Consider the following 51,643-nt stretch of genomic DNA (forward strand, 5'->3'; position numbering starts at 1 on the left):
TGGTCGCAAGCTATATCGCTCAATCTTTGACCTTAATTTATCATTAACGTTTCAGCCGCTAGCTTTATCGCTCATAATTTGGCTGTAATGATTGGCCGCAAGCTTCATCGCTCATCTTTGACCTTAGCTTAATACTCATAAATTGACCGCAACTTTTACGCTTGCTTATTTAAAAGGATAAAATAATCTCCTTCATATCAAGTTAGAGTTAATCTCCTTGATGAGAAGTTGAGAGTTATCCTTTAGCCGCATATAATAATATGAAATGTGAATAAGTATGTAACAAGCGTATAACATTATTATTACAAAAGAAAAAGAAATATGACATATTAAAAGTGAAGTACTAGCTCGAATGAGTTTTAAAAAAAACACAATAAAGGAAAAGCAAAAGACTATCCAACTACATACTCCATACAGAAGAGTTACTATTGGCAAATACATCTAATTGTTCTCGTACTTCAACTTCATGTTTTTTTAGGGAAACTATCTTTGCTACAATATCTTCTAGCTCATTTTCCAAGGAAGACTTGTTGAGAAAAATCTTGGCTTAAGATCTACAATCACTGAGGCAATCAAGCTTGAATCCAAAGTTACAAGCATCATCGAAATCCTGTAACATCTGTTGCAATTTCTCTTATGAAGTACCCATTAATAGAGCATGGGAAATGGCTAAAGCTCTACCCAACACTTTCATCATTAAGCAAATGACGTCTACATTCTTCACAAAGGAAGAACTCCAAAACCCTCCCTCTATGTTGAAAACATGCTCTAAATATTCCACGTACTCTAATGAAATTTGAAAACCATGGAAGTCAATTTTCTTACCGCTTTGTTCAATATGTGCTACTTGAGTGCCAGAAGCACTATTGACATTTCTGTGTTCTGGCACTGGGGAGGAAGAAGCATGAAGATTAATTAGAGTAGCTCTAGCACCATCAATATCAACTCCAACATCATGAATAACCTCAACATCATGAATCCCATCACTTGACAGGTAACAAGTCTCTATTCTCTAGTCTTGACACTAACTTTAAGTCAAAGGTGAAGATAGAAGATGGAAATTATCTAGATATTTTAGGAATAAGTACTGTTGATATAGAAACTGCTTCAAGCAATACAAGTATCTCAAGTGTACATTATGTCCCTGATGTTGATCATAATTTATTGAGTGTGGGACAGTTAGCTAAGAAGCATTACAACATTCTGTTTAAAGATGATAGTTGTAAAGTCTTTGACTCTCAGAATAGAGAGTTATTTACAGTTTCTGTGAAGAACAATTGCTATCCTCTGAATTTGGCTAATGCTGTTCACTTGGCTTTATATAATGAGTTGGATGTGTCTGAAGTATGGCATAGAAGAATTGGCCATGTCAATTACAATACTTTGACTCTGATGTCCTCAAAAGACTTGGTGGATGGATTGCCTCTTATCCCAAAACCTGAAAAATATGTTAAACTTGTCAGTTTAGAAAGTAGGCAAGGAAATCATTCCCTAAAAAAAGTAGATGGAAGGCTACCGAGAAGCTTAAATTGGTGCATACTGACTTTAGCGGTCCAATGAAGACTGCTTCACTCAGTGGAAACAGATACTATATCATCTTTATTGATGATTATTCAAAGTTTTGCTGGATATTCTTTTTGAAGCAGAAATCTGAAGCATTGTGCTACTTCAAGAAGTTTAAAGCAGTTGCTGAAAATTTCTCTGGTCAAAGGGTCAGAACCTTGAGGACTGATAATGGCAAGGAGTATGCTTCTGCTGAGTTTGAGCAATACCTCGAGTCCTTGGGAGTACAGCATCAGCTAACCATTCCATATAGCCCTCAATGGAATGGAAAAGCTGAAAGAATGAATAGAACTTTAGCAGAAATGAGGAGATGCTTACTGTACCAGATGAAGATGCTAAGTGTATTTTGGGTAGAAGCTTTGAATATAGCTAATTACTTGCTAAACAGGATGTATACAAGAGTTTTGAATAGCAAAACACCTTATGAAATGTGGTTTGATCATAACCCAAGTGTTTCACATTTGAATATCTTTGGTTGCACCTGCTATGCTAAGGTACCAATGTTAAAAGGACCAAGTTTGATCCTAAATCTAAGGCAACAGTTCTAGTTGGCTACAGTGAAGTCTCAAAAGGCTACAAGTTATATGATCTTGAGCTGAAGAAAGTTTTTGTGAGTAGGGATGTAGTATTTGATGAGGGGTCAAGTTAGAATTCGTCTACCATGAGTGCTGAATAGGTTGATTTCACTAATACAGTTGATGAAGTGGTACAATAAGCTACTGTTAATAATGATTCTGATATGGAGGATGAAAGAAAAGCTGTTAGAGGTACACGGAGCCTAGCAGATATTTACAGCAGATGCAATGTAGCATTAGCTGAACCTGCAACCTTCAAACAAGCTCAGCTAGAGGGTCATTGGAAATCAGCTATGGATGATGAAATGGAGATGATATCTAAGAATGGGACATGGATTTTTGTGGACAGAGCAGCTGACAAAAATGTTATAAGAGTCAAATGGATTTATAGAACCAAACTTAATCCTAATGATTCGGTAAACAAGTACAAGGCTCGTTTGGTGGATAAGGATATGCTTAAGTTTATGAGGTTCACTACTTGGAAACATTTGCTCCAATGGAAAAACATGACACAATTAGGATGCTTGCTGCTTTGTCATCCAGGGAGGGATGGAGAATTTATCATCTGAATGTCAAATCAGCTTTCCTTAATGGCATTCTTACTGAAGACATTTATATTGAGTAGCTTGAGGGTTATGTGAAGCAAGGGTCTGAAAGGAAGGTATGCAAGCTTATCAAGGCACTTTATGGCCTAAAACAGGCTCCAAGAGCTTGGTATACCAAAATTGATGACTATTTTAAGAATCAAGGATTTTTGAGGAACATAAATGAATCCACCTTATATGTGAAGTATGAAAATAATACTGTGGAACTTATAGTAGCATTATATGTAAATGATTTGCTAATTACAGGGCCAGAAGGTAAGTATTTGTCTAAGTTTAAATCTCAGATGAAGGAAGAATTTGAGATGACTGACTTAGGGGTTATGACTTATTTTCTGGGCATGGAAGTGATGCAAGCTACTGATAAAGTCATACTGCATCAAGGAAAATATGCTCAGGATCTACTAAAGAAGTTTAATATGAGCATGTGCAAGGCAGTAAGTACTCCATTGTGCATTGGTGCTAAGTTTTGTGTAGCTGATGGTGCTGAGAAGGCAAATGGGCAGTTATATAGAAGTATTATTGGTTCTTTACTCTATCTAGCAGCTACCAAACCTAATATAATGTCTGTAACATGCTTGCTATCAAGGTTTATGCAAAATCCTTCAGAAATATACTTTGCTGCAGCAAAAAGAGTTCTAAGATATGTTAAAGGAACTATGGATTATGGACTGATATACATGCAGTAGGAGAGCAGTCAGCTGATTGGTTTCTCTGACAATGGCTGGGCTGGTTCTGTGGATGATTCTAAAAGCACATGAGGGTTTGTTTTTCATTTGGCAGTGCTGTGTTTGCTTGGAGTTTCAAGAAGCAGCAAGTTATAGCTCAGTCAACAGCTGAAGCAGAGTACATTGCTTGTGCAGCTGCTACCAACCATGCCTTATGGTTGAGAAAGCTGCTAGATGAGCTAGGATTCAAGCAGGACAAAAGGACACTGATTAATGTTGATAACTTATCAGCAATTGCAATATCAAAGAATCCTGTTCAACATGGAAGAACCAAGCATATCAGAGTTAAGTACCATGCTCTTAGAGAAGCTGTAAAGGACGGTGAGATTGAATTGGTTCATTGTTCAACCAATGATCAGCTTACTGATATGTTCACTGAGAGCCTGGGAAAGGAGAGATTTGAGTATTTGAGAAAGTGTCTTGGAGTTCACCAGATTAAGAATTATGGGGTTGTGTTGAAAGGTAATTCATAATCTGGTGGTGACAGCATGTGAAGAACTAGTGAGGAGCTTCAATTTATATTGCAAAACAATGGCATTTCTTCATTCAATATTCTGAGCTTTCAAAGTGTGCTGTTTTACTCCTTTTTTTTTCATATTGTTGTGTTTAAAACAATGTTACTCATGTCGTTTTGGTTTATTTTACTTAAGTCCTATACGTCTTACTAGAGTGTCGTTTTAGTCTGGTTCAAGGCTTAACAACCATGGTTTTCTGTTTCATTTTACTGTTGGGGAGAAACTCTTTTTGTGTGAAGTTTGTTGCTATGATCCGATTTATCAGGAACTGTCTTTGAATTGTTGAAGTATATATACTGAAATAGAAAAAAATAGGAATAGCTGCTCTTTTCCCAGCCCAAGTCTTGCTTATAGTCTCTGATAAATCTTAGCTTCTTATTTCTCTCTAGTTTTTTCTAAAGTTACTATTTCCATTGATTTTGCTTGGAAACTTGGCTTTTATTTTCTTCAAATATAGTGGTGGCGTTAAAAGAAGAAGAAAGAGATAACCCAGTTTTGTTAGTTGGTTTTTAGTTTTTGTGTAGGGATAAAATTTGTTCAAATGATAGTATTGACTTGGAATGTTTGTAGGCTATGTAAAGGTGAAAAAAGGTAGGTTGTTAGAAGAGCTATTAATAAAGAAAGCCCTATGGTTATGTTTTTGCAAAAGACTAAACTAAAAAATAACAATTTGTGTTCTATTAAGCATATTTGGAGTAGAGGGAAAGTTTGGGGTTGTAGTGTTGATGCAGAAGGTTTGTCAAGTGGTCATCTTACTATATGGCCAGATGATTTTTTTCATTGAGGAGAAGCAGTTAGTGAATAGTAATTTTATACTTCTAACAAGGAGAGTTTGTGGTTTAAATAAACAATGTGGGTTTATCAATGTGTATGCTCCAAACTAAGCTAGCAAGCAAGTGAAATTGTGGATGCAGTTGTTGAATAAAATTCAAAAAAAGGATATTTGGTGGTGTGTGAGAAGGGATTTTAATGCATTAAGATCAACGGATGAACTTATGGGGAAATGTGAGTTTTCATGATCGGATTCTTTGTTTGCAAATTTCATCCAAGATGTGGCTTTTATGGATTTACCATTATTTGGGGGGCGATTTACGTAGAGTAGTAGGAGAAAAAAGGCTATTTTCTCACTGCCAAATAGAATTTTAAGTGAAAGTGAATGGCTAAATTATTGTTCTGACATGATACAGTTACATTTATCATGTTTCCTTTCGAATCACAATCCTATGATGTTAAGAGGTTCAGATTTCAATTGGGGACCAAAGCCATTTAAAGCTCTCAACTACTAGATGGATGAAGAAAGCTTCCACAAATTGATTGCAAAAAATTGGTCAAAGGCTATGGGAGAAATGAGTCGTGGTCTTGCAGTGTGGAAAGGATTGAAGAATCTTAAACGTATTACTTGTACATGGCAGAAAGAAATGTTTGGTGTTATGATTCGAAAGATTGAGTCACTATAAAGGGATCTTCATAACTTGGAATTGGAATGGCATGCTACTGAAGGAAGATATGGGATGAAGGATTCTATTATGCAGAAAAGGAGTGAACTTTGGAGATTATACAAAGCAAAAGAACAGAAATAGAAGTAACAATCCATGAGTAAATAAGTATGTGAAGAAAACAGAAATACAAAATACTTTCATGCTTTAGTAGCTGAAAGAAAATGGATTAATACAGTGAGTAATATTAATGTGAATCATAGTTGATTATCTGATTCTCATTAAAAAGGAAGTGTACAAACATTTCCAAAAACTCTATGCTAATAGAAAAGCACTGAAACTTAATGATTTGTGTTATGGAACTAGAAATTATCTGATAAGTCGATCATTGAGTTGGATTTTTCTTTCTCTGAAAATGAAGAATTGGGAGTTATTAAAGATTCAGATGAGGATAAAGCTCCTGGTCTTGGTGCTTTTAACTTTTTTATTTCAAATCCTAGTGTAAAATTGTGAAAATGATGTAATGTCATGAGTGATTGAGTTTTACCAGTCAAGAAACTTTAGGCATGGAATACATGAAAGATTTATTACATTAATTCCCAAGGTGAGTAATCCAAATAGAGTGGGTGATTATAGACCTATTAGCTTGGTAAAGAGTATATACAAAATTATTTCCAAACTAATGGCTAATCATCTCAAAAAAGTCATTAGAGAAGTGATTGGTGGTTGTTAATTTGCATTTGTTCAAGGTAGGCAGATTCAGGATGACATTCTCATTGTTAATGAAATGGTAGATCTATTACAAAAACAAAAGATGGTGGTTTGATCTTTAACGTGGACTTTGAAAAGGCATATGATAATGTCAATTGGAATTTTTTGGAGTTTACAGTGTAGAAATGGGATTTGGAGAGACATGGAGAAGATAGACTATGGAATGTGTTTCTACGACATCTATTGCTGTCTTGTTTAATGGGTCTCCTACTAAAATAGTGAAGATGAAGAGTGGCTTGAGGCAAGGTTGTCCTTTATCACTCTCTTTGTTCAATATGATAGTTGAGATATTTAGTTGCATGATGAACTCGAATACTAGGAGGGCATTGCGTGACAACATTGATATTGGAAAAGGTAATCTCTCTTTATCTCACTTTCAATATACTAATGAAACTTTACTATTTTGCAAGACTAATCTTGAGAATCTTTTAAATATTAAAAGAATATTAAGATGTTTTCAGATTGATTAAGATTGAAGAAAAACTTCAATAAGAGTAGTTTATTTGGATTGGGAGTGTATCATGATACCCTTGAAAAATGGGCAGCTTGTATTAATTGCAAAGTTGGTTCTCTCCCTTCTACATATTTAAGACTTCCTTTGGGTGCTTCTTATAGTTCCTTGAAAATCTAAAGACCAATGGTAGAGGTGTTTACTTTGATACTGTCTGCAATAAATGGTCTTCTTGTTTATTATATGTCCTTCTTTCAAATGCCTAGAGGTGTCCAGATTGAGTTGGAAAAAATTCAAAAAAGTTTTCTATGGCCTAGTAACAGGAAAAATTCAAGAGTTCATTATGTGAGATGGGAGACTATTTATGGGTATAAGGAGAATAGGGGACTAGGGTTGGGTAATTTGGAGGTGAAAATAAAGAATTTCTTTCAAAATGGTTACGAAGGTTTGGTAATGGGAAAGATTGTCTATGAAGAGAAGTCATGACAACCAAGAATGATTACGATCCACATGCCCTCTTGCCCAACTTTACTATGACTCGTAAATGCTCTAATCTCTTAAAAAACATAATTTCTCCCTTTTTTCCTACTAACAATTTTTTTTTTAACAAGTCTCCTTAATATAGGTTTCAATGTTGGAGATGGAAAAAATATTTTATTTTGACAGGATAGATGGATTAATAATATGTAGCTTCAGAATGAGTTCCCAAGAATTTATGGACTTGTTGTGAATGAAAATGGGGTTCTTTGTGATTATGAAAATTGAAGCAATTTAGTGTGGCATTGGTGCATAAAGCTATGTCATAATTTATTTAGTTGGGAAATTCAACAATGGACGAGCTTGTGGGCTCTACTAAGTCATTATTTCTTGAGCAGAAATCTGAAGGATGCGATTGTGTGGAAAGCAAATATTAGTGGCAGATACTCAACCAAATCTCTTTGCCAAGTTACCTTATATACTTGGGATGTCCAAAGTGTAGTATGGAAAAAGATCTAGTTGGGTTACTCATTGTGTTGGGTTTTGTTTGTCTAGCAACTTATATGGAAAAAGGTAGTAGTGCAGATGGAATTGGAGGCAAGGGTTTGTTAGAGGGAGATAAAACTGCATGTGTATTTTGCAATAGTTGCAAGGAAATCGTGAGCCATCTTTTCTTCTCATGTAAAGCTTCTTGGAATATTTGGTGCCAATGGTGTAAACAATGGGAGATGCAATGGGTGTCCCATGATGATCCTTAAACCTTTTTCCTTGCATGGCGAACATTAGTTCCTAGGGGTGATAGAGGTAATTTTTGGTTAATTTCTTTTTATGTCATTGCTTGGTCTATATGGAAATTCAAGAACAATATGATTTTTAACAAAAAGATGTGGGATATTTTTCAATTATTTGATCTTATCAAATTGTGTGTGGTTGTATAGTTAAAAACTAAATGGCCGCACATTCAGTTAACAGTTAAAGATTTAATCTATTGTCCAGATATTATTTCTAAAGATAGACCAAGTAAAGCTACCAAGTCGAATGTTGTGTGGTGTGCTCCTTTAGTAGGTTGGTTGGATGGTGCTTGTTCTAGTAGCTTTGGTCAGGTAAGACTTAGAGGTATCCTTCGTGACAATGTAGGCATGCTTAAAGCTAAATTTTCCAAGGTAATTGGGATTGGTGATTCTAATGCGGTTGAATTACTAGCAATTCATGAGGCTTCTAAAATTTTTTATTCTATTGTAGTCCTTTAAAACTTTGGATTGAGAGTGATTTAGCCAATACAGCTTTATGGTCAAACAACCATGAGGAGGCATAAGCAGCTGGTGATCAGTTTAGAATGCTTACCAAGTAAAATCTCTCATTGGAAGATCACACATATTTTAGTGAGGCTAACAGTGCTATTGATGAATTTATAAAGGAAGGAATATTAAACAGTCAAGATTTAGTCTAGATTTTTGTTTAAAGCGGGTGATGGCGTTTGGGAGAAGGCTTATTGTTTGGATAGATGATAAGGATGTGGAGGGATGAAGACTTATTGCCTAAATGGAATTCTTGATTACCTTGGAAATCTATTGAAGTTACGAGTCATAAGTATAATAAAGTTGGATAGATGTTGAAATTGTGCTTTTGATTTTAAACACTTATATGCTTCTAGATGAGATATTGATATTGGGTAGGATTGTGCTGAGTTGGATTTGAATGTATGTGAATGTCATTTTTTGCATGAACTTTTAAATTGCCTGTTATTAGAAGGATGTGATTCGAATAGCATCATGAAAGGCAGTAAACGAGCAAGTAATAGATTGTGATAAGCATATTATTGGAATGTGGCATGTTTGGATAATTAGCTTACATTCTGGACAGATGTATTACATCCCTTTTGATAGGATTTCCTTTAGGATAAGCTCATTCAGGCAAAATAGTTTTGAATATTTGACACTCCAATACAATGTTCAAATGGTATTAAGGTTTTATTTTACTACTTGTCTTTATTTCCTTTGTAACAATAAAATTCAAAGATTTTCTTGGACAATTAGCAATAAAATTACATAATATAAAAAAAGAAATTATATTTCGTACCTTCAAGAAAATGAATAGTTTATAAAAATTAAAAAAAAAAGTTGTACATCATATAATCAATTGTCAATTTATTATTGGATCTTCTGTATGGATTGTAAGAAAACGGCAAAGAGTATGCAATCAAATCAAAGATGCATAGCAGAATAAAATGGATCAAAATAAAACGAAACATAACAAAATTTTCTATGTCATATCCCATGGATCTCTTTTGGTGTTTTAACACAATCAAACAAAGTAATATTTTAAAATAATATTACCTAGCCAAGTGATGTGGTAATCGCAATGACACCTTTTTTTATTTTTCTTTTGAACTCACGGTACACTACAATAAAAGAGGAGAGCCCAAGCCACTCAATCGTTTGGCCTCTAATGGTTACATGCACAGTTGCAATGAAACCTTCTTCAAGGAGAGAGTTTTTCAGCCACATCAATGTGCTAGCAATGTGGACAACCGATTGTCCTCTTCACTCCTCACTCACTCTTTACGTAATGTCACAAGAGAATCTCTTTTTCAGAATTCTCACACGAGGCGCGACTTGAGTAGTTAGGTTTAGTGTTTTTTTTTTTCAACACTCATGGAAGAATGGTTGAAACGTGAGTATTTATACTTAGGTTAAAATAACCTTGTTTTTATTAAAGGCCTCAATATTATAACAATTTATAATATTGATCCCATGCTTAATTAAACTAATTTTAATTAAGTCCCTAGAAGGTAAAACCTAATGAATGATTTAAGTCCATCTTAAATCATCCCACTCCCAATTTAATCTTTATAGCAACTTATTGTGTGTGACCTATTAAGTTCCTAACATGTTGGCAATGGTTTTAAAATATAATCCATAAATTAAATTTAAGATTAAATAAATTCAGACTAATTTGAATTTATCATTGATCATATCAACCACTTTATGATCATAGATCACGAGTAGGATCAAGCAATCCATCATGGCTACCCAATTATTAGGAGTTCGACAACCTTTTAGTGTCGAGTCTATCAGTGTAATTCATTCCCTCATCATGTATCTCGAAAATGATAAGAGTATGGTGCAGTGTCTACTCTTATTGATCTCTATATTTGTTCTTGCAATTAGATGATTAGTTTTATAGAGACTTATGAAACTCATTTCATAATCTCCAAATCACCTTGGCTAAGGATTTGATTAATCTAATATCAATTAAGAGTTATTAGGATATGTCCCCTTGAATCACTTGAGGTGATGATTCTTATCTTGCCCACTCATTGGCCTTTATGTTCTTTATACTATACCCAATATTCATCCTTTTTAGGCATCCTTGGTTAGGACCCAAAGAGATGAAGTCAAAGCATTACACTTCACACATAAGATAACCTGGTGTCTCAAGTCTAAGGAGTACTCACACGACTAACATAATAGAAGCGTTCTATAGACACTAGTATGAGTTACTAAATGAACTTCTCATGGCAAGTCATATTCAGTGAACTTTCATTCTACGCAAGCACCCATATGTTAGCTCTAAATAATTCTATACTTCAATCTATGAGATCAGTTACTTATTTCACAAGTAAAAAGCATTACATGTGCCAGCCTTTAAGCATTATCAATGCCTTGTCTTAATAATACAATGGTCAGGAACTATTTTGGAATAGCGGTTTGATGCATAAGGATCTCACAATTATACCTCACTTATAATTTCTTTACAAGGCACATTTGTTCTAAGAGCTTTATCTTCACAAGTTAAAGCAGCTAATTACAAAGCAACTTATGGATAAAGAAACATCTCTTATTGCATAATAAAATGACATACTGCATTAATTAGCAATGAGTACCCACTACAATCTATGTGATTAGATTTTGGGCTTATTCCAACATGGATATCATTAAGTAAGAATATAATTAACAATTTAAATGTAATAATTAAAGTTATCAAATGCTCTAACTAACTGCTAGTATCCATTCATTTCTTTTTTTTTTTTGTAAATCAAAGAGATTTTATCAAGATTCTATAAAAAATATTTTTACTAAACCAAGCATTATATAATAATTCTATGAACTTTCATGTATTTTTTTTTTGAGCGAAAATTCAAACAACAAAATTGGAAAAAAAAATCAGAAAATGCGTTCCGCGGGTAATCATATCTTGTTATGAATTTGAGGAAAAAAAGAATGAAATGGCTCCACTAGTAAACCAATATTGCACCAAACTACATCAGCCAATTCAGAATATAACCCCCAAAAATCCACAGGATTCAAATTACGCAATTGAACCAAAAGCTATTGCTACCTTAAAAAGACACAAAGCCGAAAGGAAACCTTAGCAAATCAACCTCACTCCGAAGAAAATTTATAAAACTTGTGTTAAGCATCCAAGATAAAACCCTCTCACATTAATCTTAATTGGATTGAAGGCAATTTACTTTTAAACCTAATGACAGTGGCAATCTTGTGGAAGTGATTAAATGGATTGAAGCTTGAATATGTAAAAGAATCTAGTTCCATAAATAATTGCATATTTTTGGAATAAAGTTTTCATGATTAAGACTTTAACCAATATGCATTAAAATTTGAATTTGATTTCCAGATGCGTGAGGGCGATGATATTTGAACGGCCACATCACGTTGACAAATGGATTCTATTAATGAGTATTTATAGGCATTAAATAAGAATAATTAATTATTATTATTATTATTATCCTCTTTGGATAATCTGAATCCTCTCCATTTAGATTGGAAATCCTCCATCAAGCACTTCACAATTGAAATTGAAACCTAATACTTACTTCAGAAACCACCCTACCTAAGCCAAAAAACTAAAGAAAAGACTTGGCGGTTACCTTGAAAAGACAAAGACATACCCTCTCATAAACCTAGTGTAGAGAGACTCAGGTTGAAAATAATCATAAGATTGGTTTAGATTTTGAAGAATCTTACATTTCAACGGAGAAGAATGAAGAAAACACGTAAATTAATTTATATGAATCAGAGTGTATCTTAATTGGCCTAATAAAACAATATTATATATATATATATATATATATGATACAACTTGTAAGAAGTTGGTACAATTTCATTGAATCTAAGTATTTCAATCAGTTTATATAACTTTGTTAATTAATTAGTTAATTTTTTTCTTTAATCTTGATTAATTTGATAGTCTAATCAGCCGCCTATGACCTTGTTCTTGAAAAAGGCAAAAACCTTATTGGGGCACGTATTTTGATTCTTTTGTATTTCTTTTTCTTATTCTATACTAATTGAATGTAACACCAAAATGTCAAAGCCAGGAGCTTGATTCACCGTTCGTCTTTTTTGCAATTTTGAATATTCATTGAACAAGAGGGGATGTAGTGTTAAATTGTTCCAAGTTCAATATATAAACTATACAAGCACTTAAGCATTTGGTTCATTGGTTGATATATTATCTCTCTACGTAAAGAGTAGAGTTCGAATTTTTCTTCCTCTAATTATAAAAAAAAAAAACTATACATAAAAGTAATTTTTCTTTTGATACTCACAGTTGACTCATTTAATTATAATATAGTGAAATCTTTTGGAGAAATATTGAGATAAAAGAAGAAAAAAAAGAGCAGCAATGCTACTACAAGGAAACCATCTGTGCAAGCAGGACAACATAATCAACAAACCAGAAACTTTCCAGAGCCCATTCAACAAACAGCAAGTACAATTCCCAGCATTGCTTTTGAATAACCACAGACTCTGCCTGAAGAAAATCACAACATGCCCAAACGAGGACTAACAACAAACAGCTTAATTCGTCCAGGAATGGCTGCATTTTTGGAACAAGCACATTCTAGAGTAACATGCATCACCAGCTACATTGCAAAACCTCTGTCATCAACAATATCTTCGTAAACGGAAAACAAATAATATTGAAAACATGGAAACTTTGAGCCTAACCAAATTCCTGTTTTAGGCTGGTATAAAACCTCGCACCAAACAAAAATTATAACACTTGTGTTAAGCATTCAAGAAAAGCCCCCATCACTTTCATTAATTCATAGCTGCTCAAGTATACACCAATTATCAACAAGCTCACAATTTCATCCTTTTACAATCTATTTGGTCTTTTCTTTTTTTTAGTTCAAAAGCTATTATAAAGCTTTTACGAAAAATAATAATTTTAAAATTAAATTAAAGGTATTTAGTAAATTGTTTGACAAAATAAATTATCTAAGTTCTAATTTTAGTTAAAATTACTATAAAAGGTATTCATATCATTTTCAATCATTTAATAAACTATAGTGGGACAAGTCTATTTCAAGTTTATATATGATTTCAAAGGTTAAAATCAAAAAAACATATAAAAAAAATAAAACAACTCTCAAATTTGTAGAATAGTAATACTATTAGATTTTTTTGTAAAGAAGAGAGAAAACCTTTAAATAGTACTTAAATGCAACTTTGAATTTTAAATCTTCTTTTCTCTTAATTTTGATAAGAACAAAAAATCTTAGATTTTGCTATTATATTGCTGAGTTTTTTTTTCTTTTTTAATAGTCTTTGTAGAAAGAGATAGAAGAGAAAGAGATCGTGATTTTATTTTGGAAAAAGGTAATATATAGAGTGATTTTGTTTTGGAAAAAGGTAATATACAAAGGGAGGAAGAGGAGAGGGAGATTTATTTCTTATAAAGCTAGGTATTTTTAAAAGAATAGAAGAAAAAGTTCCTCTTTGGAGCTTTTCTTTCAGTTTTTTTTTTCATTAAATTTTGTTCTTAAAAAAAACTGTTTTTTTTTATTTTTAAAATTTTTTATTTAATCTTGTTTTTGTTTTTAAAAAATAAATAAATTGAAAAAAAAATCAGGTGAATGCAATTTGCTTTTAAACCTAATGACAGTGGCAATCTTGTGGAAGTGATTAAATGGATTGAAGCTCGAGTATGTAAAAGAATCTAGTTCCATAAATAATTGCACATGTTTGGGATAAAGTTTTCAAGATTAAGACTTTAAGCAAAATGCTTTAAAATTTGATTTCCAGATGCATGAGAGAGCTGATATTTGAACGGTCACATCACGTTGACAAATGGATTCTATCAATGAATATTTATTCACATTAATTAGGAACAATTAATTAAAATTACTATTTAATATATTGTTATTAATAAGAAAGCATAATACATTAATTGTAAATTTCTTCTTATGATGAGCATCTTCACTGATACGAATAAGCACGTGAAGATGGCTTTATTTGTGGGAACAATCAAGGTATTAACGGCATTGCATCGCAACTTAACATCCACGAATGGTTGACAAGTGGCTCCAATTTTATCACAAAAAATGCAAAGGCAATTAAGGAATTAATGTTATGAACGCTAAGTTGAATTTAATGAACGAATTAATGGAATTGATGGAAGGCTAAAAAAATGAGGCTACCTTTTGTTAGCATAGGCTTTAACGACATTTATTTTATTTATTTATTATTATTAAATTCAGTTTTTTAAGAACAAGAGGATACATACATTCATCTTTGAGTCTAAGTAAGTGCATTCTAAATACTTTTATCACAATATTTTTATAAAAATATTAGTTTATATAAACAAATTTAGTAATTAATATGATGATTTTTAATACTTTATCTCAAATTAACTGTTTCCATTTGTATAAAAAGATTTTCTTTTATTTTCTTGTAAAACATTTTCTAAGTTTTAACTATCAATAACAGTGCTGTGAGAAGATAAGATGGGAGTTGAAGTAAAAGCATTGATTTGGTACATAGTTGTTGAACCAAATTAGCAAATACAAGTTTGATTTGCTACATATATAATTGTCAACTTAATTGGTGTTGAGTTGGCTTTCTAACATTATCCATGACATTAAACTTGGTGGGCCATTGGAATTTGGAAAACCTAATTCTAGAAAAAAAAAAAAGGAAAAATGAAAGAAAGTACATCCTTTTCTTTACCTTTGGAAATAACGTCTGGGAATTTCCTAGTCTCATTTCCTTGTTAGGATACCGTAGCTTGGGGCTGCTACTGAAGTCCTCATCAATTGAGAAAATTATAGACTTGCCAAAATTTTTACGTGGATAAGTAGCAAGTCATAATTGTTGATAATTCTCCTGAAGAAAAGCAGTGGAGGAAAGGAAAGAAACTCCTCCACCAACAACTTCATTATTCATGTCTTTGCCTCGTGCATTCCCACAAATAAGGTTATCTAAGTCAGAAATAGTGAATAGTGTGATATAGACAATACTAGTTCCACTTTTATGGTCAATTCATAGAATTAAATCAAGCCTTTATTTAAGACCGTCGTCCCAAAATCAAAAACCACACTTAAATTCTTAAGAAAATTTTTGAATTTTACAATAAGGTATTACTAAAATCAAATGTTTTGACCAATTCAAGACAAAGTGAGTATCACCTTTTGATTACATCCTCCACATCAGCATCACATGAGTATAAAATGATAAATGATATTTTGATTAATGATAATTAATTAACAATTAATTATAAGAGCTTATTTGATTAAAAATAAAAATACAAAAACTTAATAGTCAACAGACCTATCCAGTCCCTGTACTCTTCAATTTTGTTCAATTTAGTCCTTACACTTAAAATCGAAACAATTTAATCTCTTAATTTTCATAATTGTGTTAATTTAGTCCCTCCTCTTAACAACATCCAATTTTGCCGTTAAAGGATGACATCAGTGATGAAGTCATCGTTGATGTCATCGTTGACGTGTCACATTTTGGTGATGTGGCATTTGAGACGATGATGTGGCATGCCACGTGGCATTGAATGATAACGTGGCAATGCCACATAGTACTATATGATGACATGACAATACTAACGTGGCACTGATATGTTAACATGGCAATATAACGTGATAAATAAATAAAAATTTCAAAAAAAAAATTTACCATGTCATAGGGACTAAATTGAATAAAAGTATATAATATAAAGATTAAATTGAAAAAAATTGAAATGTTAAGGGACTAAATTGAAAAAAATTGAGATGTTAAGGGATTAAATTGAAAAAAATATTTGAAAAATATAAATCTTTTAGTAGATTATTTATTTACTTATTAATAAGTCAAATATTTAAGTGTGAAAGATTTATGGTGTTAAAATATATATATATATATATAAATATTTTCTTACTTGATTATTTGATTTTAGAATATGTAAATTAATTTATCTTTTTTACAAAAATTAAGTTTGAATTCTCCTTCTATAAAAATCATTTTGAAAAAATTTGATACCTAAAGTCAAATTTAGATGAATAACTTATGTTATATTAAAATAAAATAATATAAAATGACTATATATGTTAATTTAGTTACAACCTTCACAATTTACAAGTACACATTCTTTTAAAATTATTCAACTTTTATCCAATTTACCTTTTATTTAAATTTACTCAAAATTTCTTATAAATGATTTTATTTAAATTCAAATACTACAATCAAATTCTGCTAAATTTAAATTTAAATTATTAATTTGGATATACAAAAAATTTATTAATAAAATAAAATGATATAAATATTTATAATTATATTTAACTGTATCAACCATAAATGTAGTCTTTAATCTAAGAAATTTCAACTTAAAAAATATAACTTGAAATATTGAAGAAAATAAAAACATAAAAAATAAATAAATAAATAATTGAAAGGGTGAAGCTTAGATTCTATGGTTGTAATAACAGGTTTGTCATGTCCAAATTAAGCAAGTCAGAATGAGAAATTATTTTTACAATCATCACTAACTCCATATCTCCATTCTTCCTTTTTTTAAAAGAAAAAACTAAATCAACATGCTTTGTTAATTTAACTTTGGCTCAAGTTAAAAACTAAGTTAAATAAATTTTAAATTTTTATACTGTTATAAATAAAAGAAAAAAGAATTTATTTCGTCATTATATATTATTTTATTTTAACGTAATACAAGTTATTCATCTAAATTTGACTTCAGGCAGAAAATTTTTTCAACTTTTTTTTATAAAAAGAGAATTCAAACTTAATTTTTATAAAAAAGATAAATTAATTTACATATTATAGAATCAAATAATCAAGTAAGAAAATATTTATACATTTTTTTTAACACCATAAATCTTTTACACTTATATATTTGACTTATCAATAAACATATCAATAATCTACTTAAAGATTTACATTGGTTTTAAATATTTTTTTAATTTAATCCCTTAACATCTCAATTTTATTCAATTTAATCCATGTACTATATATTTTTGTTCAATTTAATCCTTATTACGTGATAATTTTTTTAAAAAAATTTTTTTTTGATGTCACATTGTACTGATATGTCAGCATATCAATGTCATGTCAGCACTATCATGTCATTTTATAGTGTCACGTAGGATTGCCATGTCATCAATTGTTGTTACGTTATCAAAATGTGACACATCAATGATGATATCATCAATGATGTCATCTTTTAACATTAAAATTAAATACTGTTAGAAAAAAGGATTAAATTAACATAATTTTTAAAGTTAAGAGATTAAATTGCTTCGATTTTAAGTATAGAGTTAAATGAAACAAAATTGAAAAGTGTAGGGACTAGTTAGGTCTTTTAATCATAATTCAATTGAATGTAATAAAAAAATAAAAATTTATTTATATTTTTTAAAAACTATGCTTAATATTTTTTTAAAAAAATAAAATCAAAATAAATGTGGCGAAAAGCGGGTCAAAGTTTACATGTTATAATTATTCAAGCGAAACATGAGGCATAGATTCACCAAACAAGGCATTGCAGTTCGACAGCCATGTATACCAAAGAAAAAGGTGATAAGCACAAAGCTCTTCCTTGGTCTCGCTGTTTTCTTTTTTCTTTTCTCTTCTTTTGACCAAACGACACAAGACTCTTCCTTGTAATCATCAACCTTTTGCTTTCGAAACCAAAGCAAACACAGCACATGATTACTGGGATTTAAATTAAATGATGTGAATTTTTTTTTAAGATCACATCATAAGACCAATGCTACCTAAATTTAACTTTTATTATTTTTATAATTTAAAGCTACATAATAAGATAATATTTTCTATTCCCTAAACCTCTCTTTTTGTCAGCTTAGGATTTGAATTTGAAATTTTCAAATTTCAAATTATAATTCCAAAAGTGCATGAAAAATTCTAATCTCTAAGGCGATTCATCAATTGAATTAAAACATTGATTTATAAATTTCAAACTTAATTATTTATTGCTTTAGACCAGAATAAGAAAACCAAAAAAATTTAAAAGTTCAAAATCAAATTGGAATTAACTTCTTTAGCTTTGAATTAGCCTTTTTTTTTCTTTTTTTTTGAATATTAAACATCACGTACTTCCCTAAAATAATAAATAAAATCAATTGTACCCAACTTATAATTAATGATGAGGGGAATAAAAATTAAAGCTCAACAATAGTTTTTGAAGGACACCATGAATTAACTGCATAACAAGAGAACAACCACCCATGGACAAATAATTGAGGTTGAACTAGGTCAATGGCTTTTATTAGAAGTTTCTAGATTGATGGGCGAGGCAATTGATTACAAACGAATTTTGTATTATATGCTTGTATATTCCTAGAAAACTCAAATTTGTTGATAAAAAGTTGAAGCACTAGTTCATTGCTACCCTAAGCAAGGCTTCCCATAGTATCATTTAAACCTATGCACCAAGACCAATGATAAAAGAAAAACCTTATATATCTTACAAAACTCTCGTATATATTCTTGAAATTATATATGCTAAAGTATCTCATGATTATGCCTTGGAATTTTAAATGAGGGCAACTGAAGTCAAAAGTTATGCCATGGCATGAGATCGATTCCAATATTAATTAGAAGGACAAAAAGGAAAAATAAAAAAGGTTAAGGCTTTGGGCACTTTCCTTTTGTACTACATATCCAGCTGTTCTGGTCCCTCTTGGTGATATACAAAACAGAAAAATAGAAAGAATCCATAATTTAGGTAGTTTCTTTGAACTTTCAGTCAGCTGAATACAATTTGAATGTATGTCTTCACCCTGATTAATCAACTTCAACCTAAAGCCACTCAGGGCGGTTGGATAAAGGCAATGAAATAGACAAAAGATTAATGACCTTGGAATTGGATCCTTTTTCTTCCCTATTGTAGGCATAGGGAGGGGAGACACCTGTAGTTTCTGCACTCTAAAATCTGGTGCCTAGCCATTAATTAAAGGTGAATGGTCGGTCTACTTAGCTTTCATCTCATTTACTCACTCATGAGCTTTTCATGTGAGAAAAATATGCACCTAATTTTTAGTTATTTTTCATGAAATGTAATAATGATATTTTAAAGAAAATTTGTTTGTAATAGAGTTTGTATTTGATGCATTATAAATATATGTACATGCTTTTCGTTTGTAACAATGAACATAAATTGAACATTAGATTACACAACCAGGTGATAATTTTTTTGGCTTGATTGTCTCCTTGGGGACATTATCAATGTATATATTATATTAGTGAATGATACATACGTTGTTTCTGTTTTGTTTTGGTTCATACAATTAACTTGTCTCAATCCTTTTATCTCAAATATTTGTATTGGAAAAACATGACATGTAAGTATTGGATAAATTCAAAGTGAGATATATCAATTAATTCATAAATGAAACATTATAATCAATCTGATAAATTATTACAACATCACGCGTGACAAAAAGTGGGGAAACAATTAGTATTTTTACATATTTTCTTTTCAAACATAATTAATATTTATTAGTTCTAATTAGTACTAAAAAGTTAGAAAAATTATGTACAAGTAGAATCACACCACTACAATACAAAAAAATAGGTTGCTCCTACACATGAAGCCAGCTTAAATTAAAATTTGAGCATAGCAGAAGATAAAACCTTAAATTAACTTATCTTTCAATGTTTGGGGAAAAGATTAATGTTGAATATTAATGCCTCCCTTCACTTTAAGCAGTCAGTTGCCTAAAATCGGATTGGGAAAGAGAGGCTGGAGAGTTGCCTGAAATTATTGAGTCAACCAATGGAACCAAAATTGATTAACATTAATTAATTCCACAGCCTTTCCTCTTTTTTTTTTGTTCCTTTTTATGTACAAAATAAATAGATTGATTCCATCTTTATTGTGTATAATTAAAAAAAGGATCCATCTTTTTATGTATCATTGGATTAGGATTCAAGGTTGAAACCTCATCATGCATGAGTTTGATTCAACTCTATATCAATTTGTAAATTTATTTAGGTTATAATTAATTGTTTATTTTTATGTTGAATACAATAATAATGTAATATATTTGTTGAGAATTGCTTGAGTATGATATATAGGAGCTGTGGAAGTTGTTTGATTTGTGTTTTTCTTTTTGACAAAGAAAAAGGTATTAAGACATCATTGGAACTCAAAAAATAAGCAGATAAGTTACGAGCAGCACGTGCTGTTGTCTCTAATTTCACCGCTTTGGACAAAGACAGATGTTTATGTTATTACGGGCGTGATTGTTGTCCAAAATCAGTCAAGAAAAATTAGAAAATTTAATTAAAAGAGACACATGACGTGCTCCTTAATTTTGGCATGTGACTGTTTGAAACTTAAAGAAATTTCCTCGTGCAAAATTTGCCAAACTATCCCATGTGTTTCTTTCTATCTTTTTCTTTTATTTCCAGAACAAACGACACACCATCTTTGAATGAAAGTTGGTTTTCGTTTCATATGTTTGAATTGATCTTTGCTTAGAGAATTCATGCATGGAGCCCCCAAAAAACTAGTTGGAAATAAGGTGCAAGTGCAATTAGTTTTTGACAATTTTTGAATTAGTTTCGACCCAATGAATCTGGACCTATCTAACTCTTCAATTACTTAATTATTTATTATTTTGATTTGAAATTAACAACCCTTTTGCTTAGCCACCTGTCCTGGTTGGGCTCATACTTTGGTATACTCTCATCTCCCCCACCAAGCTCCATTACTTGTTTTCTATTATTTTCTTTTTCTTGAAAAGTGACTATAAAATATAAATAAAAAGGGGAAAATGTAAAGCTTTAATTCATTAAGAATTGATAAATAAGTACAACACAACATCAATTATAAAACACTTAAATCTAAAATAATTGCATATTTTATTAATCATCTTTCAAAATATATTAGCATCTCTTTGGGGGGGAACAAGGTCAAGCACCCCAAAACACTAACTAAATGCAGTATATTTATAAATTATGAGCTTTGTTAACGAGTATCTTAACGATATTTTTTAAGATTCATTAGGATATTATCTATAGTAATATTTTTATATTAAATGTAATAATTAATGATTAGTACGAGAGTTGAGAAAAAGCATATTCTTATGGAATATGGTAATTTTACCACATTTGTTAGCAAATACCCTTTAAATTATTATTTCTTGTTATGGGAATGAAAGAATTTATAGAGCAGAAAGGAATAAGTTTCGGTCCCAGATATATACTTGGGTTGTTTGTTTTAAAATCTGGTACTTAAATGTTGAATTAAACCATAATTAAATTCACATAAGAGAACAAAAAGGAAAGTTGAGACTTTGCTTCACCCAGGATTTTCTGGAGGAGGCTGCAGTCTCAGCCTGCCCGTAGAACCAAAAGGCAATAATTAAAAATGTGCTCGCCTCATCAACTAGCCACTCTTTTAGACCTCCACGTGTCATCCTCAGCACCGTGGTTAACACGTGGCGTCCATGTAGAGCGAGTGAAGATCACGCCAATAATATTTGCCGAAGGCTGATTCCCACCCCAACAGAATCCTAATTGAAACTGAGGTTTAAAACTTTATACACCAAACCCATCTCCAATGCCACCCTATAAATACAGCAAATCAAATTCCCCAAAACCGAAAAGAAAAAAAAAAATCACTTCTTTCTGTCCAAAAAAAAAGAAAAGAAATTCAGCCAAGTTTTTGTTTGGAATTTTGATATTTTGGGTTTTTTTTCCTATAGAGACAGCGAGAAAAACAAGAAAGAGTTTAAGCAAAGTTTTCATTTTAAAATTTGATTCCTTCTGTTTTGTTTTTTCTTTGCATAGAAAAAAAAACACAGCCACTGTGTTTATCTCATAAACAAACAAATATTTTGTGTAAATTTTGTAATTTTTTTTGTAAAGTAACGTTTTCTCTCTTTTTTTTCTTTCTTCTTTTGTTTTTGCATTTTTCTCTGCTTTTAATTATTACACTTTCGTGTTTTTCTTAAAAAAAAAGAAAAAAAAAAGTAAGACCCATTTGAAACAAAATGGCGGTGACCTTCCCCTGAGGAAAAAATTACAAAAAAAACACCCGGTGGTTACAATGGTTGTTGCTGGTGGCGGTGACAGCGGCGGTGGTGGAGGTAGCTGCTGCATGAGGTGGTGGCAGCAGCATAAGCGTAACCATTATCATCACCATAATTATAATGGCCATTGTAATGGGAATAGTAACGGTAGCGGCGGAGGCGGTGGAAGGGTGGTGGCGTCGGGATTTCTGTTTTGTTTGGTTTGTATTGTTATATATGGGTTGATCGCGGGTTATATGGGTGGGTGATTTGAAGCCGTCGTTTTTCTCATATGAGAGAAGGGGTTTGCCGTGGCTTGGTTGTCAAGAAGATAATGAAGGTTCGTGGTCTATTGGTGTTTTCTTTGGTCACTCTCCGTTCTCTCTCAAACCCATTGAAACGGTAAGTCTCTTTTTTTTTTTTTGGGGAGAAGGGGGTTATTTATTGCTTTCGATTGTTCCTTTGATCATTGTATTCAAATTATAATTTGAAGTTAATTTTTTTAAAAAAATAATCTTGGGGATTTTTTAAGTGGATGTAGGTTTTCTTTTTAGTACTAGTGCATGCAATTCTTCTTATTTTGAGTTGGTGTCTGTGAATTTTTTTTTTTTGTTTTATTTTTGAAGTTTTTTCCCTCTGCATGTGCAGTGGAAGATTGGATTTTTACGCTGGTTTTTTTTTTTAAACTTTTTTATGTTTGGGTATTTGATTTGTTTCTAATGCATGTACAGCAGGAAGATTGGATTTTTTTTGTTGGTTTTTGGGTAGTATTTGTGTTCATGTGATATGGGTAATTGTGGGTATTTCATGGTTTTTTGAATTATGGTGGTTTTGATATGTGGGTCAATATTTTAGGCGGACGTATGGAGAAATGAGAGTGCAGCATGGCCAGTAGCTAACCCAGTCATCACCTGTGCTTCAGCTTCTGATTCTGGTTTTCCTAGTAATTTTGTGGCTGATCCTTTTCTTTATGTTCAGGTAACTTTTGTTTATTATCTCTCTTTCTTTATTTCGAACATACTTTGTTCATTCATCTGTTTCTCGTAATTGATTTTGTTTTTTTTTTTTGTATATGTAATTAAGATAGGAGTATTGTTTAGGCCGAATGAAAATGAATTATTTGAGAAACTTGAGAATTTTATCAATATATATTTAGTTAGTTTCATATCTGCAACTTCAACTGTTTTTAGTATTGATTTGGTAATCTTTAATGCTTTTATTTCAATCAGCAGAAGAAATTTTCTTTTGCTTGTATCTGCAGTTCCTTGGCCAAGTATGTACTGTATTTTACATGTTACATATAGTCAAGTTCAGCCAATAAACTGTACCACGGAGGATATTGATTTACAGCTTACATATTTATTTTGGCATTTATTGTCTTCAACTACTTTATTGTGTTGAAGTTGGAGGAACTGTATGAGACATGGTGTGCAGAGCTACATAATTGATTTTAACAATTTGTATGGGCTAGATATATCAATGCAATAGAAAGTCTATGGAGAGGGAGGAACCATAGGGCTTTTGCTGCATTTGGTTAATCTATTTGCTGCTTTCTGCTTTCTATTAGGATTTGGTCAAGCAGAGGATAATGGTTTTTGGGAATACGAGGATGAGTCATCCCTTTTCCATAAGATTAGAATCTTTCTGTGCAACCTATTGAAAATAATATCTTTCCAAACACCTTTGATGCCCTCAATAAAAAGTTTTATTTAATGTTTTTAGGTTGGTTAGTAGGGAGTGGGTATTAAAAACGATTTCAGCACAGAAGCTGCCCAAGACAGTGATGCAGAATTGAATTCTAAAAGAATTACTATGTCGCTATCTCTGTTCAGTTATTTTATAATTACTTCAAGAGAGCATTTGAGGAGAACTTTTGATCTTCTTTAACAAATTACAATTGCAATGGTCTGGTTGTTGCCTCTCCCAGATTGACCTTGTGAATCATTCAACACCAAAATGTCTTTTGATTTGTTTTAAGTTTGCACGTTTTCCCGGGTCTGCTCAGTACCATGTTGCTAGCTCTGTTCAGTTATTTTATAATTATTTCAAGAGAGCATTTGAGGAGAACTGTTGATCTTCTTTAACAAATTACAATTGCAATGGTCTGGTTGTTGCCTCCCCCAGATTGACCTTGTGAATCGTTCAACACCAAATTGTCTTTTGACTTGTTTTAAGTTTGCACATTTTCCCAGGCTGCTCAGTAGTATGTTGCTAGCTCTGTTCAGTTATTTCATAATCACTTCAAGAGAGCATTTGAGGAGATCTGTTGATCTTTTTTAACAAATTACAATTGCAATGGTCTGGTTGTGGCCTCTCCCAGATTGACCTTGTGAATCATTCAACACCAAATTGTCTTTTGACTTGTCATAAGTTTGCACATTCCCTAAGATTTTAGCTTGAGGACTGATCAGTACTATTTGCTAGCTCTGTTCAGTTATTTTATAATTACTTCAAGAGAGGATTTGAGGAGAACTGTTGATCTTTTTAACAAATTACAATTGCAATGGTCTGGTTGTTGCCTCTCCCAGATTGACCTTGTGAATCATTCAACACCAAATTATCTTTTGACTTGTTTTAAGTTTGCACATTTTCCCTAAGATTTTAGTTTGAGGATGCTCATAAATAATTGGCACATTGCTTCTTAAACTTTAATCTATTGATTATCATTTTCCTGATTGTGTTGTTTAGTTCTTGAATCTGCGAGCTTCATTAATAAGTGGAGTGCAAAGGTGGACACTGACAACCAGGGGATAAGCTTGTGCAAAACTTTTTTTTAACTTCAAGAACCTATATGACTGTATTTGGAGAGACGATTATTAGAATTTGTGAGAAACTTAGGATTCGTTGACTTGGTTTGCTGTTCTATAGTCTTAGTTATCTTACATGGTCTCAATAAAATGATTCTTTGAATTGTTTCAGTTGATTATTCGGGAATAGGTTCTGGTCTATGAATTATAAACTCATAATCTATAACATGCATCAAATCACTCAAGCCACCTAACCCCCTTTTTTTAAAGGACTGGCTGTTTTTTCTTGACTGTAATACAATCTACGATATGAGTCATTTTCTTTACATTGATATTTTATTATTTCTTATTTTAGTTACTGAGTTTAAACAACCAACTAGTTGTAACTTTGAATACTAGTGTTGATTGTTCTAGTCCAAGTTATTCAATCAGGCAGCTAGATACCATCCTGAAACTGTGGTCAACAGCTGGCTTTTACAGGTCTGGTTGTTGCCTCTCCTAGATGGACCTCATGAATCATTCAACAACAAGTGGTCTTTTGACTTGTTTTAAGTTTGCACATGTTCCCTATGATTTTAGTTTGAGGGGCTGCTCATTAATAATTGCCAAATTGCTTCTCGAACTTTAATCTATCATTTATCATTTTCCTGATTGTGTTGTTTAGATCTTGAAGCTGTGAGCTTCATTAATAAGTGGAGTGCAAAGGTGGACAATGAAGATCAGGGGATAAGTTTGTGCAAAACTATTTTTTTAACTTAAAGAACCTAAATGACTGTATTAGGAGAGAAGATTATTAGAATTTGTTAGAAATTTAAGCTTCTGGGACTTGGTTTGCTGTTTCTATAGTTTTAGTTATCTTACATGGTCTTAATAAACTAATTCTCTCAATAGTTTCCGTTGATTATTCAGGAATAGGTTCTGCTCTATGAATTAAAAACTCATTATCTGTAACATGCATCAAATCACCCAAAACACCTAACCCCAAGGGTTTTTTTTTTCTTAAGAAGAAAGAAAAAAAAAATACCCATATATACTTATTTGTATGTATATTCATGCATGCACTCAATTAGCTGTCACTACTTGCCGTCAATTAGGATGATGGAATTCTGTCATTGAATATTGTCTTAGCTGGCGGTTTAAGATGTTCTTACAACAAATGTTAGAGTAGGAAGAAAATTAATGAAAGAGGAGGCTGGAGGAATGTGATTTGGATGCTTAGAAGAAGCATTTGATGAAATCCTGAGTGCTTTAAGATGTGGCTGTTTTTGCTTGACTGTAATACAATCTACCACGAGTCATTTTCTTTATGTTGTTATTTTGCTATTTGACACTGCTTTCATCATGACTAAGATTTATCATTTCTATGGCATGATTAATATTAAACTTGTCTAAATGGATATATGCCACTATCAAGTAATCCATTTCTATTTATATTATCTCATGATAATTAGTTAGAACCCACTTTAATCAGTTAAAAAAGAAAACCCATGTAGCAAGTGAACATTTTGTTCTGCCAGAATTGTGTCACTGTCAGTATAAATGAGATAGTTTCCTTGCTTACCAAGTTTCCAGCACTGACTGCGTGCGTGGTATAGTCCAAATGGTGATTTGTTAAAGGGTTTCAATTTTGTGAACTCATCATTCTTATCTGAAAACTTTGCATAAGACTGTCATGTCATGCTATTAAAATAAACGTTAATAGAAGAATATATACTGTGGTGAAGAGAATGCCTGGCATTTAGAATTTATTGTTCCTTTAGCAGTAACAACCCATTGAAAACTTTTCTAAGATGTATTAGTTGAGTGGAGAGACTTGTTTACCGTGGATGTAGGTATATTTGTCCTTTTAAAATGTAAAGGTTTTCCTAGTCTTCAACCATTTGTATTAAAATGCAAACAATGAGTAATGTCACAAGTGAATTACTGTAGTTTGTGTCATGCATCTAATAGCAATAGTTTTATTGGCCACTACTGGCAAGTTTATGAATTTTCCTGTGATTTAAATAGAGGTCTTCAAAACAGAAATTGAGAAAATGCTAGTCTCTCTCTTCATTCACCTTGTGCATTTATTATTCTTTTGAGCACATATGCCCCTGTAGTTAGACCGAACTTTGTTCTAGAATATCCTTAGGTTTAAAGTTTATGTAATATGTTAGTTTTTATTTGTGTTTGAAGTCTATCCTAATGTTTGCTTGAAATTGATCATGATCCAGGGAGATGTATTTTACCTATTCTATGAAACCAAGAATTCGTTCACCATGCAAGGGGATATTGGGGTTGCAAAAAGTATTGACAAGGGAGCAACATGGCAACAACTGGGCATAGCCTTGGATGAGGACTGGCATCTTTCCTACCCTTATGTCTTTAACTACCTTGGCCAAGTAAGACTATCAATTTCTTTTTCTCGCTTTTCTTGCATGCACTTAGGTCTACCCTCTATTCTTTCTTATCTTAGGCATCATTAAGCACCTCATGATTTCATAGTGTGGGCAAGCAAGACAGAACATAACTGGTGCAACCTAAGACACTATGGCCAAATTATTATTGATCACAAACATATAGTTTATATCTAAAACGTAGGTAGTGATAGTGAAAAGACCACATGTGCCAAATTAAGTGACTAATATTCATAAATTATCTGATTTTCAGACACAAATTTACTAATTTCTAGAATGGCCATAGCAAATATTACCATTTTCTTATAATGCTTAAGTATGAGCATATTCAAAATAACTATGTAATCTATGTGGTAGGTTATCTCATTTATTGATGGAATTGTTCATTGTCCTGCTCTCGACTATAGATATACATGATGCCCGAAAGCAGTCAGAAAGGAGAACTTCGTCTGTATCGAGCAATTAACTTTCCATTACAGTGGGAACTGGACAGGATCATCATAAACAAGCCCCTTATCGATTCCTTTATTATTAATCATGATGGAGAGTATTGGCTTTTTGGCTCAGATCACAGCAGTTTTGGAACAAAGAAGAATGGACAGCTGGAAATTTGGCATAGCGACTCACCTGTCGGTCCTTGGAAACCACACAAGAAGAACCCTATTTATAATATTGACAGAAGTTTGGGGGCTCGTAATGGGGGCAGGCCATTTAGGTATAATGGAAATCTTTATCGGATTGGTCAGGACTGCGGTGAAACATATGGGCGAAGGGTGCGCATCTTCAAGGTTGAAGTTCTTACAAAGGCTGATTACAAGGAAGTTGAAGTCCCATTTCTCTTCGAAGAGTCCAAGAAGGGCCGGAATGCTTGGAATGGTGCTCGCTACCATCACCTTGATGTGCAGCAGTTAGGCTCTGGTGAATGGGTTGGCGTAATGGATGGGGACCGAGTACCTTCTGGAGACTCAGTCCATCGTTTTCTTCTTGGCTGTGCTTCTGTTGCAGCTGTTGCTGGCCTTGTTGTGTTATTGGGTGTCCTACTAGGAGCAGTGAACTGCATTATCCCCCTAAACTGGTGTGCTGATTACTCAGGGAAGAGAAGCGATACGCTTTCGGCTTGGGAAAGAGCAAATTTGTTTTCTTCAAAAGTGAGGCGGTTTTGCAGCCGCTTGAATAGAGTACCTTCATTTCTAAGAGGCAGGATAAAACCAAACACTTATACTGGAAGACTAGTTTTGGCTCTGGTATTCGCTATAGGAGTTGCACTTTCTTGTGCAGGGGTTACGTTCATATATGGAGGCAATGGTGCAGAAGAACCTTACTCATGGAAGGGTCACTACTCTCAGTTTACGTTATTAACAATGACATATGATGCTCGTCTCTGGAATCTGAAAATGTATGTGAAGCATTATTCAAGGTGTGCTTCAGTAAAAGAAATTGTTGTGGTTTGGAACAAAGGGATACCCCCTAAGTTGAGTGATCTGGACTCAGCAGTGCCTGTTAGGATCAGGGTGGAGAATCAGAACTCACTCAATAACCGATTCAAGATGGATCCGTTTATCAAGACTCGTGCAGTTCTTGAGCTTGATGATGATATAATGATGACTTGTGATGATGTTGAGCGGGGGTTTATGGTGTGGCGTCAACATCCAGATAGGATTGTGGGGTTCTACCCTCGATTTGTTGATGGGAGCCGATTGGAGTATAGGGGTGAGAAATATGCCAGGAGGAATAAAGGGTATAATATGATTCTTACAGGGGCTGCTTTCATGGACAGTCATGTGGCCTTTAGAAGGTATTGGAGTGAGCAAGGTAAGGAAGGGAGAGAAGTGGTTGACAAGCATTTTAACTGCGAGGATGTGCTACTGAATTTCTTGTATGCAAATGCAAGCTCGTCTAAAACTGTTGAATATGTGAGACCTGCTTGGGCAATAGACACATCGAAATTTTCTGGTGCTGCAATCAGCCGAAACACAAAAGTACATTACAAAATAAGAAGTGACTGCCTCATGAAATTCACCAATATGTATGGTAGTCTGGCAGGCCGGAGGTGGGAATTTGACGGGCGGAAGGATGGTTGGGATTTATAGTGAAACAAATAGCGTTTAAGAGCAACTTCTCCACCTGCCCTTCCTTTTGTTCATCTTCTGTCACCCCTCTTGGTAAAATTCGTGTACCCTCTCACTGTGAGTTGTTCAATTATTATTTTCTTTTAGGGGCACTTGGTTTGAATGCACTTAAATAGGAGGTTGTACATTAATCTTCAGGTTTTGTTTCTGAATATAAAAGGTTTGTGAATGTTCCTCAAGAATAGGATTTCTCTCAAACTCCCAGTCTTTGTTGTTCTCTTTGGAGTACTGAAACGAGTATCAGTACTAGTATTTATGTGGAACTGCCATTACAAATTGAATTTTTGGGGGAAAAGGTTTGGATACCTTTACCATGTTGCAACATACAAGTAAAAAGGAAGAAGACTATTTGGTTTACTGCTTTAGAAGCAGAAGAATGAGAATTATTCCATAAATATATTATATGGCATGGGGTGTCTGGGCGAAGACACTGAGAAGAGTGGGGTATATTTCATACCAGGCCGGGAGTTTTAGCAGTTTGCATGTGCACGTGCGTGCATGTTTAGATATTATATATTAGAATATATAGCGTTTTATCCCACATATCGATTATGGATGATGTCCTTTTTTTAAAATAAATAAATTTTATCCCTATCTAAAACTCTGGAGTCCGGGCCCATGTGGACTCCAGGTCCTAATCAGAGGGGAACACCAAAACGAAAGGTTGATGGACCACCAGCTCAGCATGGGCTTGTCCTATGCTCTTGGGGGACCCCACTGCCCCCACAAATTTAATATCTCATTTTCAAACGTTTATAACCCAATTTTCTTCAAAAAATTTTTCATTAGCTTATCATTTTCCTAACACTTACCTTATTTACAACTGAGATGGGAATTAATTAATGATTTAATAAAACATTCATTTTCTATAACTAATTGGATTATGAAATGTATTAGTTCATTATATAAAATCAATATAAATTCTAGCAAGGGTTAAGAAGTCAGACCCAATTCTCTCAATTAAAGATACATATACTTGTTATTACAAGAAGATTGTTACGTGTTTATTTAGCTATTATATAATTTATTATTTTTTTGAAATATATCTTGATGAATATGTCACAAAAGAATGAATTAATACCAAGATTATAGGTTTAATCGTTTGTCATTTAAAATCTATGAAAATGACAAATTTGCATTGAAAAATTTGAAACATTCCATTGCCACAAAATAGTATTTTCATTATAATTTTAAATGTTATAAATTCATTTTTCAGTAAAAACTCTGTTCTTACCCTTTAAAAAAAAACCCAATTCCTATAATGAAAGATTATTGAAATAGTAAGTTTGTATTTAAAAAATTGTAATAAATGTTCTTGTTTTGCATAAAATTAGCTAATTTTTTTTATGATTTTACATTTTTTTCAAAGCATAACAAGTTGCTTCGGAAATACATTTTGATATTTTGCTTTTTTTTATAATAAATACAACATCTATAAAAATCATGAAAAATGTATATAAACCAAAAATAAATTTTATAATAAACAAATTAAAGAGTGAGAAAAGAAATAAATTAAATTCAGAGAGAAGCAGACAAATACCAACACAAGGGAGTGAGGGAGAAACCGAGATAGGCTGAGGTTGGCTTGGCTTGGCTTGAAATGCGGTACACGTGTCATGTTCTGGTTTGTCGTTTGACTCGGAAGATCCGCCCGGAACTGCCCAAGTGTTTCCACAACTCAATCATGGAAAGCGAATTCGGAAGCTTTTGCTTTATTTGTTTCTTTTCCTTTCTTTATTTTTTTCCCCAAAGAATTCATCATTCTTAGACTTTATTAAGTTAATTGAACTCAGTTATTTATGATCATTCTCTTCTTATTTTTGTATATTAAAGTGTCAAAAGTAAGAAAATAAATAATTGTATAAAATTTAAATATTTAATAATTAAAATGTTAAATAGAAAAATAAATAATGTTGATGACAGGACACTTGCCGGAAGAAATGATGATAAAAGATGAGCAAGAACGAGAGAGAGGAGGGGGATGATGTGCATCATTGAAGGGCATGTGCAAAAGCTTCAATCCCCATACCTCTCTCCTCCATCAAATTCCTCATTCCTTCTCTTCTTCTTCTTCATCTTTAATCACTCCCGAAATTCCCATCTTTCACTTTTCTAGGGTTTAGAAATTCCCTAAAAGCTGATCATCCCCCCTCATTTCCGCCTTTTTTTTTTCTTTTTAAATTACACTTCCACATAATTCAATAAGGTTTTTATAAAATATACACAGGGAAGAGAAAGAATCACTTCACTTTTTCCTCCTTTTCCAGAAGAATATAAAGGGGAGATCCAATCCAACCATTTTAATTAAAAATATATATATATTCTTTTCTTTTCCTCTTTGACTGGAACCTAAAATTGAGAGAGAGAGACAGAAACTATTCTTCTTCCAAGATTTTTATTTTTTTTTTCTAGTATTATGTGAAGGGAAAAGGGGAAATTCTGGAGAGAGAAATGTTGGCAATGGAGAAGGATTTTGATTCAAAGCTTAGGATTCAGGGAACCAATAATAACAATGATAATAATAATTCTAATACTTCTTCTAATACTGCTGCTTCCAACAATGTTCAGAGATCTAAAAGCTTTGCGTTTAGAGCTCCTCAGGAGAGTTTCACCATCCAGGATTTTGAATTGGGCAAGATCTATGGTGTTGGTTCTTATTCGAAGGTTAGCTTCTTCTTTTTTCCCAATTTAATTTCCTTTTCTTTTTCGGGTTTAGTTTTGATATTTTAGATTTTTGCCATCTGGGTTTTCTGGGTTTGCTTTGTTTATATATATATATATATATATATATATATTATAATGTTTTACCTATATGAATTTGATGGGCAGTGATGATGTTTGATGAATTGTATATTTCTGGGACAAATTTTTATCTACAATTGTGAATTGTGTGGGTTTTCATTGGTGACATAGGATGCTTGAATGCACGGAAAAAAATTTGTGTGGTTTCCTCGAAAATTGATGCAAAGGAAAGGAAATAAATTTTTTTAAAATGAGAAAATTTGATTCCGTTTCTGTTCCCTAGGAGATGAATGATATTTCTCTTTGAACATGTATTATATTTAGGCTATACTTGCTAAGAGGAGGATGGAAAATATTTTAAGGGTCTAATGGGAGTTTCCTAACTACCATTAAATTATAAACGTATTTTCTTTCTATGGTCAGTACCAAGCAAGGCATGATGATTCAACTTGCAGATAAGTGCAGTGGGGGATTTGAGCCTTCACCGTCCAGACTCTCAGCTTTTCCTTTTATTGCTGGATCAAGGCCTTATTGGTTGCTGTCTTTTGTTTTATTTTTTTATCTTCTAGATAATGACGTAAATACACTGACATCAAATATCAATTTAGTTCATTTTGGTGCTGTTAATATCTTTTGACCTTTTCTGTTCTGTTAATCCACCCTCATAGAAGCTAAATCACTTATCAGCAAACACTTTTGATTGTTACTCCTGTTAGAAACTTGTATTTTGAGTTTTGAAAATGTGGGGTTCAATTGAACTTCCTGTTTCTGTTATTTGATCATTTCAGTTGTGTCCTAGTCATAGTTTGGGTGGTTAAAGGTATGAATGAAGGAGTTTCTCATGTGCATGGTGATTGGCATAAGCTTAAATAATGTAAATAATGGATAAGAGTAGAAGAGGCAGAAATGCCAGTATGTTTAAGACTTAAGAGTGTGAAGGGATGATTCCAACTTTACAAATTTATTTATTTATGTTTCCGTAATACTGCTTTACAATTATTGCGTGGATTATGTTCCTAAGCTAACAAAATTTGTGCATGGGTGATAGCTGCTTGTTATGTTAGTATAGAATATATCTGTTGGTCGAGAATGCGGATAAACTAACATCCTTTCTTTTAGTAACAGTTGATTAACATAAAGCACATAGTGGCTTATTTATTTTTGTTTTTTGGATATAGTTTGCATTTTTATGGTAAATACCTATTGAATTGTTTACTAAGTATATGTTCACTTTTCATGTTTTGCTCACCTTTTTTCTTATCTGAGCTTCTTATTCACATTGGTTTGTTCTGAATATGATATTAATGTTGTCATCAGGTTGTGAGGGCGAAGAAGAAGGATACAGGAATGGTGTATGCTTTGAAGATCATGGACAAAAAGTTCATCACCAAGGAAAATAAAACAGCTTATGTGAAGTTGGAGCGTATTGTGCTTGATCAACTGGACCATCCTGGTGTTGTGCGGCTATTTTTTACATTTCAAGATTCATTTTCATTGTGTGGGTATCTTGGTTGCATCTTCTCATTAGTCATATGTTGGCACTCGTTAGTTAGGTTTTACAACACCTGTTCTCTCTTGATGCTCTTCCATTAGTTATGTCTTGCCAATTCATTGAATGGCTTTGTTGTTTGACGTTGTTTTCTCTGATTATGTTGTGAAGACATGGCACTTGAATCCTGTGAAGGTGGGGAACTTTTTGACCAAATAACAAGAGTAAGTTGCTCTTAGCATGTGATCCTTTATAGTTATGGAAAATTCATACGTTAAAAAAAAACAGGGTGGCAACTCTCTTCTTGTAGCCTATGATTGAGTTGTTTAAAATTGAATTGGATGCCCCTTGAATTATCATTAAATCTGGTGAATCTTATTATTTGTTTCCTATTTGCCTGTCATATGCTTAATAAATCTGGGTTAATCATGTATGCTTCTTTATATATGGTCATAAATTTCTACACAAATATCACTTTTGAAGCTATTTAAAGTTTATTGCACCATGATGCCAACCCTCCCAACCCCCTAGTTTTACAATATTTGGAATGCGAGAATGTCTCGAGCTCAAATTTTATTGTTATGATTTAGCTCTCATTTCTATCTCTACTGGTTTATTTGTGGTTCAGTATCCAACTTCTGGTTACATTTTGTGCAGAAAGGTTGTTTATCAGAGGATGAAGCTCGCTTCTATGCTGCAGAAGTTGTAGATGCTCTTGAATACATTCACAATATGGGATTGATACATAGAGATATTAAGGTATTTTCCAAGCATGCATGTTCTGTTTATTAACATTTGTAAAAGGCTAAATGCTTGTGACATGGCAGCCAGAGAACTTGCTACTTACTACAGATGGGCACATTAAGATTGCTGATTTTGGCAGTGTAAAGCCCATGCAGGATAGCCGAATTACAGTTCTTCCTAATGCAGCCTCAGGTAAAATCATGATTTTATCATGCAGAAAAAACGCTCTGCCCCCCCACCTCCAAATGTTTAAGGCTAAGATTGCCTCTGGTGTCCTGTTCAGATGATAAGGCATGCACATTCGTGGGGACAGCTGCGTATGTCCCTCCGGAAGTACTCAACTCTTCTCCAGCAACTTTTGGGTAAGAGGTCTTCAATCTCTTAATGACTTTGTCTTTCATTCTAGATTAAATCTTGCAAACTTGAAGTGAGATCTTAAGCTTGCTTCAACTAATTGTATAAGTTTTTTTTCCTTTAATGTTTTTCTTCCCCTCAGCCCCGTTTCTCTGCTCTTATTTTTTTTCTACCACTTGGTTTCCCAGAAAATGCAAGTGTAGAAACTTGTGCTTTAGCATAGTTTTGTGCCTTGATCTTGTACCACCTATTGTTTATGTAGGATAACTAGGTTTTTTCTTTTTGAACATATTCAAACAGAAATGACCTCTGGGCACTTGGCTGCACCTTGTACCAAATGCTTTCAGGGACTTCTCCTTTTAAAGATGCAAGTGAATGGCTTATATTTCAAAGAATTATAGCCAGAGATATAAGATTTCCAAATTATTTTTCTGAAGAAGCCAGAGACCTTATTGATCGGTTATTGGTAAGCTATCATTTTCTGCATGTTGGATTTGGTTTCTTCTATGCATCCATAAACTTGTTTGCTTGAGACTTTTTAAAGTTGTTGTTATTTATTCCTATTGTTAGATGGATATTATATTTGTTTGTGTACATTTATGATGGAAAAATGACAGAATAAAAGCAGCTTGGTAACTGATGTACATTTGAGCCAAGTTTTAAGAGGACTCAGAAAGAGTGTAGGTTTTGATATACATGGGTTTGGTGGACCAGTTGGGGGATGGAAAAAATCAACTTATGGTTGAAGATTATGAGACAATTGCCCGTCATATTGCTTTTGACAGTTATTATGCTAAGAAGAATTGGGAGTTCCAATGAAATGGTTGTCATTTGTAGAGTTACATGATGAGGGAAAGCAAAATTTTAATGACCGCAACACTGGTTGCTGTGTTCTTTAGTTTATCTTAGGCCTAACTTTCTCCGGAATCTCAGTGAAAATATAATTTGCTAGCAGACGTTTTGTTAGGGGTCTCTGTATATATTTAAGTGATCAAATAATCTCCTTATTTCTTTGCACATTAGGCAGATCTTCCAATTGAAAATTTGAAACAGTAGTATCAGCAGTACTGAAAAATTTGATGAGTGTGTTTGGGCCTACCATTTGATTGCTTGCAGCTAATTGACTTTCTATGAACCTAGTCTTGTGGTGCTTCCCACCTCTCTACAACTCATGTGGGCTCTTCTTGGTTCTTATTTAGGCTTTTGGATGCATTAACTCCTAGGCTTTGTTCTTTACTTTTTCCTTCCCCATTCGCTATCTTGTATATTTCCTGCATACTAAAGCCCCTCTTTTTTGGAGTATTCTCTTACTTATCAGGAAAAAAGGAACAAGAATATAATCTTATGTGTAATTAAAAATGATGAAATCTTTTTTTTTTCTTTTGCATCATTGTAAATGTTGCAAAAGAATATGGAGTATTCTTTTTTCTGCTTTCCTAATAAGTAAGAAATGATTAATATGTTTTAGTTTATAAAACGTTTACATGAAATTTTATAATTGTTCTATTTACTTGAAGGGATGTTATGATTGGAGACTTTGTTTGTTATTCTTTTGTGATTTTTTCTGTTGTCAGTTCATGTAAAAGTTACCTGCTAGATTTGCCTCTACTTTTAAGGTTATTTATTATTCATTTTTGGAAGTAAAATACTCCCTCTGTTTCACATGACCACCTTACTATTTTAGGATGTTTCAAAATGATGTCCACTTTCTCAAAATGGAAAACACGTTTTCAATGTTACCATTCATTGAAATACTAACTTTAAGTTGGCCCATCTAACTTTTGAGGGCAATAGTTGTAAAGCAACAAACAAAAAACCCCATTCCTAAAACTTTGTGCCATTCGATTAGTGGACATTTAATTTGGAATAGAGGGAGTATAAATCAGCCCATAAGAATGCTCATATTAAGGTGGCAGGATTAATGTCGAATTTTAATGAAGAAATTTCATGAATGTTTCATTTCTCTTCTTTTTCCTAAAGACATTTTAAATGTTGATCCTTCTTTTTTCTTGTCCCTTTGTCCACATCCTCTTAGTTACTTCCTCTTTTGCTCCTCTTCCCTCTCTCTATTCCCCACCTCCCCTGCCCTCTTTACAATGAGCCATCATGACAGAAATCCACAGGCCATAATCTTGAATTGCAGCCACAAGTTATTTTTCTTTGTGATTTCTCTTTGGGACAAGGTCAGTGTGAATGTGCATCATATTAAGCGTCTTATGAAATGTAACATCATTACTTTTTCCCCTTTTAGGTCCTGGTTCAGGCTATCTGCTGTCATGTGCTTTTTTAATTTATGAGTAAAAGATTTTAGCCTTAGACTTGTAGTGCAATTGTGGTGCAGGATATAGATCCCAGTAGACGACCAGGTGCTGGACCTGATGGTTATGCTGCTCTCAAGATGCATCCTTTCTTTAGGGGAGTTGACTGGAGTAATTTAAGAGCACAAACCCCTCCGAGACTTGCTTTAGAGACAGGGGTATAAAGGCAGACATGCTTTCAATTATTGTTCATGATTGAATCCAACTTGCCTTTGCATCTTGTCATTTAAAGCATTATTATTATTATCTATTATTTTCAGGCTCAATCAGGTGAGGTTGACGATCATAATGATTCTTCATGGAATCCTACCCACATTGGAGATGGTTCAGCCAGACAGAATGATGGAAATGGTGGTGCCTCATCTTCTGAATCATCTGGTCATATAACTAGACTAGCGTCAATTGACTCCTTCGACTCAAAATGGTATTTGGCAATATGTCTTGTTATTTTCTCAGCATGTTTCTTTGTTTTCGTTAAAAAGATATGACTTCTGCTGCAAGCTTGTCCAGTTGCGGACTTGTAGAACCTATTAATATTTGTTGTGTCTGCTTAACTGTTCTCCCCTAGGTATTTTTTTTGTTGGAAACAAACTTTAGATAAATCAATAATGATTCCCATATGAAGCATTTGCTTTGAGAAAGTTGTTATCAATATTGCAGTTTGTTGTCTTAATGTTTGACTTTTATTTTTCCCCTGCGAATTGGGCTAATTGAACTGTACTTCTTGCCTAACACGTACAGGCAACAATTTTTGGATCCAGGAGAATCTGTTCTTATGATCTCAATGGTGAAGAAACTACAGAAATTATCAAGCAAAAAGGTGCAGCTTATCCTCACCAACAAGCCAAAATTGATTTATGTGGATCCTTCAAAATTGGTCGTAAAGGGGAACATTATTTGGTCTGACAACTCTAATGACCTGAGTGTCCAGGTCACTGGTCCATCACATTTCAAGATTTGCACGGTAAGTCTGTGAGTATGTCCTAATAAGATAGCAATGAATTCCTCAAATTTATAAATGGAATGATATCGTAACTCTGGAAATGCGTCCCCCAGGTGCTTTGTATTACTTTTGTTTCTTATATAGTTGACTGGTGCACTGTTCTATGGTTGATCACGACCGATTTGTTAATAAATAATTCCAGAGGATGCTGTAAAAAAGAAAAAAAGAAAAAAGAAAACTTTCATTTAAGTTGTGCATGCTTTCTGCTTGTACTTCTTGTGGGCAGTTTCACTTTTCTGATCTATTATTTCCGTTGTGTTTCAGCCAAAAAAGGTATTATCATTTGAGGATGCAAAGCAAAGGGCATGGCAATGGAAAAAAGCAATTGAAGGCCTTCAAAACCGGTGAAGTGATTTTATTCATTGTTGTGAAGCACATTCTTTGGACATTCTGATATTATAGAGGAACTTGGGAACTATTAAACAATTGACACCACGAAGCAATTGTTTATTTCATGAAAGCGGCTCAAGAGTTTTCAGATTCTGCTGTCTCCTTGTGCAAAGCTGCGGGTGGTTGATATTAAGCTTTCATCCCCTCTTTTGTAGAACTGGGTATGTAGTGGAGGGTTTTCTTACATGTTTCTAGCCTCATCTGCGATGAATGTAACATGTGAAATTCTGATGTACGGTTTTAAGAGAAGAAAACGAAGGGGAAGGGGCCGGTGGTGTCAATTACATGTTAGTATTGTATTGAAAGTAGATGTTTCCAGTCATTAATGAAAATTTCTTTTGATGAAGTTCTTTTTGGCAGCAAAGAGCTTACCGTCCTGAAAAGTTGCTGGAATATTTCCTTATGCCCATCCATCGTCTATCATTTGAGATTGGATTCGTTTTTCATTCTTTCTAATTTGTGGCGAATTCTGAGGGCTTGAATTAGTCTTGCACTCAACAGTTTGATTGTCACACAAAGTAGATTTGATCAGGACTTGATAAGTTTTAAGTCGAATGTGTGGTGTAAATTCAATTGATGTATTAGTGACCTTCAAGTGGTCAAGCTATCATTTGATAGTTTACTTTCCCCATATCCATGAAATATCTGAAGGAAAAAACTTTATGGTTTGAAAACCAACGCCAGTCGCTATCCTGGCTGTCACGTTCTTTGCATTAAAGAAATCTTGCAGCCTGCATTTTTACTTTTGTTTTTACTAGGATCTGTTGAATCACTTCAAACCAAGATAGATTTCTTCTTTGGACAAAACGGTTACAAGAGCCAATAATCTTCAAGTTATAAGTCTGATTTAATATGCAACAAGAGCCTTTGGGTTTATTATCAATTAATTTTATGATTGGATACCTTCCAAATGTATGCCTCTTCAACTCTGCTGTTACCGTTATTTTTCTCACTTTTGTTTCATATACAGTGAACTTGCAAAGATTCTTCCTTTGTTCAGAAGGGCTAAGTGAAATTGACATAAGAAGCCTGTCGGTTGTATTTCCTACTGAAAATTTTCTATTTTGTTTGCATTTCTCTGGGTTTTTTAATATTGAAATTGCCAACATACTGAGTCATTTCTCTGGCTGACAATATTTTAGATGTTGAAATACAGGAAAATCTGAGTGGAGGCCCCAGGTTCGATTGGTCCCAGCCTTTAGTTTTAAAAGATTAATCCTCTGACAATGTATCAATAATTTTCAAATTTAAGATGGGAATTAACCATTATGTTATAATCCACTGATGGAAGTGCTTGACTTACTGAACTTACATCTGGGACCTCCTCTGAGCTTAAGATTAACCATGGCTAGAAAACACGTTAAACCATGTTTGCTGCTGGTTTTGATCTTCTCCGCATATGTCTGCGTTTCAGCTGAACCCAATAATAGGAAAAAATCTTTGAACATAATCAAACAACTGAACCGTAGAGGGCCATATATTGGTCTCATCACTGTGATTCTAAAAGAGGAGAATGCATTTTTTGCTACAGGGTCCTTCAGGCCTGATCCCAAGCACCCCTTTGTGGATCTTTCTGGTAAGTAATGCTTGACCGGATATGATTTGCTGGGTATTTCTGTTAGTGTAAAAAGAATTCTTATGTTGCAGGAAGAAGATTTCGCATAGGAAAAGTTCATGGAAAGAAAGTCATCTATGTCAGATGTGGGGTTGGAATGGTAGATCACAACTTTTTTAATTTCTGTTGATACACCAGCATCCACTTCTCGTTCTTCTTATCCCATACGAAAAGTTAGAAATCCTTGTTAGTACCTCAGTCAACACTGCACAAACTCATCGCTTAAGGTACTTCCTGCTTTACGCTTGTTTACTGTTTGTCTTGATCAGGTTAATGCAGCAGCAGCAACACAACAAATGCTGGATCTCTTTGCTGTGGAGGGAATCATCCATTTTGGAATTGCTGGCAATGTAAATAACTCTATGTCCATAGGAGATGTTACCATTCCAAGTCAAGTTGCACACACCGGCATTTGGGATTGGGTGGTATTACATATAAGACTCTACTTTTATCCCTTTCTCTGTCTGTTAGAAGTTGCTTAGTGTTGTCACAAGGCAATTTTGGCTATAATCTCCAATTTTGTTATGAACAGAACCCACAAGGGACAGTGGATCAGGATGATGTTGCTCAACTGGACATTGGAAAGTACAATGTTCCAAAAGGAAATGGAACTAACCTCTTTGGCCATATTGGATATAGGAAAGAGCAATTTTTTTCAGTGTCGGGAGAGCCGAACGTTGCTCAGTCTCTGGTTTGGGCTAAAACAAGTCCACACTGGCTTCAGCTTGCTTCCAACTTCGGGGTAGACACTTTTCTATCTTTCTTAATTTATTGTCAACAACATATAGGTTGCTCCCTACTTGGGCAATGTAGTTATTTATTTTTATTTTCCTGATTTTCTTCTTAATTTATCAACACCTTGTGGCTATAACTTTAGGCAATATATATCCAACTCTTCTGCAATTTGAAGGCATATCTGATATCAAGTTGACAAAAGAAGAAAACAGAAAGAAAGAAAGAAAGCTTATGCCCCTCATTTCTGATAACTAAAGTAGACTTATTAAAGTGTTAGTCTTTCCCTCGACTTCCTCGGAACTAAAAACATGTTGTAAATCATGCTGCCCCCATGATTGATAGAAGGAAGGAATTGGACTCCTATTTGTACATAAGAACCTCGAACAGAATGTAACATTTCTCCTATATGGACTTTGACATACAACATATTAAAGGCAATAAAAATTTGATTACTAGCAGTGGAAAGCAATTGTCTGATTTAGAGATCTAACTTCTGCAACAGGTCTGCAACTTCTATTCCACTGTTATTAGATTATTCTTCTGTGATGCCTCTTCTAGACTTATGTATATTGTCTTTTCGTATCCTTAAACTTGCATCAGGAGTTGAAATTAGAGCAGTGTGTGAATTCAAGTTTGTGCTTACCACGAAAGCCCAAGTTAGTTGTTGGTCTAAGGGCCTCGACAGCAAACATATTTGTGGACAATGCAGCTTACAGGGACTTTCTTTTCCAAACATTTCATATTTCGTCAGTGGACATGGAAAGTGCAGCTGTAGTAATGGTAAGATTTCTTCCTAGTCAAGTTTCCAAGCGTTTATTTCTGTTGTGATGGTTCACATCCACAAAATGTTTGCTTCTGATAACCACAATTTGATCAAGTGAGGGTAAAGATTAGAGTAAACATCCTGGCTGATGCATTCGGGGAAAATACAGTTGTCTGGTGCTGGAGGGTTGCCAGACTGGGGTATCCTAATATGAAATCTGCTAAATCTGGACTGTATAATCATCTGTTTTCAGTTGGCCAACTACATGGGCTAGCTGCATAAATTTATAACTGGAATGTTGTGTTCCAGGCCTCTGTTTTCTGTGGTCTGAGGAGGGTTAGATGTTTGAAGTCTTGACCGGCTTAACACACAGTGTTAATACTATTTAGAGCTGTTTCAAACTTAGGCAACAGCATTATACTGGCCGTAAAAAATCCAAGTCTAATTCCAAAATTTGGATAAAAATAACTTACATTTTTATTCTTCCATTGTGCATGCCACTTGTGAGAATTTCTAGTCAGTAGCAGGTTTATTTAAACCAACAGTGGTGGATTTTTTTCTCAGACAAGCTTGTCCAATGGCTTCCCTCTGATTGTGATTCGAGGGCTATCCGATTTAGCCGGCAGACAACAAGGAGAGAATGCAATTGGGGTGTTTGGGTCTCTTGCAGCAGTAAACACAGCCAAAGCTGTTTTGGAATTTATTGCCAAGCTACCAGGATATGCTCACTGATACTCCCTGGACAGTTAGTTTCTCTGAAATCAATCACAAGGCTGCAAAATAAGAGTAGAATATGTAAAATCTACAATCCATGTAATTCGATATATAAGTCATTTGAGTGTCAGTCATTCGCAATATAATGTGGAATTTTGTGCCACTGTATGTTATAATCGATCAAGAAGCTAAGGTTAGCTGAAACAGCAACCTCTGTTCATAGGAAGAAGACTGACACGAGGGAGAGCAATAACGAAGACAAAAGGTTCTTCTTATATTTATCAAGCTTAATTACAACCTTAATAACAAGACAAAAAGGTTGTAAATTACTCTTGTAAACTAAAACAAGAGTTAAGCTTAAACTTGTCCTAATACCGAGCATTATGACTTTATAACGCTTTAAGAGGAGCGAGGATTGGACTATAATTTCTTTAAAATTATTTGTTTAAAAAACTTGGAAAAAATTTTACCTTTCACTGTAATTAACAACCATTAAGTGAATATTTCAATTATTTAACATGCTATCAACTTAAAAGTTGAAAAGAATTTTATACACTGAAAAAATTAAAGAAAATATAACACAAGCTTAACTTCTAATGAATTTCTATCTAAAACTCCTAATAGACTAAATAATATGTAAAATTCTTTTATATTACAAATTCAAATTTTAGGCTAATATAGGTTAACAAATTGTTAATCAATTTAAAATATTTTGATGATAAAGAAAATTTTTCATCAAACTAAAAACCATTATAATGTCAGTTTGGAATATCTCTTTGGTCTAACAATAAATTCTATAAAGTAATAAATGACTAAATTGATACTACAATTTAAATCCATTTTCATTCACATGTTCTTCTTCAGTTGTTAATTTCGTTCCTTATTATATTGTAGAATTTTCTTATTAAAATAAAATATTGATAATTGTTTATCAATTTCTTTATTAATTAATAAGACTAATGGTTAATTATTTTTTAATTCCTTTTGTAACCCCTAGTAAATGTTTAAATGATCTGTTAGATTATTATTTGTGAAGTAGTAGTGCAGTACATAGGCATTTAGTTAGAAACTTGAGAGTTTTGTTTTAGGATTATTGTTGTCTTAAAAAATAATGAGAAAAAAAGTCAATTGCTAGTACAAATATTTTTAATTAATAATGCATTTGCCTTCAAATATTTATTAAACTATAGTATTATAGTTAATAATAGTTTAATTGAATTCAAATTTGGATCATGTTTAAACAAAATTATTATAAGCCTAATATAGTTCAACTTCTGAATTAAAGTTATCTATTCCAATGGGTGATTTTTTTTTTTTTCTATTTTGTCATATATGTAGCCTTCCAATGAGATTTAGAGTAACTAGATGATGATCTAAATAAATTTTCCTTCTTTTATTCTTCTGTGGTTTTTGCTGTGTTGTTCATCTTAATTTTAAAAAGATCATTTTTAGCCAATGGTTTCAATTATGATTAAGCCACTGCTTTTACAAACATCATGCGTTGCACTGCCATCTTTATCTAATTATAAGACAGGTCCTTAGTTTTAAATATCATTTAGTTATTGACATCTAAAAAGTCAATTCCTAATGCTATTTACTCGCTTCTAAATACAAAAAAGAATAAAATTGTTGTACTCGTTTAGAAATCTATCACAAAGTATGATCATTATTGATTTAAAAAAATATATTAAAAAATCTGATTTGAATTACCCTACAAAAGAATAGAGTATTATTAACAAAATATTCCATCAATCGATATGGCTATCATTAGTAATGGCAAATCTGTTGGTAATAGAATATTTTATTAGTAAGGCTATTGATGGAATATTTCGTTGACAAAGCTTTGAAAGTCACTTGCGGTAGAAACTTGACTCAACACTTGATGTAACGTTAAGTATGAAGTTCAATGAGACAAAGTACATCATCTATATATAGCTGCTAGTATTATGATAAGATATATTATACTTTATCTCAAGTAAAGTGCTAGGTGCTCGTAATGATGAAGAAAAGATGAGTTATATACTTTTAATAAACCTATAACATAAATTTGTTAGAAAGCTTTAGTTATGAGGACATTCTTGATGGAATCTACTATGTGAGTATGAAGTATGGTTGTTTCTAAAATCTCAAGAGCGTGGCTCTATTATCATTCATGGAAAAAGATGCAAACACATGGTCATAAATGTACCGTCGGTACTATGCATTCATTGGTGTTGAAATCGTTATGTTAGTTATGTTCGGTTAACTAAATGGAATAGCTAGTTTAAAGTATAGTTTACCATGCAATTGTGGTTAACTTTAATATGTTTTCACTAAGTGAAGGTTCAATTGGAAGATATCTTCATTTATGTAATCGATTTCTAAAATTATCAAAAATTTTAATTAATTTGAAAATGGTGAGTGATTGTTAGACATTTTTAAATAAAATAAATATGGGACACAATCCCATATTGAAAAATAAAAAAAAATAAGAGTAAAAAGTCTAGTCTATTGGAAAAACCAACAATTGTGTCTATTTGAAATAGACAGTTGTGACTGTTTGAAATAGACACAATTGTGTCTGTTGAGAATAGACATCTTTGCCTATAAAAAGACTCTATTTTAAAACAATAGAACATATAGAAAACAACAAACAACAATCTCTCATTTCTTAATATTTTCCAAGTTTCATTCTATATTGTTTTTTAAAAGAAAAATCTTATAAACGTTTGATAATATTGCCATACTCCAATGAGTGCTTAGTGGATTGATTTCGTTAATTAAAAATATTTTCAATCACTGGGTTTTATTATATTTTCGAAATTTATATCTCGGTAATTTTTTTGTAGATTACAAGTGGAGAGAATAAAACTTTAAGGAAAGTAGCATTGTTACATGTGTTGAAGTCATTTTTTGATTTCCAATTCCATGTTTCAGCAAGCAGGAAAACAAAACTACTTTTTTTGTCCCATGGTTGCGATCATGGGGCTGTCCCCTATGGTGGCGGGTTTTCTACTGGGGTCTTTCTTCTCATTTGGTTTTTTGTTTGTTTTTTGCTTACTTCGTTGTTTCCCTTTCATCTCCGTTGTTTGTCTGTCATTTTCATTGGCACAAGACACTAGACAAAGTAATCAATGAAAAGGAGAAGAAGGTGAAGGAATGCAAGTTTGCCAAGAGTGGGAGCTTTCCATTTCCATGCTTTCTCTGTTGCTTGGTTGTGAGTTCGTGACTCCATTGTAGAAAGGGTAAATTTAACTAGAAATTGATGCCACGCTATTAAATAAATGAAAATTTTAATAATGGACTAACAACAAGATTTATGTGTCCAACTATATATATAATTTTAGAATGGAATATTCATTTCCAATGTTAATTTTTAAGTTAATATACATAATGAATGCATATGCTTAAAAAAAATAAAAACTTTTCAAACATAGATTAAATGGACAAAATCTAACATAACATTGGATCAAGCCCACAGATAGTGAGACTTGAGCCTAAAACCTAAAAATTTTAAGACATTTTCCTTACCATATAGAGAAGCTCTCATTTGCATTACCCAATAACAAAATGATATATATGTAACAGTTCATATTTGTCTTTCCTTTATTCATATTTTTCTTTTCTCCTATTATTTTTTCTTACAGTTAGTTTTAATTTATATTTAAGTTATTTATGATCTCATAATTTATTAATTAAATAATGGTAATTATTGATTTCTATTAATGGAGGATATATATAACACTTATCATTAGATGTTGATTGAATAATGATTGACAATTACGATCCAAAAACTTGAGCATCAGGTTACTTATTAATCTATGTTTAGCAAAACAATCAAATTACACTTAATTATTTGTTCAATTATAATCTTTTTTGATAAATTTTTCTTTTCATATTTTTTGTTATTATTAATTAGATATCATTAATACTCAAGTTAAAATATATATATATAATGAATGCATATGCTTAAAAGAAAACTATAGACTCTTCAAACATAGATTAAATGGAAAACATCTAACATAAAATTGGATCAAACCCACCCATAGTGAGACTTGAACCAATGTCCTAAGGCTATGCTTGGTTCGTAGGAGGGAATAGAGTGAGAATGGAATAGTCATTATGTAGGAATAGAATAAGAGATGAATAACTATTATGTATTTTGGTTTATAGGAATAGAATAGGATATGAATTGCTATTATAAATTATTTTGATGTTTGGTTGGTAGGAATAGTTTTAGGAATACTTAAGGAATAAGTGATAAATGACAAAAATACTTTTTATTATAATATTTAATTTTTAAATTAAAATATTTATTATTTTAATAATTTATTGAAAATATTAATAAATTATTATTTAAATTTTGATATGATTATTTATTTTTAATTTATAGAATATTAATAATTTGTATTGTACTTAAAACATTAATAATTTATAATGAAAATATTAATATCATTATTTTATTTTATTTCTTTATTTTAAAATATTAAAGTATTGCAAAAATTTTAATTATTTTTTAAATTTTAAAATATTAACGTTTTATAATTTAGAATAAAACTTAAACCTTTTTATTTTTTCTTTTTTATTTTATCTTCTTTCTTCTCGTCTATTGACCACCATAGATGTGGTCAGCTAGTATAAAAGAGCGCTGATATGCGCTCCATGTGGCCAGATTAGGTTAGGGTGTACCAAATTGATGTTCCTTGTGGCTAGATCTAACTGTGGAGTGCCGAATTTGGTGCTTCTTGTGCAGGATCTAGTTAGGGAGCATCAAATTTGGCATTTTGGCAATCGAATTTGATGAGGGAGCATGAAATCCGGAACTTCCAAGACTAAATGTGATGGGAAGGGTCAAATTTGATGCTTTCATGACCAGATTTGATTGGGAGTGCTTGGTCGGTGCTTCTTGTGTTTGATTGTGAAGATATCGATACCGCATGCCATTGCCACCCATTAGCGCTGTTCCCGCCACCCTCTATTGTCCTTCATGGTGAAGGAAATTTAGTGAGAGAGAGAAAAAAAATTGAGAAGAATGAATAAACTTTAGTTTATATGGTATGATAACTTTTAAAATTGAAGGAGGATATTTTTGTCTATTAATATTTTTAACTTATTCCTTGCCTTCAGGAACAGCCATTACCAAGGGACTTGGTAATGACTATTTCCCCTTTTCTTTGAATGGCATTCTTTCCAACTAAATAAAACTTTAAAAAAAGATTAAGTATGGGAGGAATGGTATACCATTCCTCACAACCAAATATGTTGTAAAGGTTTTAAGACATTTTCCTTACCATTTAGAGAAGGTCTCTTTTGTATTGACCAATAATTTGTTATTGGATGGTATATAAGTATGTTTTCTTGAATACTCTTAAGGTGAGTAAAATTTCTTAAGCCACATCAAAGAGTTGGGAAGGCTTAAAAAAATCTTCAATATTTAATAATGGATAAATAAATTTGACAAAAAAAATTGTAATTAAGGAAAATACAAGTATAAATCAAGGATTTTTAATTAAGGCTAAAATAGGATAACATCCAATTAATTGGTACCATTCATGAGGTTACTAATGCCTTGCTCGTGTATACTCATACTTCTGAACCTTAAATCGATTTCTTGGTTTAGATCTTATTTATTTAATGAACTTAAGACAAGTTTAAGACCTCATTAAGAAAGATTCAATTAAGTGGTCAATAACATTTACTCCTCATTTATGTCAAACAATTAGGTTCACAAACTTGCACATTGTGACATTAGACATATATGAAATCTTTGAGAGTCCTGCAAACTCGGAGGGTGGAGAGGCTAGGGTCAACCCACGTGAAAGAGAAAAGCCTCTCTGCCACCCAGGGATGGACGTCGTCAATCATGGGCTAAAGGATGATTTGGCGACCAACAAGAGAGACACCTCAACCCTTATGCAGTAGTTGCCTCGAATGATAGAACTCAATCTAACAGAATTCAAATTGAAGTGAATGACAAGCTACAAGAGAGTACAGCTAGATAGCTAACACCGCACAAGCTTGAAAATGGGTCAAAGTATAATGGATGTCAGGTGGGCTTTGAGGGCTTAGCACTCTCCAATGAGATAGTAGCTTTAGCTTTTGATGATGTTAGATATTGCCGAAGGAATGTGGGCTAGTTTATACAACAAACCATAGATTTTATGGCAGAAATCAAAGGCCACACATGGCATATGAGCTCAATGAAAAGATGCTTTGAATACGAGGCCACTAGCAAGGCCCATACTAATCCCTCTAGCAATGATGGTCACTAATAAGTTGGAACCATCACTGAATGGAATGAACCTCACATAAAGGGAAAGAAATCGACAACTGATGCTATGGTCTATGGGAAACTTGTGGTGGGTCTTGAAAGCTCTTATGCCTCTAAGTGTATCTTAGGGCTTGTTGAAGGGATATGCAACTCAACAATGAAGGAAGGCATGGTGGTGAATGAATTAGGGACTTCAGGAATAGGAAGTCAATAGATGAATGCTTACCTTGAGATATTAGAGTATGATTTGCCGTTAGCTAAATGGAAGGTTAGTGGCAACTAGGAAAGGAAACTAAGGAAAATAAAAATAACTTGCATGGATAAACGTTGTTCCAAGAAAAGGACCTTCTTGGCAGATCAATGGAGAGATGAAAGCTTGGTAGAAGAGGTAAGAAAGTGTTGATCAAATAAAGGAAATCTAGATCACAAGGGACTTCAGTAAGTGCATCTGAATCTGATACCCATGTGATTAGAGAGCAACCTTATTGAGTAGCAGAAGATTTTGGTACAACTTCTGGCTCTCGACAAGAGGATGAGAGTTTGATTGGTCAACTTAAAACTAGAATGAAATAGACCTAAGAGGATTGTGACTCCACTAGTGGCATTGATAAAAGTACCTATAAAGGAGCACCAATCAACTTAAGTGATGCCAAAGCAGGCCTACATAGAAAAGGGACAGATTCAGAGTTGTTAATAAGTATTCCAATTAAGAATTCCATAAATTGTGAACTAATAGAAAATAGTCTAAGGGCCACAAAAAACATCATTAAGTCAGGAAAGGTAGAAAATAAAAAGATTCAAATCAAAGAAAACAATCAGAGTAGAAAGGAATGGGAAAAACTGTGAAGTGTTGTCTAAACCTACAGGAAACGATTGTGACAATGCTATCAAGTATTGCTCAATTAAAAAAGAGGCAAAGGATACACTAGTGGTAGCTGAGAACCTGGGGCTAATGTTCACTGATAGTAAAAACTTCATGGTGGTTGAGTTCGAAAGATTGAAAAATGAGATGCAAGTGAGGGTGCTACTTGAGGTATGGTTCTTGTATGGTCTCTCTATGCTTCCTTATTTTGATGAAGCTTCTCACATGGAATGTCAGAGGCTTTAGTAGGACTGAAAAATGTAGGGCTGTAAAAAATTTGATTACTTGAGAGAATCCAATTGTGGTGATGGTTCAAGAAACCAAATTGAAAAAAATCAATAGTAAAACTTACACCACGTTAAGTGGAAGGGGCAATTTTAAGGGCTTGGCAGTTGAACTAGATGGGGCCTCAAGGGGTATCATCACCTTGTGGTAGGACAGCTTTGTTGCCATTGAAAAAAATTATGTAAAAAGGAACTTCATGCTGATGACAGGTAAAATTAAAGATGGGAAGTAGGATTGTGGATTCAGCAATATCTATGAGCCAATAGACAATAGGCTTAAAGAAAAGTTATGGGTTGATGTGTCAAGAAAACTAAGCGAGCTAGCAATACCATGGTTTATTAGAGGAAACTTTAACACTATTTATGGGACTACGAGAGGTCAGAGGTAGCAACTAATGTGAGGGAAATGAAGGCATTTTGACAATTTGTGAATGTGGCCAATTTCATTGATCTCCCTTTAGGTGGCAGCAAGTTCACTTGGTGTAACAATAGGGAGAAAGGCATCTTCAGTCGACTTGATAGATTTTTGGTTAATGTAGGTATTGTTAAGAATTTTGAGAATATGGTACATTGGAAAGCAAGTATATTTGCATTCTTAATTTTATTAAATTTGCAATGAAAGTTTATTTTGATAATAAGATGAAGAGTTTGTTTTAAAGAAGTATTAATTATCTAGTAATTAAGGTACTATAATTTTATTGAGATATTAAAGTACATTTGTATGAAGAATTATATATAGGAGACATGTATCTTAATTTAATCTAAAAATTGTTCACAGCCATATAATAATGCTGGTCACTTTATTATGTTAAAGTTGTGGTGTCTCGATTACTTCCAATGAAATGCATGTAATTCACTTCAAGGGAATGATGAGTCTCAAATCATCAAAATGGTTGACTTCGAGTAATGACACTATAACATGAACTCGAATCATGAGAGAATTAAATTTAAGTTTAATTATTACTTAAATCTTGATCTCACACTTATACATTTTCTTATAGTAGAACTGAAATTCTGATGGATAGTAGACTCGTGTTTGATCTCCGGGTACATATGTCCAAATAATGGAATTCGTAGCATTAACATCACTTCTAGTGATTCAAGAAGTTTGTTGATTAATCTGGGCTTAGAGGATGAATGAATTAGCTACTCATCACATCTAGATACTCAAAAGATTATATCTAGAGTATTGAATCACTAATTGGATGAAATTTGAGACTAAGGGACAAAATTGACATAAAAGGGTAAAATGGTAATTTTATTTTTTATCATTGAATAGTTATGAAGGTTCACAATATAAAGTTTGTAATTAGACAACTAATAATTAATGTCAAGTATGGAATTGTTTCTTGTACTTATAGTTAGTCCAAAAGTGCAACCATGAATATTTGGTGAAGTGATTTCATGGGTAATAAGCTTAAATTATTTTTAATGAGATTAAGAATAATGCTAAGTTTATTGGAGCTTGGAATATCTATGATCAAATAAATTCCCCACTTAGCTTCATAAAATTTAACTTGTTTAAGTTGGAATGCATGTTCTAATTTGATTAATTAAATTGTGTACAAAAATGACAACTTTAATATGTTTGTTTTAATTTAGACAAGAAAGCGTGTTTGATATAAAAAAATATGTTTGTCTTAATTTAGGACAAGAAAAATATTTTTTGTCTTAATCTAGACAAGAAAACATATTTTT

At 32.9% G+C, this 51,643-nt stretch overlaps 3 protein-coding genes and 1 non-coding gene across 5 annotated transcripts; 3 read left to right on the forward strand and 1 right to left on the reverse strand.

Moving 5' to 3' along the window:
* Positions 1-16,815: 16,815 nt before the first annotated feature.
* On the reverse strand, positions 16,816-16,908 carry LOC149526639 (small nucleolar RNA snoR8a). Its single transcript, XR_016351826.1, has one exon. It is a non-coding gene; the product is annotated as a small nucleolar RNA snoR8a (small nucleolar RNA).
* A 5,070-nt stretch (positions 16,909-21,978) lies between these two features.
* LOC110424998 (glycosyltransferase family protein 47) lies at positions 21,979-29,864 on the forward strand. The gene is given in 6 exon segments (XM_021439746.2): positions 21,979-22,659; positions 22,662-22,676; positions 22,679-22,812; positions 23,266-23,388; positions 27,371-27,538; positions 27,961-29,864. Coding segments are annotated over 6 exon segments (2,334 nt in total). The 5' UTR covers positions 21,979-22,448; the 3' UTR covers positions 29,644-29,864.
* Positions 29,865-31,460: 1,596 nt separating this feature from the next.
* PDK1 (3'-phosphoinositide-dependent protein kinase 1) lies at positions 31,461-39,068 on the forward strand. The gene is made up of 11 exons (XM_021439602.2): positions 31,461-32,346; positions 33,742-33,922; positions 34,085-34,137; positions 34,571-34,672; positions 34,741-34,849; positions 34,941-35,019; positions 35,312-35,477; positions 37,353-37,487; positions 37,590-37,753; positions 38,071-38,293; positions 38,597-39,068. Exons 1-11 carry the CDS (start codon positions 32,134-32,136, stop codon positions 38,678-38,680), a joined length of 1,509 nt encoding a protein of 502 aa, XP_021295277.1. The 5' UTR covers positions 31,461-32,133; the 3' UTR covers positions 38,681-39,068.
* A 490-nt stretch (positions 39,069-39,558) lies between these two features.
* On the forward strand, positions 39,559-42,753 carry LOC110424903 (bark storage protein A-like). Of its 2 annotated transcripts, none has more exons than XM_021439605.2 (6): positions 39,559-40,298; positions 40,370-40,437; positions 40,607-40,687; positions 40,870-41,079; positions 41,673-41,852; positions 42,400-42,753. In XM_021439605.2, the coding sequence occupies exons 1-6, from the start codon at positions 40,007-40,009 to the stop codon at positions 42,565-42,567; spliced, it is 999 nt and encodes a 332-aa protein (XP_021295280.1). In that variant the 5' UTR covers positions 39,559-40,006; the 3' UTR covers positions 42,568-42,753. The 2 variants fall into 2 exon arrangements, with proteins under 2 accessions (XP_021295280.1, XP_021295279.1); XM_021439604.2 differs by having other exon boundaries at positions 39,569-40,298; positions 40,607-40,762.
* Positions 42,754-51,643: the final 8,890 nt, after the last annotated feature.

This window comes from Theobroma umbraticum, unplaced genomic scaffold (genome assembly GCF_002168275.2).
Source record: "Theobroma umbraticum cultivar Fairchild unplaced genomic scaffold, ASM216827v3 scaffold_81.0, whole genome shotgun sequence".
NCBI classification, from domain to species: domain Eukaryota; kingdom Viridiplantae; phylum Streptophyta; class Magnoliopsida; order Malvales; family Malvaceae; genus Theobroma; species Theobroma umbraticum.

Coding starts and splice junctions, on each gene's coding strand:
- PDK1 (XM_021439602.2), top strand. CDS start 32,134: ATGTTGGCAATGGAGAAGGATTTTGATTCAAAGCTTAGGATTCAGGGA. Junction 32,347..33,741: donor GTGTTGGTTCTTATTCGAAG/GTTAGCTTCTTC, acceptor TGTTGTCATCAG/GTTGTGAGGGCGAAGAAGAA. Junction 34,673..34,740: donor TGATACATAGAGATATTAAG/GTATTTTCCAAG, acceptor GTGACATGGCAG/CCAGAGAACTTGCTACTTAC.
- LOC110424903 (XM_021439604.2), top strand. CDS start 40,007: ATGGAAGTGCTTGACTTACTGAACTTACATCTGGGACCTCCTCTGAGC. Junction 40,438..40,606: donor TCAGATGTGGGGTTGGAATG/GTAGATCACAAC, acceptor TGTCTTGATCAG/GTTAATGCAGCAGCAGCAAC. Junction 41,080..41,672: donor AGCTTGCTTCCAACTTCGGG/GTAGACACTTTT, acceptor AACTTGCATCAG/GAGTTGAAATTAGAGCAGTG.